A 72089-nucleotide genomic window follows, 5' to 3' on the forward strand; every position below is an offset into this window, starting at 1 on the left:
GAATGGACGGATATAATTTGTCCCGTTAAATTTTGTAAATGTTGGGATGCCTCGGTGATTTTATGATCTTGAGTGCAATTCTAGACACTATGAATCGTCACTCGTATATGATATATGAGCCTGAGTTTTGAAATTATTATGATGCCTCAATGACCCGAAAGGAATTGGTGGATATTATTTATCCTGTTAAATTTTGTAAATGTTGGGATGCCTCGGTGATTTTAAAGAAAACTACATTTTGTAAATGTTGAGATGCCTCATTGATTATATATGATCTTGAGTGCAATTCTAGACTATGAATTGTCACTCATAGATGATAGATGAGCCTGAGTTTTGAAATTATTATCATGCCTCGATGACCCGAAAGGAATTGATGGATATTATTTGTCCCATAAATATTGCAAGTGTTTGGATGCCTCGATGACCCATATGATATTTGAGCCTGAGTTTTGAAATTATTATGATGCCTCGATGACCCGAAAGGAATTGATGGATATTATTTGTCCCATAAATGTTACAAGATGCCTAGAAGACCCTAACATTCTGAACACTTTACCCATAATGTAAAGGTTGGATGATGCCTTAAATGTGAAATTGTTATGAATTGATATATGAGCCTGAGTTTTGAAATTATTATGATGCCTCGATGACCCGAAAAGAATTGACGAATATTAATTGTCCCATTAAGTTTTGTAAATGTTGGGATGCCTCGGTAATTTTATGATCTTGAGTGTAATTCTAGACTATGAATTGTCACTCAGATATGATACATGAGCCTGAGTTTTGAAATTATTATGATGCCTCGATGACCCGAAAGGAATTGGGGGATATTATTTGTCCCATTAAATTTTGTAAATGTTGGGATGCCTAGGTGATTTTATGATCTTGAGTGCAATTCTATACTATGAATTGTCACTCAAATATGTTATTTGAGCCTGAGTTTTGAAATTATTATGATGCCTCGATGACCCGAAAAGAATGGACGGATATAATTTGTCCCGTTAAATTTTGTAAATGTTGGGATGCCTCGGTGATTTTATGATCTTGAGTGCAATTCTAGACACTATGAATCGTCACTCGTATATGATATATGAGCCTGAGTTTTGAAATTATTATGATGCCTCAATGACCCGAAAGGAATTGGTGGATATTATTTATCCCGTTAAATTTTGTAAATGTTGGGATGCCTCGGTGATTTTATGATCTTGAGTGCAATTCTAGACACTATGAATCGTCACTCGTATATGATATATGAGCCTGAGTTTTGAAATTATTATGATGCCTCAATGACCCGAAAGGAATTGGTGGATATTATTTATCCCGTTAAATTTTGTAAATGTTGGGATGCCTCGGTGATTTTAAAGAAAACTACATTTTGTAAATGTTGAGATGCCTCATTGATTATATATGATCTTGATTGCAATTCTAGACTATGAATTGTCACTCATAGATGATAGATGAGCCTGAATTTTGAAATTATTATAATGCCTCGATGACCCGAAAGGAATTGATGGATATTATTTGTCCCATAAATATTGCAAGTGTTTGGATGCCTCGATGACCCATATGATATTTGAGCCTGAGTTTTGAAATTATTATGATGTCTCGATGACCCGAAAGGAATTGATGGATATTATTTGTCCCATAAATGTTACAAGATGCCTAGAAGACCCTAACATTCTGAACACTTTACCCATAATGTAAAGGTTGGATGATGCCTTAAATGTGAAATTGTTATGAATTGATATATGAGCCTGAGTTTTGAAATTATTATGATGCCTCGATGACCCGAAAAGAATTGACGGATATTATTTGTCCCATTAAATTTTGTAAATGTTGGGATGCCTGGGTAATTTTATGATCTTGAGTGTAATTCTAGACTATGAATTGTCACTCAGATATGATACATGAGCCTGAGTTTTGAAATTATTATGATGCCTCGATGACCTGAAAGGAATTGAGGGATATTATTTGTCCCATTAAATTTTGTAAATGTTGGGATGCCTAGGTGATTTTATGATCTTGAGTGCAATTCTAGACTATGAATTGTCACTCAAATATGTTATTTGAGCCTGAGTTTTGAAATTATTATGATGCCTCGATGACCCGAAAAGAATGGACGGATATAATTTGTCCCGTTAAATTTTGTAAATGTTGGGATGCCTCGGTGATTTTATGATCTTGAGTGCAATTCTAGACACTATGAATCGTCACTCGTATATGATATATGAGCCTGAGTTTTGAAATTATTATGATGCCTCAATGACCCGAAAGGAATTGGTGGATATTATTTATCCTGTTAAATTTTGTAAATGTTGGGATGCCTCGGTGATTTTAAAGAAAACTACATTTTGTAAATGTTGAGATGCCTCATTGATTATATATGATCTTGAGTGCAATTCTAGACTATGAATTGTCACTCATAGATGATAGATGAGCCTGAGTTTTGAAATTATTATCATGCCTCGATGACCCGAAAGGAATTGATGGATATTATTTGTCCCATAAATATTGCAAGTGTTTGGATGCCTCGATGACCCATATGATATTTGAGCCTGAGTTTTGAAATTATTATGATGCCTCGATGACCCGAAAGGAATTGATGGATATTATTTGTCCCATAAATGTTACAAGATGCCTAGAAGACCCTAACATTCTGAACACTTTACCCATAATGTAAAGGTTGGATGATGCCTTAAATGTGAAATTGTTATGAATTGATATATGAGCCTGAGTTTTGAAATTATTATGATGCCTCGATGACCCGAAAAGAATTGACGAATATTAATTGTCCCATTAAGTTTTGTAAATGTTGGGATGCCTCGGTAATTTTATGATCTTGAGTGTAATTCTAGACTATGAATTGTCACTCAGATATGATACATGAGCCTGAGTTTTGAAATTATTATGATGCCTCGATGACCCGAAAGGAATTGGGGGATATTATTTGTCCCATTAAATTTTGTAAATGTTGGGATGCCTAGGTGATTTTATGATCTTGAGTGCAATTCTATACTATGAATTGTCACTCAAATATGTTATTTGAGCCTGAGTTTTGAAATTATTATGATGCCTCGATGACCCGAAAAGAATGGACGGATATAATTTGTCCCGTTAAATTTTGTAAATGTTGGGATGCCTCGGTGATTTTATGATCTTGAGTGCAATTCTAGACACTATGAATCGTCACTCGTATATGATATATGAGCCTGAGTTTTGAAATTATTATGATGCCTCAATGACCCGAAAGGAATTGGTGGATATTATTTATCCCGTTAAATTTTGTAAATGTTGGGATGCCTCGGTGATTTTATGATCTTGAGTGCAATTCTAGACACTATGAATCGTCACTCGTATATGATATATGAGCCTGAGTTTTGAAATTATTATGATGCCTCAATGACCCGAAAGGAATTGGTGGATATTATTTATCCCGTTAAATTTTGTAAATGTTGGGATGCCTCGGTGATTTTAAAGAAAACTACATTTTGTAAATGTTGAGATGCCTCATTGATTATATATGATCTTGAGTGCAATTCTAGACTATGAATTGTCACTCATAGATGATAGATGAGCCTGAATTTTGAAATTATTATAATGCCTCGATGACCCGAAAGGAATTGATGGATATTATTTGTCCCATAAATATTGCAAGTGTTTGGATGCCTCGATGACCCATATGATATTTGAGCCTGAGTTTTGAAATTATTATGATGTCTCGATGACCCGAAAGGAATTGATGGATATTATTTGTCCCATAAATGTTACAAGATGCCTAGAAGACCCTAACATTCTGAACACTTTACCCATAATGTAAAGGTTGGATGATGCCTTAAATGTGAAATTGTTATGAATTGATATATGAGCCTGAGTTTTGAAATTATTATGATGCCTCGATGACCCGAAAAGTTTCAACCAATTTCACATAACCTCCCAATTCCGTTTTCGCCTATATTCTCCTAACACTTAGCTCTGTCATAATGTATAGAAAAATTCAAGTTTCAACCATCCCAAAAATCATTTTCCATAACCTCACATCACACTCATTTTTCAAAACGGTTAACGCTCAATTTCATATGAAAATCCCGATTTCTCCCAAACCATTCCTCATTACCAAACAACAACCAAAAACAGAAAATCATTATACCATAACTCATCATAATCAACTTGTTTCATTCATTAAAAATCATTGACACTACAATTCAATTTAATCTTATCAAAATTCACCAATTCATCAATTTCCACAACTTTCAACAACAACATATTCATCACCAATTCACCATTTCAATGATACCCATTGCATCAATCCAACAACAACATATGTCAAGATAACAACAACAACATGTGAACATAAATTCATGCACAATTCAACACTACAACTTCAATTCTCATCAAACTTGCTCAAGAACACAAAGCACCAACAACTATGCATTTAAATATGTTAATTCACATACTAACATACAATTATCATGTAAATCATGTTCTCAAACATAACAACAACAATCATGCACGAATTTTACAACAATTAGATTCAATTCATCAATTTCACAAAAATGGGTAAGAAAGAAAAAGTTATGAATTATGGTTGAATTCTAACCCTCTTACCTCTAGCACCAAGATGTTGGGATGCCTCTCTCATTTTTCCAATTCTTCATTTAACTTCTAAATCTCAAGGAAACCAATATCTAAGCTTGCTTTTTGGAGCAACCATGTGTGGAATAATAACTAGGTAAGCTTCAAACTTTCTTCCTCTTTTTTTCATATGAGGGTTGAACCCCACCACCATCACCTCTAATGTCACTTTGTTGAATTGTTCAATTCTATGCTTTAGGAATGCAATTATGTTGTGGTGATTGTGGTAGTGATTTGTTTGATGCATAAGGAGCTATGGAATCATATTCAAGGTGAGTTCACTATTAAGTTTGAATTTTTGGAGAATGGATGGAAATTATAGACTTGGGATTTAAGAAATTATTATGGGAAAGTGGTATAACAACTTGATGAATTGTTGTTGTCGTGAATTAACCGCTAGATGTGGTTATAAGTGACTAAATTGGAATTCATGATTTTTGAGACGTAATTTGAATGGCATATATGTGATGTTTTCGTCACGGGTTTGAATGTGTAACCTGGAATTAAGTAATTATTGGATATTTAGATTCTATGCTAAATTCCCTTCAATTTGGATATAAGTTTCATGTATTTCGGAATAGAAATGAATTCAGAAAATGCATTAGAAGTTGGACTTTAGTGCTGAAAATCTGCAGAAAAAGCTATACGGGTTTGGGCATGGAAATTGCAAAATAAGAGATTTTGAAGTTTAAGTTGCTGAGTAAATGACCTGAAAGTTGTTCACAGGTGTTTGGTTGTGTCGGTTGAAGTTTGGAATGAATTCGGAACACGCAGAGGCCATAAGTTGTGGTTAAGTTGTTTTGGAGAAAAGTGCTTATGGAGCACATTAGGAGCTTAATTGGGACCCAAGCAGCATGGAGACCTCGGAAAAATGTCAAGGTGAGTTCCTTTAGTTAGAAAACCCACCTTTGGGTAGTAAACTATACCATTAGAATGTTAATATGTGATTATGAATTACTAGAATATGTTGGCATAATTATAGCATTGCTAGAATCCCATTGTTTTGTTCTAATATTTCTTATGTTAATGTGCAATACCACTTTAGTCCTAAGGTTGGAGGATAGAATTTGAATTGAAGTTTGATATACACATATATATAATTTGGAAAATAGAATTGTCACATGTTTTGGTTACTAGTTCATTCTAAATTTTCCTTTATATTAGGAATATGTTTATGTTAGTGTAGATGTTGGGGGAAATTGGTAGACAAGGCATATAGTGCTTTTACTTATATAAAATTGTTGAGGAAATATTAGAATTTAACACTTGCCTTGGTTACCAAAATTGGTTACATTTTTTAAATGATTTTATAATAAAGTTTAGCATACATAAATATAGCCATTGCTTGGCTAGAATATGAAATATTCATTTTATTCGACTATGTGGCCAAAATTGTTTCTAGGATCCTGTAACATCCCAGACTGCTTACAGGATTGCCGACTAACCCCACAAACCAACACGAGTCTTTTCAGCATGCTTTGTCCTCACTCACATGCTTACCGGGAAACTTCCCGTTAGGTCACCCATCCTAGTACTACTCCAAGCCAAGCACGCTTAACTGTGGAGTTCCTATGGATTGAGCTCCCGAAAAGAAGATGCATCTTGTTGATATGGGTAGTACCTAACAATTCTTATAAGCCTTCCTTCAACCATGTAGTCCCATACCTACACGGCCTCCGGATCCCTCTCATTCCGATGTGTTTCGGTTCCTACTATTGTCGTGGGGGTCCCTTGCGGCTTAAACCGTTCCCCTTAGGTCGGGAACCTTTCGTATCCACCTAGCGGGATATCGAAAGCCACGACGTGGGTGTTACATGCCCACCAGCTTCCGCCTGGTTCGTCCCCGAACCACACCGTACTGGGAGAGGTCTGCTCTGATACCAAGTGTAACATCCCAGACTGCTTACAGGATTGCCGACTAACCCCACAAACCAACACGAGTCTTTTCAGCATGCTTTGTCCTCACTCACATGCTTACCGGGAAACTTCCCGGTAGGTCACCCATCCTAGTACTACTCCAAGCCAAGCACGCTTAACTGTGGAGTTCCTATGGATTGAGCTCCCGAAAAGAAGATGCATCTTGTTGATATGGGTAGTACCTAACAATTCTTATAAGCCTTCCTTCAACCATGTAGTCCCATACCTACACGGCCTCCGGATCCCTCTCATTCCGATGTGTTTCGGTTCCTACTATTGTCGTGGGGGTCCCTTGCGGCTTAAACCGTTCCCCTTAGGTCGGGAACCTTTCGAATCCACCTAGCGGGATATCGAAAGCCACGACGTGGGTGTTACAGATCCTCCAACATGGATGGTAATATAAACATGTTCACATTGATATAGAATTATATTTTTCTACTATGTGACAGAATATTATGCAATCCTCCAACTTAGGTGCCATTACATATTTATTGTACATTGACCTAAGAGATGCATTTAGAACGAATTAGCCATGAAAGAAATTCATGGGTAGATTTCCAAAGTTTGGAAAATAAGGAACTTTAAATATGGAATTTCGGCTTAATTAGTCGAAGTTAGTTTTATCAGGATATGTGAATATCTTATAACCTTTTAGGAATGGCATATGACAACGATATGCCTATAACCTAAATAGGTTAGTATCAGAATTAATTTCAGAATAAAGACAGAATCACTACGTCTTTATTATCAGTTTCAGGATGTTGTTATTATAAGAAAATCAGTTAAGATAAGTTATTCCTCTCTATCTCCCCGTCAGTAGTGGAGTTGAGGATTAACTCAGTTATCAGAAAATTAGTTCAAGTTACAATATTAAAACATGTTTAAAATGTGGCTTTCGCTATCCCGCCAGTTGGATACGAAAGGTTCCCGCCAGTTGGAACGGGCACTATCCGTGAGGATGACCCCACAATAATCAGAGGAGTCCGGTATCCCCGTCAGTTGGGTTCCCGCCAGTTGGAAATTAATACCGGTCAGAGTGGAATAAATTCCGGGGTTACTCCACCTGGGTTTATTCCGTAAAATCAACTCAGATAATATTGTTTGTTCAACGCTAACATTTCTAACATAATATGACAGACATTATGATTATGTTTATGATTTTGTCATTAGTATTAGAATTATATTAGTAATTCAGATAGCGATCTTAGTTATCCCCCGATCGCTCAGTTATGCATGATAAAACAGTATAAACCCGGAATGGGTTAAGTTTAGAGACAGATGGCGATCCTAGGTTCCCTGTGATTTCCTACAACCTAGGATAGGTGGAACTCACTGAGACATCCCGTCTCACCCCAATCCCTTTTATTTTATTTCAGATTCTCAGGTGGTGCGCAAGCTGAACATTTCGTGATGAAGTAGCAGAAGAAGCTGGAAAATTATGTTTTACTTGTCATTGCATGTATTTTGTAAACGTCATTGATACTCTTTCAGATGTATAAGACAAGTAATTCTATAATTTATTTGGAGAAATTTTTATTTATTGTAATTTTAATGTATCCAATACTAAGTTTAACGCACATGCTAAATATTCTAGATAAATTTAGTATGGGTGTTACAATTTGGTATCAGAGCTGGTCGATTCAGATCGTGTCTTGGGTCATTAGAATTCAATAAAACGTAGTGGGACCATTGGGTTCCAGATATTTATTCTAAATGTCATATCTAGCTGAGCCTGATCAACTCAACCTAGTATGTGACAGCTAGAACAAATGTCTGAGAGCTGAATAGGACCTAGGAGGAATGAAGCATGCGGAGAAGGAAAGTCAAGGTGTCAGGTTCTATAACGAATTTTGATGTGTAAGTATTCAACGCCAAATGGTGGCCAGTAAACTGTGAAGCTGAAAATTTTCGAGGACATAAGGGAAATGTTAAGATTAAGACGGAGTACTCTGGTATTGTTGAACGACACTTTTATGTGGATACCGGAGAAGTAAAAGATTCAGGATGATTAAGGGTTGATTGCAAGTTTGGCAGGAGCTGCAGTATAAGAAGCATAAGTAAGGTATAGAAGAAAGAAATAATTCTAAAGGCGTAATTAAGACCGTGGGATCAGAAGAAGAATTTGATATGAGGAAAATTATTAGACGAACCATATAATTCATAAGCTCTCAGGATAAGTAGAGGATGTAAGAAACAAAGGACTCAAATACTCAGGACGAGCAGGATTTTAATGCCTAAATTGTTAAGTGAATTAATTGGAAATTAAGTAAACTATTTGGAGTAGACGAATATGACCCCTCTACGCAATCATTCTATGAACAACGCAAGTCAGATAAACTATGTCAGATTAGCCGTATCTCCCAAATCTTAAGTGTCAGACTTATGAATTAGAAAGTGAAACTATGCAACATAAGAGTCAAGAAGAATGAATGGGTAGTAGTGGAAATATCTTTTACGAATCAAAGTACGAATCAGATGTATTTTTATTAGCAAGGAATTGTAGAAAGGTTAAACCACTAAGAATTTTACATGAAGGAAAATCGGATCAGACGTCCCACATCTATCATGAGTTATTAAGTTGTTTTCAGACTAAGAAATACAAGTATAACAGTAAGTGGAAAGAGATCCCGGTAATGGTCAGAGACAAGATGTAACTTTTAATCGGGAAAAAAAAATGAAATGAAGACTGAATAAGAAGTTGCCAAAGTACAGTGAATTAATGGACGAATGATGTCAAGGACAAGAAGTATTTTATGGGTCTGCTACAGGTAAAATTGTCACTAGTGTAAAAGAGTTAAGAACGAAGTAAAGTATTGAGGAGTTAAACATTTTTATCTGATGATTTTTCTTATGCAAGTGTCTTGAAAACCAAAAGAATGATTTTGTTAACTAAATTGAATTTTGGGAGTCGAAGTTATTACATAGGAGATCGTAAGTGTAACTATCATTACAGACAAGAATGAACTAAATGGAAATAAGCCTTAAATATTCAATTATGTTTTAGTTCATAAATAATGTAAATGTGAGAATCATTTAAGGAACACTTTGCGAGAACAAGTATGTAGTGCATGTTTAAAGGAAAAAAAAATTGCAGTATTTGAAAATGACTCGTCAGTGATTATAAGTCGGTGCTTGAAATAGCAAGAAGTGTAGAGTTAGCCCCATGTTCATAACATGTGGTAATGAGATGGAGAAATTTACATTATGGTTGGAGCAGTACGCCTAAGCGAAGTGAACTAATAAATCAGAGTAGCGCAGCGAGATATTAATCAGCAAGAAGTAACATAATGTGCAAAGGTTTAAGACTTTGAATGAGATATTCATGGGAAATCTTAAGAGACGAATTAAACAATTTTCCAAACCACAAAAATTCAGAGATACTAAGAATTCAAGTAGTCAAAAAGGACGTGGTAAGTAAGAGTATGGCGGACATGTTCCTACCTCGTTAAATCTAAAGAAATTGGAATTACCGCTAGTATGGTAACCTGGTTTAATATTTCGGTAATTTTACAATATGGACTTGAAGTACTAGTTTAGTTAGAAGAGAGTTATGTATGGGGCAACAAGTATGAATGTTGTATTTAGAAGACTTTATTTTGATTAGAAGTACCATTATGGAATATCAATTATAGTAACAAATATCTGAGTGAGAAGGTACTACTCATAACATGAATGATGATATTCAAACGCAACTTTAGTTGTGAAGTTAAAAGTTCTTAAACTCCGTATTGCTGAGGTAAAGAAAAGAATGATGTCATACAACAAGTTAGAAAATTATGTGAGCTACGGTATGGGACTACGCATGTTCAGGTTATAAGTACGGAATTAAGGAAAAGATGATAAGACATCCCCTAGAGTAACAACTATAACAATATTGTCCAAGAATGAAATGTATATTTTAAACATATAAGTTAAAGAGAAGATCTATGATGATACTTTCTACTCATCCTAATATGATCAAGGTGTATGATCAAGGTGTATCGTGATTGATTTAAAATCTGGTATAGATGAAGCAAAGTTGAATGACTACAAATATATATGTTACGTATTAAGCTATCAGTTGTACTACCTCGTGAATTGTGTACTCGCCAGTCAGTGCACCATTCTCATATAAGATCTATATATTTAATGTACTCACCAGTTAGTACACTATGTATTTAAATCTGACGTATGGATTGTACTCGTCAGTTAGTACTTCCAACAGATGTTTGAGGTAGCACCATGTTGAGTTTATTCATATAAAACATGACAGATATCAGAAGTAACATTTTCCTATTTATGTGTTGATTAACGGAGAAAGTTGAAACAATTCTTACTTTCGATGAAATAAACTTGACGTCGGATATTGCTCAGAGTAGGGACGATCTTATATTGAGTATGGTACGATTATCATTATAAGACCTCGTTATTTGGGGCATAGTTCAAAAATAAAATTTTATTGGGACCAGACATAGCATGAAAGATCACTCAAAGGTCATAGCCGTTCAAGAGAAGATAAAAGTTGACGAAGTCGATAGAAGTGTTACTCTAGTAAACGTATGAGATTTTTCAAGAATTCAGTAAAGGTAAACAAGCAGGAGTAATCTAAGACAATTTATAAAAAGTATGTGGAACAAGGAATTTACTCGAAAGATATCAGATGCATCGGTTAGCTTTACAATCCACTATGATCAGAGTGTATAATGTATTCCCCAACTCTCGGTTAAGGGAATTATTGAATTCTTTTGGCATATGAGATTGGAAACTGATAATTTAGTCGGACAGAAAGAAATCAGACCGTAACAAACATATGTTAGAAATTAAAGTCGAAAGTATAAAGGAATTATTCGTGTTATTAGCAAGTGAATTCCTAAATTTCGAGGACGAAATTTTCTTAAGGGGGGTAGAGTGTAATATCCCGCTTAACAACACTGTCATTTATCTGTGTCAGCTATTTTTCAAATTATCCATGAGATTTTTTTAGCAAGGGGTAAAAGGGTAACTTTGCCATTCAATATTATTTAAATTACAAAGTCCATGTTTTTCTACATTTTTCTACATACTTCCTCTCTCTAAAAATCAACATTTTTCTCCTCCTTCCCTCTAGCCATAACCGACCATTCACCACCATGAATCCCAACCTCCAAATTCATTCAATCTTTCATGGAATCACTACAAAAATCATGCATATGAGTTCTTAGGAGTGGTTTAAGCAAGAGCCAAGTTTCAAAAATCACACCTTTTCTCCATTTAGCTCAATCGCCCCTCTCCTCTCATTTTTCCAATTCTTCATTTAACTTCTAAATCTCAAGGAAACCAATATCTAAGCTTGCTTTTTGGAGCAACCATGTGTGGAATAATAACTAGGTAAGCTTCAAACTTTCTTCCTCTTTTTTTTCATATGAGGGTTGAACCCCACCACCATCACCTCTAATGTCACTTTGTTGAATTGTTCAATTCTATGCTTTAGGAATGCAATTATGTTGTGGTGATTGTGGTAGTGATTTGTTTGATGCATAAGGAGCTATGGAATCATATTCAAGGTGAGTTCACTATTAAGTTTGAATTTTTGGAGAATGGATGGAAATTATAGACTTGGGATTTAAGAAATTATTATGGGAAAGTGGTATAACAACTTGATGAATTGTTGTTGTCGTGAATTAACCGCTAGATGTGGTTATAAGTGACTAAATTGGAATTCATGATTTTTGAGACGTAATTTGAATGGCATATATGTGATGTTTTCGTCACGGGTTTGAATGTGTAACCTGGAATTAAGTAATTATTGGATATTTAGATTCTATGCTAAATTCCCTTCAATTTGGATATAAGTTTCATGTATTTCGGAATAGAAATGAATTCAGAAAATGCATTAGAAGTTGGACTTTAGTGCTGAAAATCTGCAGAAAAAGCTATACGGGTTTGGGCATGGAAATTGCAAAATAAGAGATTTTGAAGTTTAAGTTGCTGAGTAAATGACCTGAAAGTTGTTCACAGGTGTTTGGTTGTGTCGGTTGAAGTTTGGAATGAATTCGGAACACGCAGAGGCCATAAGTTGTGGTTAAGTTGTTTTGGAGAAAAGTGCTTATGGAGCACATTAGGAGCTTAATTGGGACCCAAGCAGCATGGAGACCTCGGAAAAATGTCAAGGTGAGTTCCTTTAGTTAGAAAACCCACCTTTGGGTAGTAAACTATACCATTAGAATGTTAATATGTGATTATGAATTACTAGAATATGTTGGCATAATTATAGCATTGCTAGAATCCCATTGTTTTGTTCTAATATTTCTTATGTTAATGTGCAATACCACTTTAGTCCTAAGGTTGGAGGATAGAATTTGAATTGAAGTTTGATATACACATATATATAATTTGGAAAATAGAATTGTCACATGTTTTGGTTACTAGTTCATTCTAAATTTTCCTTTATATTAGGAATATGTTTATGTTAGTGTAGATGTTGGGGGAAATTGGTAGACAAGGCATATAGTGCTTTTACTTATATAAAATTGTTGAGGAAATATTAGAATTTAACACTTGCCTTGGTTACCAAAATTGGTTACATTTTTTAAATGATTTTATAATAAAGTTTAGCATACATAAATATAGCCATTGCTTGGCTAGAATATGAAATATTCATTTTATTCGACTATGTGGCCAAAATTGTTTCTAGGATCCTCCAACATGGATGGTAACATAAACATGTTCACATTGATATAGAATTATATTTTTCTACTATGTGACAAAGAATATTATGCAATCCTCCAACTTAGGTGCCATTACATATTTATTGTACATTGACCTAAGAGATGCATTTAGAACGAATTAGCCATGAAAGCAATTCATGGGTAGATTTCCAAAGTTTGGAAAATAAGGAACTTTAAATATGGAATTTCGGCTTAATTAGTCGAAGTTAGTTTTATCAGGATATGTGAATATCTTATAACCTTTTAGGAATGACATATGACAACGATATGCCTAGAACCTAAATAGGTTAGTATCAGAATTAATTTCAGAATAAAGACAGAATCACTACGTCTTTATTATCAGTTTCAGGATGTTGTTATTATAAGAAAATCAGTTAAGATAAGTTATTCCTCTCTATCTCCCCGTCAGTAGTGGAGTTGAGGATTAACTCAGTTATTAGAAAATTAGTTCAAGTTACAATATTAAAACATGTTTAAAATGTGGCTTTCGCTATCCCGCCAGTTGGATACGAAAGGTTCCCGCCAGTTGGAACGGGCACTATCCGTGAGGATGACCCCACAATAATCAGAGGAGTCCGATATCCCCGTCAGTTGGGTTCCCGCCAGTTGGAAATTAATACCGGTCAGAGTGGAATAAATTCCGGGGTTACTCCACCTGGGTTTATTCCGTAAAATCAACTCATATAATATTGTTTGTTCAACGCTAACATTTCTAACATAATATGACAGACATTATGATTATGCTTATGATTTTGTCATTAGTATTAGAATTATATTAGTAATTCAGATAGCGATCCTAGTTATCCCCCGATCGCTCAGTTATGCATGATAAAACATTATAAACCCGGAATGGGTTAAGTTTAGAGACAGATGGCGATCCTAGGTTCCCTGTGATTGCCTACAACCTAGGATAGGTGGAACTCACTGAGACATCCCGTCTCACCCCAATCCCTTTTATTTTATTTCAGATTCTCAGGTGGTGCGCAAGCTGAACATTTCGTGATGAAGTAGCAGAAGAAGCTGGAAAATTATGTTTTACTTGTCATTGCATGTATTTTGTAAACGTCATTGATACTCTTTCAGATGTATAAGACAAGCAATTCTATAATTTATTTGGAGAAATTTTTATTTATTGTAATTTTAATGTATCCAATACTAAGTTTAACGCACATGCTAAATATTCTAGATAAATTTAGTATGGGTGTTACAGAAGGTGTCTTCATCATATTGTTTGTAATTGTGTAATCACAAGGTGTGTGATTGAGTGGATGTGAGATGGGATCTCAGGTCTAGGAGTTCCTAGGCTGAAGTCAGTACGAGTAGTAGCTAGGTGATAAGTTGTAAACTTGGAGTTTGCTGGGAACTTAGAACTAGGACTACACTAGTAGATTTCCTTCATGGCTTTGTAACCCTCTGAGTAAGTGTGTTTGTCACCGAACTGGGTTAACAAATAACCTGTGCCATTTACGTTTCTGTCATTTATATTTTCGTTGTTATGTTTGTTTATCATTAGCCTGACATTGAAACATTATACTAAACATTTCACCCGTGTCTCAGTGTTGGAACATTACATACGACATCAGGAAACTAGCGTGCCAGAATTTCAACCATAAACTTCTCTACCATCTGCTATAATCTCTATAATGAATTTCTAAAAAAAGTAATGATGCCTAAATCTTATTTTCATTTTAAGTTGATATATATATATATACACTACCTCAAAGAGTCTCAATGATGAGCAACTTTCACAAAATGAGTATTCTTCTCCCTCAAAGAAGAAACCCTTAACCCCAAAAGGATACCAAACATAATAATACTCCAAAAACTAACATTTGGCTATAAAAAAAATAGTATGGGATAATGTGGCTTATGATAGTTTTTACATATAAACGCTACCACAATAATAAGCATTTCTTCACCTAAGCTTATTATTTGAGATAGATGATGAAATTAATATTACATCGATGTAAATATAAAAGTCAATTACATATTTAAATACACAAAAAGAACAAGGTTGTAGTTCATTTCAATTGAGAAAAGAAGAAAATGCCCTAGATTTAAATTTTAAACTCGAACAACAAAAGATACAGAAGCAAACAAATGCAAGGAAAAATAGTCTAATAGCCAAGAGGGGCACTTAAAGCAGCCTTAGATTCTAAAATTTCAGCCTCCTGTTTAATGATATCATCCAAAACAGCTTCAGAGGAGCTCAATTGATGCTTAAGATCTTCTGCATGTTGTGTTAAAATGTCTATCTTCAAACGCATCACCTCACCATCCTTGGTTACCTGTTTCTTCGAATCCAATAGTTTTTGCAATGCATCTTGAGAGAATTGCAAATCAGCAAACAAAGCGCGTTTTTTGACACCATCCAACCAATCTTTATCAAAAGAAAATCTACGCACATCCTGTAATAACTCAACAAATGCAGATTGGCTTGAGCCCAACACATCTAACACACTATGGGTTTGGAGGAATTTCAATAACTCAGCTAAGCAATTGTAGGCATAACCCTTGTATCTGTTACTAAGTGAAGTGTCCCTTAACAGAACTGAAGGATGCTTAACAAGAAAATCAATCAACAAAGACAAATTCTCATAATCCAAATGCTTCTTGGAGGCCAGTTGCTCAAGCTCCCGCGTTACAAGAGAAGGCGAACATAATTCTTCCACTATTTGAGAAGTGTTCACTGATAGTGAAGAAAAAAACTAGTTAAGGCTCCAGAGGACCAAAACAAAATCATAACAAATAAGATTTATGGAGAAAATACCTTCAGAAAGCATGGAAGGAATCTGAAATGCAACAGGCAAAGGAATAATAATATTGCTAGGAGAGGGCTTCAATTTCGAAACTCTAAAATCATCATCCGTAGAAACTGAAAAAAAGGTGGGAGAGAAGAGAGTTCAACTTCAAAATAACAAAAGGGTGATGATGTAAAATAAAATTGATCCAAAGAGTCTTCACCTTGATCACAATTAGTCTTAGTAGTATCTACGGTTTCTGTGACATCAACATCTTGTTCCTACACATATTCAAATAAACAAATGAGGCTATCATATCCAAAATATAAGTCTTTGTAAGATTAGCCTCACTATATTAAACAAGTATATATTTTAGTTTGGAAGAGCCTGTCTTTATTATAGAAAGAATAAAAATAAAAGGATCAATGTTTAAAAGAAAACGAACGTGTTTGAATGCATGGTTAGATACTATAAACTCAGTAACTCACCTGTGCTGATTTGAATAATTCTAAATGGGTAGAGGTTGTTGTTGTCTTGGCATTTGGTAATGTACTTCCTTCTTCAACACACTGCATAAAAATAAAAGGATGTTAAGGTGGTAGTATAATTCAATTCGTACATTGAAAGAGTCAAAAAGAAAACAAGCAAAATAGGGGATATGCCTTTTGTTTAGGAGAAACTAATTGTATAGGTGGTTCATTCCTTGTTTCTGAAATTGTAAACAAAGTTGCTGCTACAGTTTTTACTGGTGTATAACCCTCTTCAATACATTGGTTCTCTGTTTCATTCAAACACTGTGTAGCAGGAAAATGTAAAAAAGCTGTAGCATATTTTAAAGATGCACAAGGAAAATCTATTTTGTTTTAGCATATTATTACATTGTTTTCCAGAGAAGGATTGATGATAGTATCAGTTTCTCCAAGTGGATCTTGTTGGTTCATCAAACATTGTTGACCCGTTAATCGTTCATTCACCAACTCCTGTATTAAGAACAAAAGATTTAGTTATATGAAACTAATAATTAATAACATCAATTACTAAGTAAAGCCTTACAATATTGAATGAATAATATGGAGAGGAATATCCAAGGGAATTTCACATGGCCTGCAAATTACTTCTGAATTTGTTGGTAACATTGCTACTGATCGTATCTCTAAATCAGGAACATTTTCAACAATTTCATGCTTTGCCTCTGGTGTTGGTTTTATTTGTATCTGCACAACAAACAAAATGTTATTCAAAGACACTGTCATGGTGATTGTATTCAGATGTGGGTAGCTTTAATAAGTAGTTTGATATTGACCTGTGAAGAAGTCAACTCTTGTTCTACTGCTATATCAGTCCCAACAGCAACACTTTTAGTGGTTTCTGCACTTGGATTTTCGTTGCTGGTATCGTGATCCTTGGACTTTTCTAGTAATTCTTGAAATAGAATCGAAAATTTTCTGGATGTTTCGAAATCTATAGGAAGATAATACAGATTAACATATTAGATAGTAACTCATAAGCATAGTAACAAAACCAAATGTTTTAGATGTACAATTGCTTATATTTTATAAATTTAGGAGTTGGGGGAACTTGATTATTATCAAGGGTAAAATAAGCTTTTAGTCCCTCTAAAATTTTTCATCAAGTTTTGGTTCTTAAAAAATTTTCCGTCACAACTTTTAATCCTTGCTGCTAACTTGAGTTAACAAAAGATGGTGTGACAGTGCCACGTGTACTTTACAAGGAGAGAATTTTCTCAAGAAAGTCCATATTCAGATCGGAAGTGACATTTACATTTTGTTAGTATTCTAAAGGACTTTGTGGTGGTGTGCATGCGACACACACATACATAAACTCAAAAAAAATTACAAGAAATAAAAACAACTTTGCCAAAATATTTTATAAACACCACATGATATGTATTTATTAAAACCAACATGCAATGGTTTTAAAATTTTTTGGTAGGCGCGTACCTGGGCAAATGCAATAAATTTCAAAGATGTCGGAAGGAGTACTTGATGTTGAAGTTAAAGAGAGTTTTGGACAACCTCGAACAAAACGTTTTTTTACAGCCTGAAATTGAATCCCTTGGACGTGGAAGATGCTTGGTAGATGGTCAAATACTAGAACACTTAGATTTGGAATCTCGACTTTCTGATCATTTTCACTCTTGAATATTTCCTCAAGCTCGTCTGCTTCTCTTATCATCATAGCCTTTAACTCAGGAAGCTCTTTACATATGGAGACCGGAAAGACACATTTCAACTTGTTACAGTTTACTACAACAAGTGTTTTTAGCTTCGGGAAGCACGTCCTTGAAGACAAGGAATTCGACGAGTTTTGATTCTGCATGTCATCCTTAATGATATGTTTCAACTCTTTGCAATCTTCTATTCTTAGATAAAGCAATTGTGACAGGCATCTTAAAATAGAAGTGGAGAAAACTATTTCCAATATTTCACATCCCACGATTTTTAACCTTGTAAGGTTTCGTAGTGCAAAAGAATTTTTGGGACCCACAAAAAGGCAGATAATATCATGCATATCATATAACTCAATATCTTGCAACTCTAAGTTCACTTGTTGTCCATCTATTTCACTGAGACAAAATATATTTTCTGCTTTGGAGTTTTTTACCATGAGACTTTTCAAAGCAATAAAATGCTCCACGCTGCTACTCAATTCCTACATTTATAAATTCAGTATTTAATGAGATTTAGACATTGTATAATACTCTACAAATATACCCTAAGTAATTATCAATTTCAATCCAATAAAATCCATTGAGTAGGATTGAAAGCATGGATTAATTTAGCAAACAACAAAGATATATGAAAGAGAGATACCTTCATGATTGTGCTGTCTAGAGATTCGAAATCTGAACGAATAATGAAATCACCTATAGATTTGATAGCAACCTGTGAACATTTTTCAAGTTCAAGTTGTTTCAAAGGTGGAAATTTTGCGCGATATTGTTTGGGACACATGGCAACCAAACTTGGCAAATTGTGAAGAATGAGGCATTGCAATGCGGGTAGATGAAGGTGAGTCTCAATGTGGTTTTGTTGGTCATCAGTGTACTGTCCAAATATGTATTCCAATTGCATGCAATCTTCAACGTAGAGCCTTTTCAATTTTGGGAAGACATTCCCCCAACTATTGCTGCCACCACTATCATGATCTCCAGTGTCTATTATTATGTGCTTCAACTCATCACAGTTCCTTATTGTCAAAGTTTCCACCAACATCCTTTGAGCAATAGACAGGATAAACACCGATTTTATCTTCGAAAAATGAGACAGTGTAATCTCTTTAATATTGCACATGATATGTGATTGTACCGGAAGACATTGAACATGTTCTCTTATTCGAAGACAATTTGAATTTGTTACCTGTAATGTAATGTAATCCCAATGTAAAGGAACTAAAATCAAACCAAACATTACTGAAGTATGTGGACAACTTATGGAAATGCAAACATATAGATCTCTTACATGAGTCTTAAAGATAGGCTAACATTTTCTATAATTAATTTAGTGCATCAGAGTATTTGAAACACTTCAAAATAGTATTCAACTTCTAATAACAATCTTCAAGTTTGTGATGTTTAATATGCACAAATGTTATCAATAGAAGATACACACTAAAAAGAGAACATATCAAAACATTACAGAAAAATGTGAGAGGGTTACCAATGTTTTTGAGTAGTTCTGTAGTTGATCCTCAGAAACCAATGGGATTGTAGTAGTTGACAAACTCCCATGTTTATGTCTATACTTGCTACCATGACAACACATACAAGTCAAAGAGAAGACATTGCATTTGATAGGGTCCAATTGCTTTTGTGCCTTGAAACCTTCTCTAGAAATGGAAGATGACTCGTTCAAGGATGTGGAATGATGATATTTTGGGAAAATGTCCATGAAATTCGGTAATTGACAGAGTTGTAATTGTTTTAGTGAACTGAGCTCAACATGTTGGTACTGGCCAAATATGTATTTCAGCTCACCACATTTTCTTACTCTGATAGCCTCTAGTACTGGAAGGTCTTGAGAAGAGAGGAAGGGAAGTATCGATTCTAATCGGTGACATCCCACAATATCAAGAACTTTTAGTTTTGGAAACATTGAGCCACAATTCTTGTTATCATTATCACCAATATCTATTTCTTCTCTTGATTCTTCCTCTCTTCTTTCATCTATTATTATGTTTTTCAGACCCTCACAATCAGCTATTTCCAATGTCTCTAGCAGAACCAGATTCTGAGAAGTCAACAGTGGAAATAGGGAAACCAGCATTGGACATTTCTGCAGTGTCACAGTCTTTAGATTGCAGAGATTTAGCTTGCAACTAAACAAAATCTTCGAATGTTTTTACACTCGTTTATGTATAGGTTCTCTAAATTCTTCAAAGAGTCAAAGGAAATGGAACCATTGAATAGTTCTTCCAAATTTTCCATGTTATACAGTTTTAGTACAGCCAACTTGGACAATACATTTGGTACTGGATAACCATTAGTGTCAATGAGACACTGTAACTGTGAAATATAACTCAAACGAAGCTCAATAAGTTCATTCATACCTTGATCTAATGGAACAATCTCAGGCATGAGATTTGTCCATCCCCCCTTAATGCTAGCTAGTTTGAGAAACTCTGCTGTTTGCATGCAATACTTAAATGTTGCTTTTGAAAAACAACATGCATCATCATCTGCATCGAAAGCCACATATTTTGATAGTGAATCATTGACTATATCCCACCCTTTACGGATATGATACCTTTGCAGCTTGGGTAAGATTACTTCATGACAAAAATCATTAAAACTGTCTAGGAAATACAATTCTTCAAGTGACGTGCATCTTTCAATAATTTCAAATGGATTTTTCCTTCTAATTTTACAATCTTCTAGTTTTAACAATTTAAATTTCCCCAATTTTGTAATGTCTTGTGGCAATTCATTGATTGTGCATTCAACTAAATCAACAGTCTCAAGACTTTGCAGGTTCCCCAAAACCGAGATGTCACCTAAATCCACTCCGTCAACTAAGATAGATCGAATATTTGCCAATGACTGAATTGAATGTGGTAACGATAGAGGTCGTTCATCATGACCCGAAAAGTATAAAACACGGAGCTTGACAATATTTTCAAAGAAAGAATTTGGGACTTCCATACAATTGCACTCTTCATCTCTATCCACGTCGACAATTAGAGTCTCAAGTTTGGAACCGTCAAACTTACATGAAAACAAATCCATGTCTTTCCCTTCACAAAATAAATATTTAATATTTATTTCCCTTTGAACCAATGATCTTTGATCTTTGTCAGACAAATTTACACCTCGAATCTCTTTGTTTGCTATCCATTGAGCCGCATCGCGAACCAAATCATGCATTTTTACATCTCCTTCATCGACCTCCACCAACAAACAAGAATCTATGAGTTTATTTTTGGCTACAACTACTTGGTTTCGAGCATCATCGTAGCTTCCGTAATCTTCCCCAAAAAGGCCCGTTCCAATGCCAAGTCTAGTTAGAATTTCAATGGAAATTTCTTTATCTTCTGGGAAAACAGAAGATAAGAGAAACAATCCCTTGGCTTTTTCATCCTTCATATAGTCATAGCTAAACTTGAAACATTTATAAATTCCAACCATATCGTCATCAACACCATGCATAGACACAGGTTTCTTTAAGGATTTTAAGGTCGCATCCCACTCATGCTTGCGAAATTGTTGGCCCTTTAAACTGCTGGCGATAACTGCAATTGCAACTGGCAATTGTTTGCATTCCTTAGCAATTTTACGCCCCTTACTGATCAAATTTTTTGAAGAACTATTGCTTAGACCGACATACCTTTTGAACATGGTCCATGCGTCTTCTTCGGATAAGAGCTCCAATTCAATTTTCTTATCACAATCCATTTTGTTGAATATTCGTTTACTACGTGTGGTTATAAGAACTCTGCAACCTTTGTGATTATCTCGTTTCGGAATTCCTATTACATCAAAATCAAGAGGTGGATCTCGATCCCACACATCATCCAGTATTAGAAGAATTTTCTCACCATTTGTTAATCTGCTCCAAAGTTTTTTGGGTCGGTCCGAGTCATTGCAGTCCTCCCATTTTAATCCTAAAGGTCCAGCAATATCATCTTGAATCTTTTTTATATCAGGAGTAAACGAAACAGTTGTATCGATCACATGAGCAAATTGTTCAGTTCGCTTTAGTTCTTTACCCACTTCTTTAGCCAATGTTGTTTTTCCGGTGCCTCCCATCCCTTGCAACCCGGTTATGTAGTTGTTATCATCTTTTAGTGCTTCCAATAGTTCTTTGTAATTTGACTCTCTGCTTTTAAAAGAAATGTAATCTTCGGATGAATAACGTTCAACATCTGGAAGACGGCGAGGGAGTTCAATATTTTCGAGTTTCTCTCCCTTTTGTGTTAATCTTTTAATCTCCTCCATCTTATTTACCAACTCCTTTCCCCTTTTATATTGCCATATGCAATTAGGACAAAATCCAAAAAAACATGTTTGTTTTGTTTTGATGTCCTCTTGAATGAGCTTATCAACTTCCTCTTTCCAAAAACGAACATTGGCTTGAATATCTTTATCTCTTCCTGTTGCCACTTTAGCACGTTGCTCCAGAGTTTTTCTTTCTACTTCCAACCCAACCTTTTGTTCTTCGAATTCCTTAGCAATGCATGTGAAGCAAAATATAAGACGTGATTCTGCTATTACCCCATTTATCAATTTCTCCACATACGTCTTTGCCAAATCAGTTAACAAACTCGCCATCTAAACCAAATTCCATAAAACAAAGTTAGCCATAAATGTTCAACAAAGCTTCAAATAGACATTATTTAACTTTGACTCTAAGTTCTACGAGCAACATATTAGAATGATAGGTATGATGACCAAAATAAATAAAAGATTAGTTTAATTATAGATGTTGTTCCTTAGGTTAGTTTTTTCTATTTTGGCAGTTAGTTAAGTACTAAGTTACTTAAGATTGGTCTCAGTCACACATATATACAGTATTGTGTTATGTAAATTAAATTGGTTGAGACGAAATTTGATTCTCTGAGCACATTGCTCGTATTCCTTCAGTGCAAAAAGATTTTCTACATTCACAGACATGGTTTGAAAAAATTGAACTTGATGACACTTTTCATCGAAGAATTTTATTTGTTTATTAATCTATTAGAGAAAGATGAAACAAATATTATGGCCAATCTTTCTGTTTAAGATCTTTCCAATAGATTTACAAATAACCAATTCATCATTGAAAACTTTAAACAAGCAAGCTGTGAAAAATTGAACATTTAGCCAGAAGAAGTGTAGACCGTAAATGAAAATCATTTAGAAACAGAAAAACTGAAAAAATAAACAGAATAAAGGCAACCAACTATGCATATGTTTTAACCTTGTTTTCCAGCAGATTTACAAATAACTTCTTTCAGGGCATGCTCAAGTCTCGTGAACAATCTTCTTCTTTTCTACAATCTGCGAAGAAAATAAAATAACGTTCAAAGCAATTGAAGTTTTTCAGTAAACAAAAGCAGCAGAGGCTGAACATTTCTATATTCAATATTTGCTATTTTGTCAACATTCCACATGATATATAGTGGATAAATTATTAATGAAGTACGAAGATTATTTTAGTCGTTAACATCTTACATTGAAACTTAGTACAAGTAATCATTGAAAATGTGCAACTTGTAAAAGAGATGAGATACATAATAGGAGATGGAGGGAATACTAAATGATGGTGGTGAAAGAAAAATAACACTATTTGGTTACAGAGAGGTCTACAATATAATAGACAAATTACAAAATGATGCATAATAATTAAAAAAAAGTGTAATACTGCCCTTATGAGATAGTAAATAGTTTGCACACTAGCACTGCCTTGGCACTGAAATAACTAACTCAGAAAGTTAGTTATAACAGTTGTACATGTTGTGTAAAAAAAAAAAAAAACAGTTGTACATGTAACTGACAGCTGTGAGTTAACCAAAGGATAACCTGCTATAGCAGGCGATCACTCAGCTTATATAAAAGCTAGTGTTGTAACATAATTGAAACTGAATTCCATCAATGAAAACAGAGCTCACAAATCTATAGAATCTCTCAAATTCTATTATAGTATCTCTAAGCTTGTTCGATCCATGGTAGATCAAACACCTCCGCCTTCAACTCCGCCACCTTCTGGTGGTTACGGTGGTGCTGGTAGTTCCCTCATGCATTCGAACTATGGGATTGGCTTTTCCCCTATTTTTAGAAGAAAACTCGCCCTAAAGCACACCATATGTGTTAAGCTTCGTGCCAATACTCTAGAAAATTCATCAGCCGAGGATTATCTCCTTTGCACACTATTTTGTAAGATAGTTGACGCGTTGGCGGCATCTATGGACTATGGGTGATCCAGTTTTGATCAATCATCACATTGACATGATCCTTGAAGGTTTGCCATTGGATTACGCTTCTATGGTGTCCATTATTAAAAGTGTTCATGCCCTCATTCATGAACTTCTCTTTGACATTTTCAAGAAGCAAACTTTAACTGATGCGGCCTCACTCAATTTGACACACATTTTTTCTTCACAAGCACATTTTGCTACTGCTGAATCGCGTCCTCCATCAAATGACTCACCTTAATCACACTATTGAACCTGCCTACAATTCATTTAGAGGAGGGTGTGGTTCTTGTGGTGGTAGAGGCCGAGGAGGTTGTAACTCCAGTATTCAGCACTATCTAATCAAGAAGAGGGTGTCAAGTAGGCTCAAAATTTGGTCATATCTAATTTGATATAAATCCCACTTCTGGTACAAGCATGAATGCCTCTGCAAGCCCACTACGCTTAACAACTTCTTTGAAAATTTTCAAATGTTTAACATGTTGATCTATAGTTTTAGAGAAGACTAAAACATCATCAATGTAGACAATAACAAACTCTGAGTAAGACTCGAAGATATCATTCATAATTTTTTGAAATTCTGATGGCGCGTTTTTTAAACCAAAAGCCATCACCAGCCATTCAAACTGGCCAAAAGGAACTGTGAAGGCAGTTTTATATCTGTCAGATTCTTTAACTTGAATCTGCCAATAACCAGATTTCATATCAAATTTTGAAAATATAGTAGCAGTTGCTAATCTATCAAGCAAATCTTTCTTGTTAGGAATAGGATACCTAATCCATTTTAAAACCTTATTAAGAGGTTTATAATTAATAACAAGTCTAGGGACACCACGTTCCATTTCAGCTGCGTTATCAACATAAAACGCAGTACAACTCCAAGGAGATTTAGATTTTCTAATTAATCCTTTGTCAAGAAGAGATTGAATCTCTTTTTTACATAAATCATGATACGCTTCATTCATTTGAGCAGGTCTAGCCTTAGTAGGAATTTGACTTTCATTAAAGTCATCAATATAGGGTAGAGAAACAATATGTTTCTTTCTATCCCAAAAAGCATTAGGAAAATTGTTACAGACTTCATTATTGAATTGAAGCTCTAAAGACTTAATCTGTCTTTGTATCTCAACTTTCTTAAGTTGACTATCAATATTACGAAGACTAATTTCTTCTTTAAGAAAACATATTTGTTTTTCTTTTTTGTTAAGAATATCGTTAACTTCATTAAGCATCCTAGTATGAGGATTAGTGATAAATTCAAAAGTAATTTCTTGATTATCAATCAAAGTAGTAATTCCCTTTTGATCAATATTTTTGATGGGCATAATATTATGCAAAAAAGGAGTTTCTAAAATAACTCTATGAGTTAAATTTTTTACCAAAATAAAATTAGTCGGTAGACAAATATTTTGGTTACAAATATAAGTATTAGAAAGTTTGTAATTAACTTGAAGTTTATCTCCTCCGGCTTGGGTTAGAGATTGAGTAGTTTTAGAAAAATATTTTGTAGGAATAATTCCTTCCTGTATACAGTTCAAATCTGCACCACTATCAACCAAAGCGATTTCATTTTTAAGAATATATTCTTTATTAATAACTAAAGTAATTTTTACAAACCATTTTTGCGAAGTAACTCTTTGAAGAGTAGTTAAAAAAGTATTTTCCGATTTTTCTTCGGAAGTAGAAGGTTTAGAATCCTCAATTTTAGGAATATCCTGAATAATTTCTTCAATCTTTAAAGTTTCTAATTTAGAAACCCGCTGAGATAATATATTATTATCTCTTTTTATTTGAGATATTTCACCTTTTAAGAGATTAATTTCTCTTCTTAAATCATCAGTAGAAACAGGCGTTTCTTTGATATTGATTTCACGAAATCTAGATAAGACTTCACTAATTCTATAAGGTGTCTCAATAATTTGAGGACCTTTATCCTTATTAGAACCATCTTTAATAAGAAATTCTAACATTTTTCTTTTCAGATTATTGTCTGAAATGCTATCAATAGCTTTTAAAGCTTCATCATGTTCTGCAGTTAGAACATTTAAACCATTCATTTCGACTATTTGTTTCCAATAGTCTATTTCTTCATTACAAAGGCAATCAGAGTCTGAACTTTTATTAGACTCGTTATCACTTGAAGAATCATCAATTTGATCTATAACATCATTATTATCTTCTGATTCATTATCAGAATATTTAAATAAAACTTTCTCAAGTTGAGATCGAAGATTATCATCTTCTATATCATTAAGCTGTTTTTTAGTCCAGCATTGAGTGGCATAATGACCAGTTTTGCCACACTTATGGCAAGTAATATTTTTAGAAAACTTATCAGCTTTCCTTTTGTTTTTAGCACTAGGGAAATTTTCCCTATTCTTGCTTTTAGAGAAATTTTCTCTATGTTTCTTCCTATTAGAAGACTTATGATGTTTCTTTCTCTTAGTTTGAGAAGTATCATTAGAAGAACTAATTTTCTTCTTATTCTTTCTTTCAACTGCCGGTTTACCTAAGTCGAAGGCAAACTGTTCACAGAATTCGCCAAGCTGATGTTTCTCAGTTAATTTCTGCTTTTTAAGCTGATTCTTTAACTTTATGTCATTACATAAAGAAAGGCCTTCTTGAATACAAGTATTCGTAATTTGACCATAAGTTAATTCCGGGTAATTAATATTTATCCCATCATTTCTATTTCTTAAAGATTGCCTAATTTTCTCGGCAAAAAGATGAGGTAAGCCATCAACAAATTTAGCTTTCCAGTGACTGTCATTAGGATTTTCAATCATAAAAAGTCTTGATAGAAAGGTATCTTTGTATCATCTAAAATGTGTCAAAGAAGGACATCGTAAATTTTGTAAAAGAGTGCAAATACGCTCTCCAACAGGTATTCTAGTACCAACAAAATTGTTTATTATGGAAAGACTTAAAGTATAAACGGCGTCTTCTTCATTAGTATTAGTCACAGATCCTGTGGCTTCATTTTTAATAGTCTTTTTATGAGAAAGAATTTCTTCTCTTTGAGCAGCAGTGAGATACCAATCCCACCAACCTCTAAGTTGGCCAACAAATCCAACGGTAATAAAACTAGCAATGTTTCTATCAGAATTACCTTGCTGTTTACAAATAGTGGAATACATAAGCATTTTCTGAATAACCGTGACAATTTGTCTATCATTTAGACCGTCAATGTTCCATTCATAAATGGATCTACCCGAGTACGAGTTTTGAACCATATCCTCATTTTCTTCAAAAAGCAAATCTTGAGGAGAAGGTCTATCGTAATAAATTTTATCAACACCACGTTTAGTATAAACGGTATTAATATCAGCCTTATCATTAAGACTAAAATCATTGAACATGGTAGCCAGTTCATCAACATTTTCAAAATCCTTATTAGAATTTTTAGATTCATTATCTGAATCTTCATCTTTAGAAATAACATTAAGATTTAATTTCTTAAGTTTCTCTTGTAAAGTATTCATAAATTCATTAGAATTATCATCAATTTTGAAATTCTCAATTTTAGTGGGAGGCTGAATTATAGGAGTCTCACTAATTTGGTCATAAAAACCTTTAGAAGTTGAAGGAATATCCTTTTTCTCAAAATGGTCAATAATAATCTTTTGATTGTCAATGTTCTTTTCAACCAAAAATTTTAAAAACGCGATATCTTTATCTAAAGACAAAAGTTGATCTCCTATTCGAGTCAAATAAGCATTAGAAAAATTTTGCGCTTTGATTATAGAGTTTAACTCATTAAGACTATTTAAGGTATTACCTACTTTAGGTCCTATGTTAGTGTGCGAATACGCAACAGCTTCAACGTCAGTTCCCAAAGTCAAACTTTTTTCAGGAGGAAAAGGAGATTGAATAGGCTCATTTTGCCCAATAATATACCAAGACCTAGATTTTAGAGTCAAAATTTCTTTTTCATTTTGATTAAGAAAATAGGTTATAAATCATTCAACAAATCTAATGAACTCTTGAGTTATCCGAAGATGTTCATAATAATCATCCTTGATTTATTTACGTTCCCAATCAGGAAATTTTTTGAAAAACCAATTTCTAAAATCAGAATATTTATCCATCATAAATTCATCATTGATGAATTTTCTCCACAAACCATTAGGCGTAAGATCCATTAAAAATCTGATTCAGTTGGGGACGTTTTACGTTCCTTTTGACTATCATTAGTCTCATAAATTCCATAAGGAATTTTGTTATCACTCATAATTATGTGATCAACAGTTTCAGAATCATCTTTCATTTTAGATGATGAAGCCTCTGAGAAAGATTTTCTAGAAATATTACTAGGTACAGAATAAAAACTGTTTGTAGAATATCTAGAAGATATACTTCTAGGTATTTTACAAATTCTCTGAGGAGTAAATCGAATTTCAACATCTCCATCAGTAGTTTGAACAATTTGTTCAACATCCCTATTCATGATAGGCTCAGGGTTAACGATACGAGGAAGATTCCAATTTTCAGGGAATTCTAATTCGTCCCATCTTATTAGTCTATTGGTAGCAACCTTAGAGGTCAACAAATTAGTATTAACCAATGTAGTGGTTCCAGGATGACTTATTTGTCTAGCCTTAGGATTAAGGGTATTTAACACCTTAAAATATATCCTATAACAAACAGTCATAATTTGACTTCCAGCTTTAAAATCATAACCATTAGTATGAATATTCATTTGTAAAGCTTCAAATAAATGTTTATCAGATAAAGATAAACTTAAATTGGGTGCTATATCAAAATAGACTGGTCCATGACATAAACTGGACTCAATAACAGCAGCTAAAGATTGTTTAAAATCATTACATCTACCATCTCTAACGTATGCCATTATACTGGTATTTAAGCCAAGCAGAGTTAAAGGTCTAATAGCAATTTGTATTAACCCAACATGTATATATTTATACTCTTTAAAGGATTCTAAATCCTTTTTGCATAACATAAATAACAGTTTAGCCTCTAATTGTCATTCAATTAGGTTACTGCTCTTCCACCACTCTAATTGAATGACAATTAGAGGCTAAACTGTTGTTATGACTTAGTTTTTAACTTAGTAAGAGAAAGTATTGAAAACGTTGTCATGATCATAATAACTTTTATTTTAAACATAAAAGAATTTTGGGACGGATCTGGTGATCCTTGTTTCAGACAAAAATCTCGTTTTTTTTTCCCGGAGAGGGAGTTAGAGATATTAGATGTCTGTTGTTAACTTGAATTTTTGTCAGATTACTGCGTTCGATGTCTCGTTGAGAGCGTTGCTCTTCTATCCCTACGAGTTGATAGGTTTAGAGACTTTTAGAAAAGTTTTTTAAGTCTAAACTTTTTGTTACTATGATCATGAGAAAGTTTTAATACTTTGTTCTACTTTGTTATTTAACTATGTCATAACACTGTTCGCCCTTTGTTTCCTCATGGAAGAACCAGATCAAAATGATCTTACCACCAATCAAGAGTTGGTCGAATTCCCAAATAATTTGGAAAAATTAAACAAATGGGTAATACCATCTGTCCCTAAAAAAGAAATTTATAATTTTGGGATGTTTGACTTTAAGTCTAGAATGGCTGTTAAGACCATTGAACAAAATGTTAGAATCTCAAAAGATTCTCAAGATATATTATGCAAAAAGGATTTAGAATCCTTTAAAGAGTATAAATATATACATGTTGGGTTAATACAAATTGCTATTAGACCTTTAACTCTGCTTGGCTTAAATACCAGTATAATGGCATACGTTAGAGATGGTAGATGTAATGATTTTAAACAATCTTTAGTTGCTGTTATTGAGTCCAGTTTATGTCATGGACCAGTCTATTTTGATATAGCACCCAATTTAAGTTTATCTTTATCTGATAAACATTTATTTGAAGCTTTACAAATGAATATTCATACTAATGGTTATGATTTTAAAGCTGGAAGTCAAATTATGACTGTTTGTTATAGGATATATTTTAAGGTGTTAAATACCCTTAATCCTAAGGCTAGACAAATAAGTCATCTTGGAACCACTACGTTGGTTAATACTAATTTGTTGACCTCTAAGGTTGCTACCAATAGACTAATAAGATGGGACGAATTAGAATTCCCTGAAAATTGGAATCTTCCTCGTATCGTTAACCCTGAGCCTATCATGAATAGGGATGTTGAACAAATTGTTCAAACTACTGATGGAGATGTTGAAATTCGATTTACTCCTCAGAGAATTTGTAAAATACCTAGAAGTATATCTTCTAGATATTCTACAAACAGTTTTTATTCTGTACCTAGTAATATTTCTAGAAAATCTTTCTCAGAGGCTTCATCATCTAAAATGAAAGATGATTCTGAAACTGTTGATCACATAATTATGAGTGATAACAAAATTCCTTATGGAATTTATGAGACTAATGATAGTCAATAGGAACGTAAAACGTCCCCAACTGAATCAGATTTTTAATGGATCTTACGCCTAATGGTTTGTGGAGAAAATTCATCAATGATGAATTTATGATGGATAAATATTCTGATTTTAGAAATTGGTTTTTCAAAAAATTTCCTGATTGGGAACGTAAAAAAATCAAGGATGATTATTATGAACATCTTCGGATAACTCAAGAGTTCATTAGATTTGTTGAATGGTTTATAACCTATTTTCTTAATCAAAATGAAAAAGAAATTTTGACTCTAAAATCTAGGTCTTGGTATATTATTGGGCAAAATGAGCCTATTCAATCTCCTTTTCCTCCTGAAAAAAGTTTGACTTTGGGAACTGACGTTGAAGCTGTTGCGTATTCGCACACTAACATAGGACCTAAAGTAGGTAATACCTTAAATAGTCTTAATGAGTTAAACTCTATAATCAAAGCGCAAAATTTTTCTAATGCTTATTTGACTCGAATAGGAGATCAACTTTTGTCTTTAGATAAAGATATCGCGTTTTTAAAAATTTTGGTTGAAAAGAACATTGACAATCAAAAGATTATTATTGACCATTTTGAGAAAAAGGATATTCCTTCAACTTCTGATGAGTCCAATATTCCAAAAATTGTTATTTTTCCTCCAAATTCACGAAATTGCTTGATAATGTGATTCAAAAATGCATTAAACAGAATGGAAAGTGGTTATTTGGGTTAAAATATGCAAATGGCAGAATTTTGACCCAAACAGATTTTGTGGATAAAATGGAGAAATGGAATGGAAAGAAAGGGACGCCACACTTTCTAATCCAAGAAAGTGATAAGTCTATGGGATTGAGGATCACCACAAGAAAGGATTCTTGATATGATCAAAATTGGTCCAATCCAGAACCAAAGAGCAATTGCTCAAAAACACACATAGTGTAGTTTTTCACTCAAAATAGTCTTATCTTTATTGATGATTTTCGCCCCTTATATATAAGAAGAGGTCATATGCTGTAATACAAGGAACATCAAAGAAAATAACTCATGAAAACTCTAAAAATTCAGCCATTAGTCTAACATTAATGCCTAGTGCTGAATAATTGCAAAAATGGTTACAAATTGATTTAGAATGAAATTGTGCAGCCACAATTGATGGTGGGGGCGTCTCCCATGATGCTAATAACGTCTCCAATTGATTTCTTCAATGAATGGGCTGAAAGAAAACAATTTATTGTGCTTTAAAGTGTCAAAGCACCACTTCCTTCTTTCCCTTGATGTCATGTGCTATTTTTCTCCCTCCCATTAATGTTCTTGAGTTCTTTTCACTATACTTGATTCAGCATATTATTTTCTTTTTAAAATAAGGCAAGCACGCCATTTAAAGCTTTATCAAGCTTTAAAATGGATAAAACACACTAGAAATTCAAACTTAGTGTTTTTGACCAGAATTGGTCCCTTACACTTTTATTACAACATAAAAATAAAAAAACATCAAAATGGGCAGCAAGCAAGCCCTCCCTCCATTCCATTGTGGCCCTCATCAACTTCTAAAGGTTTTTATGACCAAATTAGTGAGACTCCTATAATTCAGCCTCCCACTAAAATTGAGAATTTCAAAATTGATGATAATTCTAATGAATTTATGAATACTTTACAAGAGAAACTTAAGAAATTAAATCTTAATGTTATTTCTAAAGATGAAGATTCAGATAATGAATCTAAAAATTCTAATAAGGATTTTGAAAATGTTGATGAACTGGCTACCATGTTCAATGATTTTAGTCTTAATGATAAGGCTGATATTAATACCGTTTATACTAAACGTGGTGTTGATAAAATTTATTACGATAGACCTTCTCCTCAAGATTTGCTTTTTGAAGAAAATGAGGATATGGTTCAAAACTCGTACTCGGGTAGATCCATTTATGAATGGAACATTGACGGTCTAAATGATAGACAAATTGTCACGGTTATTCAGAAAATGCTTATGTATTCCACTATTTGTAAACAGCAAGGTAATTCTGATAGAAACATTGCTAGTTTTATTACCGTTGGATTTGTTGGCCAACTTAGAGGTTGGTGGGATTGGTATCTCACTGCTGCTCAAAGAGAAGAAATTCTTTCTCATAAAAAGACTATTAAAAATGAAGCCACAGGATCTGTGACTAATACTAATGAAGAAGACGCCGTTTATACTTTAAGTCTTTCCATAATAAACAATTTTGTTGGTACTAGAATACCTGTTGGAGAGCGTATTTGCACTCTTTTACAAAATTTACGATGTCCTTCTTTGACACATTTTAGATGATACAAAGATACCTTTCTATCAAGACTTTTTATGATTGAAAATCCTAATGACAGTCACTGGAAAGCTAAATTTGTTGATGGCTTACCTCATCTTTTTGCCGAGAAAATTAGGCAATCTTTAAGAAATAGAAATGATGGGATAAATATTAATTACCCGGAATTAACTTATGGTCAAATTACGAATACTTGTATTCAAGAAGGCCTTTCTTTATGTAATGACATAAAGTTAAAGAATCAGCTTAAAAAGCAGAAATTAACTGAGAAACATCAGCTTGGCGAATTCTGTGAACAGTTTGCCTTCGACTTAGGTAAACCGGCAGTTGAAAGAAAGAATAAGAAGAAAATTAGTTCTTCTAATGATACTTCTCAAACTAAGAGAAAGAAACATCATAAGTCTTCTAATAGGAAGAAACATAGAGAAAATTTCTCTAAAAGCAAGAATAGGGCAAATTTCCCTAGTGCTAAAAACAAAAGGAAAGCTGATAAGTTTTCTAAAAATATTACTTGCCATAAGTGTGGCAAAACTGGTCATTATGCCACTCAATGCTGGACTAAAAAACAGCTTAATGATATAGAAGATGATAATCTTCGATCTCAACTTGAGAAAGTTTTATTTAAATATTCTGATAATGAATCAGAAGATAATAATGATGTTATAGATCAAATTGATGATTCTTCAAGTGATAACGAGTCTAATAAAAGTTCAGACTCTGATTGCCTTTGTAATGAAGAAATAGACTATTGGAAACAAATAGTCGAAATGAATGGTTTAAATGTTCTAACTGCAGAACATGATGAAGCTTTAAAAGCTATTGATAGCATTTCAGACAATAATCTGAAAAGAAAAATGTTAGAATTTCTTATTAAAGATGGTTCTAATAAGGATAAAGGTCCTCAAATTATTGAGACACCTTATAGAATTAGTGAAGTCTTATCTAGATTTCGTGAAATCAATATCAAAGAAACGCCTGTTTCTACTGATGATTTAAGAAGAGAAATTAATCTCTTAAAAGGTGAAATATCTCAAATAAAAAGAGATAATAATATATTATCTCAGCGGGTTTCTAAATTAGAAACTTTAAAGATTGAAGAAATTATTCAGGATATTCCTAAAATTGAGGATTCTAAACCTTCTACTTCCGAAGAAAAATCGGAAAATACTTTTTTAACTACTCTTCAAAGAGTTACTTCGCAAAAATGGTTTGTAAAAATTACTTTAGTTATTAATAAAGAATATATTCTTAAAAATGAAATCGCTTTGGTTGATAGTGGTGCATATTTGAACTGTATACAGGTGTTATACCCTAATTTTGGACCTAAAAATACTAATCAATTCTTTTTTTTCTTGCATTTCAAGTCATTTGATATGTCTCTGATCAATTGCATCTTTCTCTGCATTTTATTTCAATATTATTTGCAAAATTCATGTAAAAGGGCATTTTAGTCATTTCCTACATTCAACTCATTTTAATCCTTGAAAATTGTTTAAGTCTTTTAAATTGGTTTGTATAAGTCCTTGTTTCAATCTCATGTCAAAATTCATTTCAAAAAATATCAGTTGAGTCATTTTTTTAGTCAGTTTAGCCCCTAGGGGCATTTTAGTCATTTCCCATGATAAAATCTCCTTCAATCTTTAAAAATTTGTTTGAGTCTTTTCAAATAGTGTGAATAAGTCTTCATTTCAATTCTATGTCAGAATCCATTTCAAAAATTGCATTTAAAGTCATTTCGAGTCAATTTTGCCCCTAGGGGGCATTTTAGTCTTTTCATGTGTTAAGACCCTGTTTAAATTCTAAAAATTGTCTCTGAGTCTTTTAATTCGCTTGTATAAACTCTTGCTTTAATCCCTTGTTAAAAAATCATTTTAAAATTGCATTTAAGTCGTTTTAGTCGTTTTAGTCCCTAGGGGCGTTTTGGTCATTTCACATAAAATCTCTTGTCTGCTTCGTTGTTTTTAATCGTCTCGCTTTACGTTAATTCTCAATTTACTTTTTCAGTTCAATTTTAGTTTTAATTTTCATTTTGGTCCTTGTACTTTTGTTATTTGCATTTTTATCCCTTTTTAAGTTTGTTAAAGTCAAAGTCAAAGTTTGTTAGAGTCCAAGTGCCACATGTCCCACTCCAATTGGTCCAAGCATTTCCACATCACCTATAAATAGGTCAAAGTTGGTCAAGGTTCAATCAATTAATCATTTTCACAAAAACTCCATAAAAATCATCAAAATTCATATTTATTTTCTCTCAATTTTTCCCTCTCTTCTAACCAACTTTCCACCACCCTAACTAATTTCCTCCACCACAATTCCCACCCTAACTAACTCATCTTCAACCATAACAAACTCATTCACCACCTCTAACCACCATAACCACCATCAAACTTCATCTTCAACCTCCATCACCACCACAAATTCTCCATAACCCAAACCTTCATCACTTTCAAAACAATTCGCTTTCTTCCATCACCGAAACGAAACCTACACAAACTCATTGCAGTTGCAATTTTCATCTCCTTCCATTGCTGAATTCATAACAACACAAACCTTCAATTCGATACAAAATTCATCCAAATCCGTCTCAATACCGCTGCAATCATCGTCCTCAAACAATGATTCATTCCAAGCTGTAAATTGAAACGCAGCAATCACAACAACGGTGACGAAACTCAATCGTAACAAGCGCAACCTACCAGAATCGAAATTGCAAAGGAAGAGGATTGAAAGTGTGGAAAGAAGCAATAACAGGTCCGAACCTTTTCTTTCACCATCGGCTTCATTTTCGAACTGTTTCTAGCTCAAATTCACAAACAGTGGAACAATTTGAAACGCTAGCAAACAAGAACAAAGCTTCAGAGACTCAACCGAACCGTGCAAGCAAGAAGGAATCCGAGGCCAGAGAAAGTCCAGATCGTTCAAGCTACGCGTAAAGTCTCCAGGCCCTAACAAGGTCCAACAAAGTAAGTTTTATTCGCGTTCTATCTTTGTAGATCTGAAACTGTGTATGGATCTTTGGTAATTTTTGAGGTTGAATTCGTATAGAGGACGAAAAGAGCTTCGATTTGATATATAGTTCGTTGAAAACGGAGCAGTTTGGCAACTCCGACGTGGTGGCGCCGCCGCTAACCACCGCGTCGGAAAATTCATGCTCATCAGAGAAGAAGGTGGTAGGAACTGCTTTCTGTTTCGAAGAGTGAAAATGTGTAGAGAGGGAGGGTCACGTGTATGAAAGAACAAGAAGCTAAAAATCATCTTTTATATCATTTCCAATTTTATTTTATTCTTTTTCTTAACCCATGTCCATAACCCATGACCCAAACCGATCCATAACCCATGACCCATCCCTTCTCTCATGTTTGGGCTTGGGCCCTCATGAGTTGTGGATTTCGTTTCTGGGAATTTACTTGCTGTTCGTATACTGCAAACTGATTTTTACACCTCTGCCTGTGTTCAAAACCTCTTGAAAATTTCACAAAATTTCTAATAAGTTTCTTGTATCTTTTGATGAATTTTGGTGTATCTTGCATGTTAAATCTTGATCACAACATGTGAAAAATATTTTGATTCTTGATTAAGTGCTTTGTGTCAATTTTAGTTCAAATCTTGATGAAAATTTCTAAAGGTTTTTTTGTGAAGTTGTGGTGATCAATTTTTGGCATTTGATACTTGCTTGTGGAATGTAATTACCCATTGGAAACTTGCTTCAAAAAATATGTGTTCATGTTTTGTTAATTTGTGCATTTTTTGTTATGTTTTGTGAAAATTGTGATGTGATTTTATTCTTAAACTTTGATGCATAATTGGGGCCTTGAGTATGAGATGTTTGGAGTGAATTTGACTCTTAGATATGATGTATACCTACTGTTTTTTGAATTAGTCTATGGGAACTTTGGGTTTGTTAAATAATGTGAAGCATACTTGTGAATTGAAGCGGATAAAGGAAAACTTGCAATCTTTATATTCTTCGGTATAGTTAATGATCTTAGTTCTCATGTTTTTTTTCTTGAACCAAGTCACTTAAAACTTCTTTAATATCATGAGGATTTAGGCCTTTAACTATACTTTAGAATGGTTTTAAAAGAAATGTCAAGTCTCTTTCATCACTTTTAGTTAATTTCTCTTGTTACTTCATTTTCAAGTTACATTTACTTTACTATGCCTTTAGTATGTTGTTTCTATTACATTTGTGCTACTAACTCCTTTTGTCTCATGTCTCATATTCCATAGCATCTTGCATATTCACTTTGCATATTTCTCTTTTTTTTTCCCTCTCTTTCTATATTTCACTCGTAAGCAAATAGAATGTAAAGATAGGGCTTTGTAATTCTTTTTTATTTTCATGTCTTTAAATTCTTGCAAGACCATAGAATGTATCTAGGCCAATGATGTAAAGGACAATGGACTCTAATGATGTACACCGACACAAGCACCGACACATGCACACACATCACGTAGGTATTTTAGATGTATGCTTAGACTATGCATGTTTAGATGTATGTTTAGGATTGTATGTTTAGATGAATGTTTAGGCTTTATACTTTGAAAAATCATTTTCCAAAAAATATGAACAACTTCACTCAAACTTTTTTTAAACCTTGGGATCAAAATCCCATTGAATTTTCCTTTTCTTTTCTTAAACAAAAATCTTAGTGAACCTTAATAATACTTAGACCACATTTTGCAAGTAACTAATTCCACCTCACATTTTCTAAATCTCATGCCCTTGAGGCCTCTTTCTATTCTTCAAGCTCTTTTTTTTTCAAACTTAAAATCAACCAACAAAAACAAAAACATTTTTTGGAAGAGAACTACGGTGGATTTGATCCCTTAAACGGGTACGTAGGCAAGGAACAAAATTCCTTCAATTCAACTAAAATAAAAATTCAAAAACATTCTTCTCCCTCCAATTCTTCACTTAGCAAATTTTAGGTGTAAATAACATTTTCAAATAGCATTTAAAAATAGAGCGCGCGCGTAGAAATTAAAGACGGTTCCTATAGGTTACTATAGTCGTTATGGGTGCCTAACACCTTCCCATAGCGAAAACAACTCCCGGACCTCGATTCTCAAGGGTTTTGCTTACTTTTTCCCTTCCCAAGAAAAAAATAAGATATCACCGGTTAGAAAGGTTCAAACGTAATCAATGTTTGACACCCGAAAACCAAGATAAAACAGCTGGCGACTTCACTGGGGAGATTCGAGAGTTACGCCTAGTCTTTATTTCCACGCTTGCGCTTGTATTTTTACTTGCTTCTTTTACTTGTTTTCTTATGTGAATAAATGTTTAATTTCTTGCAAACGTGTGGGGTGAGAATATCAAAAGTCCTGCACCCGGGCTGAGTGAACTTAGGATTTAGGAGGGATATAATCGACAATTCATTCCGGGGGTTGCCTCGTGTTTTGGATTACGCGATCAATCCCACATAGCTGAGGCATTTTGGGGGTGATGTTGTCGGCGCGGGTCGTCGCGTTTAGGCACTTTGCTTCTAATTGTTCTATGACGCTATGAACCGTAGATAACCAAACCCATCCATGGCCATTTTCTAGGACGTAGTGCGGAGGCTAAACCGAGTGTCGTCTCGAGTTTTAGTCGTCACGCGATACTACACTCAAGTTAGACCTTCCACGTATAATCATGGAGCGAGGGTTGCCTCGTGACACCATGAGATACGTCGGAGAGGTTGCAACTTGGGAACCTTTTTAGAACCCGGTTACTATTATCCTAAAACCCTAGTTTCACCGGACATCGTGTCCACCCATGACTCCTCGACTTTGAACTTCAAACCCACCATGTTTTCTCCGAACTTGAACATAATCATGCATCCATGCATACATGCATACATGCATAAACTTTTTTCCATGCATTTATCAGAGGACTTAGACAAGTCATCTTTCGAACATCACGGATGTGAACACCAAGTGATACCATCTCAACTAAACTTTTAGTTTTGCTCAAGATTTTCAAATAAAACTGTGTTTCTCCGTGATGTTCACAACCACTTTGACAAAGTCCTCTGACAAAAAAGAGTCTTTTCGCATTTGCATATCATGCATCATATGCATCATTCATCGACCACAAAAAACTTCTCTCGTGCTCATTGCCTCCTGGTTTTGTCCGCCGCAGTCTGAAAAGTGGCTCGTGTTCGCAAAGTCTACCAACCAGATAGAATTCATCAGACAAGATTTCACAAGAGAAGGATAATGGCTAACTTTGAAGAAGAAAATGCTCAGCTCCGTGCCGAATTGGCTGCTATGAAAGAAGATTTGGCTAAGGCTCATGACGCTATGTCTGCTATGATGGCTGCACAGGAACAACCAGCCACTTCTGTTCCAGTTACTGCTGAGGTGATTCCCTCTATCCCACTGTCTACTGTGGCTACTGATGCTCGTTTTGTTATGCCCAACGGCCGTCCTTATGGCCTCTCAGCTTACTACTCTCCTAATACTGCCGCTGGTGTCTCTGGTTTTGCTGGTCAAGGACAGATTCCTGTGTCTACTGCTATGCCTCAGGTAACTGCTGTTGTTACCGACCCTATTGTACACACTGTGCAACAGGTAATTGATGTTGATACTCCGCGTGGACAAGATCCCGCAATGGAAGCTATGAAGAGACAGTTGAGGGAGTTGGCTGGAGAACTCCGTGAGGTCAAGGCTAGCCAGGGAAACAATGGTGCTCCTGCTAAAGCTCGTGATCTATGCTTGGTGTCCCGATTTGAGGTTCCTAAGAAATTCAAAGAGCCAGAATTTGATAAATACAGTGGGACTTCTTGCCCACATAACCATGTTATCCGGTATGTCCGAAAGATGGCTAACTATGCCGACAATGATGCACTGATGATCCACTGCTTCCAGAGTAGCTTGACAGATGATGCAGCAGATTGGTACACTAGTCTGAGCAAAGATAACATCCATACCTTTGAGGAACTCGCTGCTGCTTTCGAAGGTCAATATGAGTTCAACACCCGTCTGAAACCAAATAGGGACTCTCTTAAAGCCCTATCTCAGAAATCAGATGAAACCTTCCGAGAATATGCTCAGAGGTGGAGAGGGGCAGCTGCTCGTGTTTCTCCTCGACTTGATGAGGAAGAATTAACGCAGACATTCCTGAAGACTCTGAAGAAGGAATATAAGGAGAGAATGATAGTCTCTGCCCCAAACAACTTCTCTGATATGGTCACAATGGGAACCCGTCTAGAAGAGGCTATCCGAGATGGTATTATTGTCCTTGAGAAGGGCGAATCTTCAAACAGTGCACCAAAGAAGTACGGTAACGGACATCACAGGAGGAAAGAATCTGACGTAGGAATGGTGTCTGGTAACCCATCTGCAGCTGCTACACAATTACCCCTGCCTTATCACTACATGCAATACTCTCAGCATCCTTTCTTCCCACCATTCTACCAGCAATATCCTCTACCACCGGGTCAACCACCAATGCCCGTCAATGCCATCCCCCAGCAAGTACAACAACAGCCTCCTGCTCAACAGCAACGGCAGCAACAACAGGGTCCCCGACCCAAACCTTCTTTTCCACCAATACCAATGCGGTATGGTGAGCTGCTCCCAACTCTATTGGCTAAGGGACACTGTGTTACTAGACCAGGCAAGCCTCCGCCTAATCCATTGCCTCCCAGGTTCCGACAGGATCTGACATGTGAGTTCCATCAGGGCGCTCAAGGCCACGATGTTGAAGGTTGCTTTGCTCTGAAATATATTGTGAAAGATCTGATAGAAAAAGGACGGTTGACTTTCGAGAACAGTGTTCCTCATGTCCTTGACAATCCGCTTCCGAACCATGCTGCTGTTAATATGATTGAGGCCTTTGAAAGGGTTCCCGTTCCTCAAGAGGATCCCATGCTGGATGTCCGCAATGTCGTTACTCCCTTGGTACCGCTACATGTCAAACTTTGCCAGGCTTCTTTGTTCAAACATGATCATGATTCTTGTTCAGAATGTCTGCAGAATCCTATGGGCTGCTGTGTTGTGCAAAATGATATCCAGAGCCTGATGGATGACAAGTACTTGATTGCCAGTGATGTATGTGTGATTGTGCCAGTGTTCCATGACTCTCCTGTTGAAAGTGTATCTCAGGTAAAGAATGTTGAGCCTTTGGTAATCAGGCTACCTGGTCCGGTATCTTATACCTCTACCAAAGCAATTCCCTACAAATACAATGCAACCATGATTGAGAACGGAGTGGAGGTGCCTCTCGTATCCCCAGCTACAGTCGATAATGTTGCCGGTGAAGTTACAACTCTGAGAAGTGGAAAAGTCCGTCCACCGTTGTTTCAAAAGAAGGTAGTGACACCCATTGCTACGGTAACTCCACCAGTTGTCCCCCCTGTTGACAAGAACACCGGCCCAGCAGGCCAATCTATTGAAGAGTCCAATCTGGACGGAATCCTGAGGCTTATCAAGAAAAGTGACTATAAGATTGTTGACCAGCTGCTACAGACTCCTTCAAAGATATCCATCCTGTCTCTGCTCATGAGCTCTGAGGCTCATAGGAAAGTGTTAATGAAGATACTCGAGCAAGCTTATGTTGACCACGAGGTCTCTGTGGATCAATTTGATGGGATAGTGAGTAATATTACCGCCTGCAACAACTTGGGGTTTGGTGATGATGAGCTCCCCGAAGCAGGGAAACGCCACAACTTGGCTCTACATATCTCGGTGCATTGTGGATCTGACATGATATCTAATGTGTTGGTAGACACTGGATCATCTCTGAATGTAATGCCTGAATCCACCCTAAGGCAATTGAGCCATCATGGAATTTCCCTGAGGGGTAGCAGCTATCTGGTTAAAGCTTTTGATGGATCCCGCAAGGATGTTCTCGGGGAAGTGGACCTGCCAATCACCGTTGGTCCCGAGACATTTCAAATAACTTTCCAAGTCATGGATATCAATGCCTCTTACAGCTGTCTCCTCGGAAGACCGTGGATCCACGACGCCGGAGCGGTAACTTCCACTTTGCATCAGAAGCTCAAGTTCATGAGGAACGGTAAGATTGTCACTGTGCATGGTGAGGAAGCATATCTAGTTAGTCAGGTATCATCATTCTCTTGTGTTGAAGCAGGGTCCGCTGAAGGGACGTCGTTTCAAGGATTGACTGTTGAGGGTGCAGAGCCCCGGAGGGCTGGTGCTAGCATGGCTTCACTAAAGGACGCCCAGAAGGCTGTTCAAGCAGGGCAAGCTGCTGGCTGGGGCAAAGTGATTCAGATTCTGGAAAACAAGCGTAAAGAGGGCCTTGGATTCTCCCCGACATCTGCTGTTTCAAAGGGAACCTTCTACAGTGCTGGGTTCATCAATGCTATTACTGAAGATGCTGCTGAAGGTGGTTATGTGCCTGCCTTTGTTATACCAGGAGGCACTGTGAGGAATTGGGAAGCCATTGATGTTCCTTTAGTCATGCATGCTTCCATGTAATGTGTTTTGTTGCTCGTGTCTTTTGTTTTCAAAATAACAATCCTTTCGCTCTGCCCAAGGCGAAAGTGATATCATTGTAAGGGCGTGTTTGTTTCGGCATTGCCGTTATCAATAAAAGTTGTCGTTTTTCTCACGACTCTTTGTTTTTTTACTTTTTAGTGCTTTTTCCTTGGAAATAATGGTAATGCCAGAAAAAACCAAAACATCTGTATTTTCTTATTAATTTCAAAAATCTGCATGAAAAACTTTTTCTAAAATCATCCCAATCATATTATGCAGATTGAACCATAATAAACCCGTTGAACACAGTGACCCTATGGTTCATCCAAATTTTGAATTCCCTGTATATGAAGCTGAAGATGAGGACGATAATGAAGAGATACCATATGAGATCACTCGACTGCTTGAGCAAGAAAGAAGAGCCATTCAGCCTCACCAGGAAGAGATTGAGCTTATCAACCTGGGTACTGAAGAAAACAAGCGAGAGATCAAGATTGGTGCTGCACTTGAGCCAGAAGTGAAAAGGAAGATTACTCAGCTTCTCCACGACTATCCAGATGTCTTTGCATGGTCCTATGAAGATATGCCGGGCTTAGATCCCAAGATTGTGGAACATCGGATACCGACAAGACCTGAATGTCCTCCTGTCAAATAGAAATTGAGAAGGTCTCGTCCAGACATGGCTCTTAAGATCAAGGCTGAAGTACAAAAGCAAATTGATGCAGGTTTCCTCATGACAGCTGAATACCCTGAGTGGATTGCCAACATCGTACCAGTACCAAAGAAGGATGGGAAAGTTCGAATGTGTGTCGATTACAGAGATCTGAATAAAGCCAGTCCAAAAGATAACTTCCCATTGCCTCATATTGATGTGCTTGTTGACAGTACTGCTCAATCCAAAGTATTCTCCTTCATGGATGGTTTCTCTGGTTATAATCAGATACGGATGTCTCCTGAAGATAGAGAAAAGACGTCCTTCATCACTCCATGGGGAACATTCTGTTATAAAGTAATGCCGTTCGGCTTGATAAATGCTGGTGCTACCTATCAAAGGGGTATGACAACTCTATTTCATGATATGATTCATAATGAAATTGAAGTATATGTTGATGACATGATTGTGAAGTCAAGTGATGAAGAGCAGCATGTTGTGTATTTGAAAAAGATGTTTGAAAGACTGAAAAAGTACAAGCTGCGGTTGAATCCTAACAAGTGCACATTTGGTGTAAGATCGGGAAAGTTGCTAGGCTTCATTGTCAGTCAAAAAGGCATTGAAGTTGATCCTGATAAAGTCCGAGCCATCAGAGAGATGCCGGCCCCTCAAACTGAGAAGCAAGTCAGAGGTTTCCTCGGACGTCTGAATTACATTTCAAGATTCATATCTCACATGACTACTACTTGTGGACCAATCTTCAAATTGCTCAGAAAGAACCAGCCTGTTGTATGGAATGATGAATGTCAGGAAGCTTTTGATAGCATTAAAGAATACCTGTTGAAGCCACCTATCCTTGTCCCACCAGTGGAAGGAAGGCCTTTGATTATGTATCTGTCAGTGTTAGATGACTCAGTGGGCTGTGTTCTCGGTCAACAAGATGAGGCTGGTAAGAAAGAGCATGCTATCTACTATCTGAGCAAGAAGTTCACCGACTGTGAGACTCGGTATACAATGCTTGAAAAGACCTGTTGTGCTTTAGCCTGGGCTGCCAAACGCCTGCGTCATTATATGGTGAATCATACAACTTGGTTGATATCCCGGATGGATCCAATCAAGTATATCTTTGAAAAGCCTGCTGTTACTGGAAAGATCGCACGTTGGCAGATGCTGTTGTCTGAATATGACATTGTGTACAAAGCTCAGAAAGCAATCAAAGGAAGTATCCTTGCTGAGCATCTTGCTTGTCAGCCTCTTGATGATTATCAGCCGATTAAGTTCGATTTCCCTGATGAAGAGGTCATGTATCTGAAAGCAAAAGACTGTGAAGAACCACTGATCAATGAAGGGCCAGATCCCAATAGTAAATGGGGCTTAGTGTTTGATGGTGCTGTTAATGTTTATGGTAAAGGAATTGGAGCCATCATTGTAACTCCGCAGGGGCACCACATTCCTTTCACCGCTCGAATAACCTTTGAATGCACAAACAACATAGCTGAATATGAAGCATGCATCTTGGGCATTGAAGAAGCCCTTGACCTGAGAATCAAACACCTTGATATCTATGGAGATTCTGCACTTGTTATCAATCAGATAAAGGGTGAATGGGAGACTCATCATGAGAAGCTGATCCCATACCGTGACTATGCAAGACGTTTATTGACATACTTTACCAAGGTTGAGCTGCACCATATCCCTCGGGATGAAAATCAGATGGCTGATGCTCTCGCTACTTTGTCTTCCATGTTTCGTGTCAATCACTGGAATGACGTGCCTGTGATCAAAGTGCAGCGTCTTGATAGACCCGCTCATGTGTTTACTATTGAAAATATGCCAGATCAAGCTGATGAAGATGTGAATGATAAAAAGCCGTGGTATCACAACATCAAACAATTCTTGCAGAATCATGAATATCCACCTGGTGCTTCCAACAGAGATAAGAAGACCTTGAGACGATGGGCTAGCAGATTCTTTCTGGACGGAGAAATCCTATACAAGAGGAACTATGATATGGTCTTATTGAGATGTGTTGATGAACAAGAAGCTGAGAAATTGATGCATGATGTACATGATGGTACCTTTGGGACCCATGCTTCGGGTCACGCCATGTCAAGAAAACTGTTAAGAGCCGGCTATTACTGGATAACTATGGAACGTGACTGCAACAAACATGCCAAAAGATGCCACAAGTGTCAAATCTATGCTGACAAGATTCATGTGCCTCCACACGCTCTCAATGTTATATCTTCCCCATGGCCTTTCTCTATGTGGGGCATTGACATGATCGGAAGAATTGAACCAAAAGCTTCCAATGGACATCGTTTCATTCTAGTGGCAATTGACTACTTCACCAAGTGGGTTGAAGCTGCTTCCTATGCTAATGTGACCAAGCAAGTGGTTGTCAAGTTTATCAAGAATAACATCATCTGTCGATATGGTGTTCCCAACAAAATTATCACTGACAATGGTTCCAATCTGAATAATAGTATGATGCAAGCTTTATGTGAAGAATTCAAAATTGAACATCACAACTCTTCTCCTTATAGACCTCAGATGAATGGTGCAGTCGAGGCTGCTAACAAGAACATCAAGAAGATTGTTCAGAAAATGGTCACTACTTACAAAGACTGGCACGAAATGCTACCTTTTGCCTTGCATGGTTACCGTACTACAGTGCGCAGTTCAACCGGGGCAACCCCTTTCTCTCTTGTGTATGGCATGGAAGCAGTTCTCCCTCTGGAAGTGGAGATTCCATCTCTTCGAGTGATCATGGAAGCAAAGCTAACTGAGGCTGAATGGTGTCAAAGTCGGTATGATCAATTGAATCTGATTGAAGAGAAACGTATGGATGCTATGACTCATGGACAGTTGTATCAAGTGCGAATGAAGAATGCTTTTGACAAGAAAGTCCGACCTCGAGAATTCAAGGAAGGCGAACTTGTATTGAAAAGAAGAATAAACCAGCAACCCGACCCAAGGGGCAAGTGGACACCTAACTATGAAGGTCCTTATGTTGTCAAGAAGGCTTTCTCTGGTGGTGCTTTGATTCTTACACACATGGATGGTGTTGAACTCCCAAATCCTGTTAATGCCGGTATAGTCAAGAAATACTTTGTCTAGAAAGAAAAGAACAGCGTGGTAGGTCGAAAACCCGAAAGGGCGGCCTAGGCAAAAATGCGCTTCCCGGTGGATCGAAAACCCGAAAGGGCGATCCAGGCAAAAGTTAGGGACAAAAAAAATGAATATGAAAAAGCTCGCTGAGATTGTACGCAACTCAGGCAAGAATGAGCGCCTCGATGAGCCGAAAACCCGAAAGGGCGGTTCATGCAAAAATGAGGTTGACAATAAAAGACAAGTAACTATATCCGACAAGTTACCATCACCCCTTGGGGCATCTGCAACTGTCAATGGTCGTCTTCATCAGAAGCTTCTGTACTTGTGGATTCAAAATTTCTATGAAATGTAGCGGTCATCGTGTTCAATGTATCACCAACCAATAAAATTACCATTTTCCAAGCTTTGTAAATCCGTGGAGTCATGCCTTTGGCTGACTTTCACTCTTCTACATCAATTTGAGCCTGTGCTATTGTTTGAAACTCTATTTTTCTTTCTACTTTCAATACTATATACAAAATATTTTCTTTCTATTTTGATGATGTCAATGTCTGAAACAAACATTTTTGAAAAAATTAAAACATTTTTTCTGTCTATTTTGAAAGCAAACCTGAGCAACAGGGTACATTTCAATGAAACATGCATGAATAGATGAATATCAATGTCTATTTCAATACTTGTTACAAGCAGGTTACTCCCCAGGATGATCTGTGGTCAATGGCAAGAATGAAAAACAGAATGAAAATGAAAAATTGAAAAATGAAAATGAAAAGCTCGCTAAGTTGAAAACCCGAAAGGGCGGCTTAGGCAAAAATGAGCACCCCGCTGGATTGACAACCTATGAAGGCAATTCAGGCAAAAATGGGGCAATGAAAAGAATCTTATTCCCCGGTGAATCGAAAACCCGAAGGGGCGGTTCAGGCAAAAATGGGTTTGAAAATGAAAAATGAAAGAACGAAATATTGAAAAAGCATTGACCACAGATGCGAACATCCAATGTTTACCCAGCACTGACACGCCTAGCAACGGCGACCTGTATCCAAGGACTTTCCAAGGGTCCTTCTTTACAAGTTTTATTGCCCTCAGCCATGGTTTTGATACGTCTCTCAAACGACGGTCTCTCCAAAGAGGTTTTCCCCTGTGAATATGTTGTAGCACGAGCCACTACGTGCCCAATCTTCCAATGTCTCATCTGCCTTTGTGAAACTTCTCTGTCAAACTGCCAACCAATCATGCATTCCAAGCATTCGTACATGCATAATCATGCATTTTATGTGCTCATACATCCAATAATCTTGCTATACCATGCATACATGTTGCATATCCAACTGTCAACTGTCAAATTCAATTTCAATTTCAATTCCAAATCCAATGTCAATGTCGAATGTCAATGTTAATGTCAAATGCCAATGTCAATGTCAATGTTAATGTCAAATGCCAATGTCAATGTCAATGTTAATGTCAAATGCCAATGTTAATGTCAATGTTAATGTCGAATGTCAATGTTAATGTCAAATGCCAATGTCAATGTCAATGTTAATGTCAAATGCCAATGCCAATGTCAATGTCAATGTCAATGTTAATGTCAAATGCTAATGTCAATGTCAATGTCAAATGTCAATGTCAAATATCCAATGCCAATGTCAATGTCAATGTCAATGTCAATGTCAATGTCAATGTCAATTTCAATGTCAATGTCAATGCCAATTTCAAATGTCAATGTCAATATCAATGTCAATTTCAATGTCAATGTCAATATCTAATGTCAATGTCAATGTCGATGTCAATTTTCAACTCAAATCAATGTCAATTTACTCTTGGGCCAACAAAAATGGTCATGTCTATTTGCAAATCAGGTCAATGACAATTTACCCTCAATTGGTATCTTGTTAAACCAGACTCTCAATTCGTATCTTGTTACTGGTCAAGTGCCAGGTTCGATCCAAAAAAGAACCACTTGTACCTGCTTATATACCTATGCTTCCGGACAAACGGCAAGTTCGATTTGAAGAACAGTTTGTACCCAGCTTATGTTTCGTTATCGGTCAAACGACAAGTTCGATTTGAAGAACAGTTTGTACCCAGCTCATGCTTTGTTATCGGTCAAACGGCAAGTTCGATCTAAAAGAACAGTTTGCACCCTCCCACATGACGTGGTGATAATCTGACAAGCAAGTTCGATCCAAAGAACAGCTTGTATCGACCCTTTTGTCTATAGCTCCAGCCAAACGGCCAGTTCGATCCGAAGAACAGTTTGTGTCTGTCTATCTGTTTGTATTTTCAATCAAGTGTCAAGTTCGATCCAAAGAACAGCTTGTATCTGCCTATATGTCTATGTTTCCGATCAAGTGTCAAGTTCGATCCAAAGAACAGCTTGTATCTGCCTATATGTCTATGTTTCCGGTCAAGTGCCAGGTTCGATCCCAAGAGCAGCTTGTACCCATCTCTTGTTTGTATCTCTCGGTCAAGTGGCAGGTTCGATCCAAAGAACAGCTTGTACCTGTCTATTTGTTGCCCGTTCTTTCTACCTTGATGTCTATAAATCCCTTGGTGGTGTGACACAGCCCGTAGATTCCGGTTCGATTGTCTTGCATTCATAAATGAAATGTTGCATGGCATTCGTGTTTGTTTGAAAATCTGAAAGTGTATTTTTATGTCCAAAAGCAGTGCAAATGTTAATATTTAAGTATCTTCGTCCCGTCAACTCAAAGACTTCGTCTCTTGACTCTCCGGACAAAGAAACTTAAATAGGGGCAGCTGTTATACCCTAATTTTGGACCTAAAAATACTAATCAATTCTTTTTTTTCTTGCATTTCAAGTCATTTGATATGTCTCTGATCAATTGCATCTTTCTCTGCATTTTATTTCAATATTATTTGCAAAATTCATGTAAAAGGGCATTTTAGTCATTTCCTACATTCAACTCATTTTAATCCTTGAAAATTGTTTAAGTCTTTTAAATTGGTTTGTATAAGTCCTTGTTTCAATCTCATGTCAAAATTCATTTCAAAAAATATCAGTTGAGTCATTTTTTTAGTCAGTTTAGCCCCTAGGGGCATTTTAGTCATTTCCCATGATAAAATCTCCTTCAATCTTTAAAAATTTGTTTGAGTCTTTTCAAATAGTGTGAATAAGTCTTCATTTCAATTCTATGTCAGAATCCATTTCAAAAATTGCATTTAAAGTCATTTCGAGTCAATTTTGCCCCTAGGGGGCATTTTAGTCTTTTCATGTGTTAAGACCCTGTTTAAATTCTAAAAATTGTCTCTGAGTCTTTTAATTCGCTTGTATAAACTCTTGCTTTAATCCCTTGTTAAAAAATCATTTTAAAATTGCATTTAAGTCGTTTTAGTCGTTTTAGTCCCTAGGGGCGTTTTGGTCATTTCACATAAAATCTCTTGTCTGCTTCGTTGTTTTTAATCGTCTCGCTTTACGTTAATTCTCAATTTACTTTTTCAGTTCAATTTTAGTTTTAATTTTCATTTTGGTCCTTGTACTTTTGTTATTTGCATTTTTATCCCTTTTTAAGTTTGTTAAAGTCAAAGTCAAAGTTTGTTAGAGTCCAAGTGCCACATGTCCCACTCCAATTGGTCCAAGCATTTCCACATCACCTATAAATAGGTCAAAGTTGGTCAAGGTTCAATCAATTAATCATTTTCACAAAAACTCCATAAAAATCATCAAAATTCATATTTATTTTCTCTCAATTTTTCCCTCTCTTCTAACCAACTTTCCACCACCCTAACTAATTTCCTCCACCACAATTCCCACCCTAACTAACTCATCTTCAACCATAACAAACTCATTCACCACCTCTAACCACCATAACCACCATCAAACTTCATCTTCAACCTCCATCACCACCACAAATTCTCCATAACCCAAACCTTCATCACTTTCAAAACAATTCGCTTTCTTCCATCACCGAAACGAAACCTACACAAACTCATTGCAGTTGCAATTTTCATCTCCTTCCATTGCTGAATTCATAACAACACAAACCTTCAATTCGATACAAAATTCATCCAAATCCGTCTCAATACCGCTGCAATCATCGTCCTCAAACAATGATTCATTCCAAGCTGTAAATTGAAACGCAGCAATCACAACAACGGTGACGAAACTCAATCGTAACAAGCGCAACCTACTAGAATCGAAATTGCAAAGGAAGAGGATTGAAAGTGTGGAAAGAAGCAATAACAGGTCCGAACCTTTTCTTTCACCATCGGCTTCATTTTCGAACTGTTTCTAGCTCAAATTCACAAACAGTGGAACAATTTGAAACGCTAGCAAACAAGAACAAAGCTTCAGAGACTCAACCGAACCGTGCAAGCAAGAAGGAATCCGAGGCCAGAGAAAGTCCAGATCGTTCAAGCTACGCGTAAAGTCTCCAGGCCCTAACAAGGTCCAACAAAGTAAGTTTTATTCGCGTTCTATCTTTGTAGATCTGAAACTGTGTATGGATCTTTGGTAATTTTTGAGGTTGAATTCGTATAGAGGACGAAAAGAGCTTCGATTTGATATATAGTTCGTTGAAAACGGAGCAGTTTGGCAACTCCGACGTGGTGGCGCCGCCGCTAACCACCGCGTCGGAAAATTCATGCTCATCAGAGAAGAAGGTGGTAGGAACTGCTTTCTGTTTCGAAGAGTGAAAATGTGTAGAGAGGGAGGGTCACGTGTATGAAAGAACAAGAAGCTAAAAATCATCTTTTATATCATTTCCAATTTTATTTTATTCTTTTTCTTAACCCATGTCCATAACCCATGACCCAAACCGATCCATAACCCATGACCCATCCCTTCTCTCATGTTTGGGCTTGGGCCCTCATGAGTTGTGGATTTCGTTTCTGGGAATTTACTTGCTGTTCGTATACTGCAAACTGATTTTTACACCTCTGCCTGTGTTCAAAACCTCTTGAAAATTTCACAAAATTTCTAATAAGTTTCTTGTATCTTTTGATGAATTTTGGTGTATCTTGCATGTTAAATCTTGATCACAACATGTGAAAAATATTTTGATTCTTGATTAAGTGCTTTGTGTCAATTTTAGTTCAAATCTTGATGAAAATTTCTAAAGGTTTTTTTGTGAAGTTGTGGTGATCAATTTTTGGCATTTGATACTTGCTTGTGGAATGTAATTACCCATTGGAAACTTGCTTCAAAAAATATGTGTTCATGTTTTGTTAATTTGTGCATTTTTTGTTATGTTTTGTGAAAATTGTGATGTGATTTTATTCTTAAACTTTGATGCATAATTGGGGCCTTGAGTATGAGATGTTTGGAGTGAATTTGACTCTTAGATATGATGTATACCTACTGTTTTTTGAATTAGTCTATGGGAACTTTGGGTTTGTTAAATAATGTGAAGCATACTTGTGAATTGAAGCGGATAAAGGAAAACTTGCAATCTTTATATTCTTCGGTATAGTTAATGATCTTAGTTCTCATGTTTTTTTTCTTGAACCAAGTCACTTAAAACTTCTTTAATATCATGAGGATTTAGGCCTTTAACTATACTTTAGAATGGTTTTAAAAGAAATGTCAAGTCTCTTTCATCACTTTTAGTTAATTTCTCTTGTTACTTCATTTTCAAGTTACATTTACTTTACTATGCCTTTAGTATGTTGTTTCTATTTCATTTGTGCTACTAACTCCTTTTGTCTCATGTCTCATATTCCATAGCATCTTGCATATTCACTTTGCATATTTCTCTTTTTTTTTCCCTCTCTTTCTATATTTCACTCGTAAGCAAATAGAATGTAAAGATAGGGCTTTGTAATTCTTTTTTATTTTCATGTCTTTAAATTCTTGCAAGACCATAGAATGTATCTAGGCCAATGATGTAAAGGACAATGGACTCTAATGATGTACACCGACACAAGCACCGACACATGCACACACATCACGTAGGTATTTTAGATGTATGCTTAGACTATGCATGTTTAGATGTATGTTTAGGATTGTATGTTTAGATGAATGTTTAGGCTTTATACTTTGAAAAATCATTTTCCAAAAAATATGAACAACTTCACTCAAACTTTTTTTAAACCTTGGGATCAAAATCCCATTGAATTTTCCTTTTCTTTTCTTAAACAAAAATCTTAGTGAACCTTAATAATACTTAGACCACATTTTGCAAGTAACTAATTCCACCTCACATTTTCTAAATCTCATGCCCTTGAGGCCTCTTTCTATTCTTCAAGCTCTTTTTTTTTCAAACTTAAAATCAACCAACAAAAACAAAAACATTTTTTGGAAGAGAACTACGGTGGATTTGATCCCTTAAACGGGTACGTAGGCAAGGAACAAAATTCCTTCAATTCAACTAAAATAAAAATTCAAAAACATTCTTCTCCCTCCAATTCTTCACTTAGCAAATTTTAGGTGTAAATAACATTTTCAAATAGCATTTAAAAATAGAGCGCGCGCGTAGAAATTAAAGACGGTTCCTATAGGTTACTATAGTCGTTATGGGTGCCTAACACCTTCCCATAGCGAAAACAACTCCCGGACCTCGATTCTCAAGGGTTTTGCTTACTTTTTCCCTTCCCAAGAAAAAAATAAGATATCACCGGTTAGAAAGGTTCAAACGTAATCAATGTTTGACACCCGAAAACCAAGATAAAACAACAGGAAGGAATTATTCCTACAAAATATTTTTCTAAAACTACTCAATCTCTAACCCAAGCCGGAGGAGATAAACTTCAAGTTAATTACAAACTTTCTAATACTTATATTTGCAACCAAAATATTTGTCTACCGACTAATTTTATTTTGGTAAAAAATTTAACTCATAGAGTTATTTTAGGAACTCCTTTTTTGCATAATATTATGCCCATCAAAAATATTGATCAAAAGGGAATTACTACTTTGATTGATAATCAAGAAATTACTTTTGAATTTATCACTAATCCTCATACTAGGATGCTTAATGAAGTTAAGGATATTCTTAACAAAAAAGAAAAACAAATTTGTTTTCTTAAAGAAGAAATTAGTCTTCGTAATATTGATAGTCAACTTAAGAAAGTTGAGATACAAAGACAGATTAAGTCTTTAGAGCTTCAATTCAATAATGAAGTCTGTAACGATTTTCCTAATGCTTTTTGGGATAGAAAGAAACATATTGTTTCTCTACCCTATATTGATGACTTTAATGAAAGTCAAATTCCTACTAAGGCTAGACCTGCTCAAATGAATGAAGCGTATCATGATTTATGTAAAAAAGAGATTCAATCTCTTCTTGACAAAGGATTAATTAGAAAATCTAAATCTCCTTGGAGTTGTACTGCGTTTTATGTTGATAACGCAGCTGAAAAGGAACGTGGTGTTCCTAGACTTGTTATTAATTATAAACCTCTTAATAAGGTTTTAAAATGGATTAGGTATCCTATTCCTAACAAGAAAGATTTGCTTGATAGATTAGCAACTGCTACTATATTTTCAAAATTTGATATGAAATCTGGTTATTGGCAGATTCAAGTTAAAGAATCTGACAGATATAAAACTGCCTTCACAGTTCCTTTTGGCCAGTTTGAATGGCTGGTGATGGCTTTTGGTTTAAAAAACGCGCCATCAGAATTTCAAAAAATTATGAATGATATCTTCGAGTCTTACTCAGAGTTTGTTATTGTCTACATTGATGATGTTTTAGTCTTCTCTAAAACTATAAATCAACATGTTAAACATTTGAAAATTTTCAAAGAAGTTGTTAAGCGTAGTGGGCTTGTTGTCTCTGCGCCCAAAATGAAATTATTCCAGACTAAAATTAGATTTCTGGGTCATACCATTGATAAGGGAACTATTATTCCTATTGATAGAAGTATTGAATTTGCTTCTAAATTTCCAGATATTATTCTGGATAAAACTCAATTACAAAGATTTTTAGGTAGTCTTAATTATGTGTCTGACTACTATGAGTATTTATCTAAAGATACAGCTATTTTGTACAATATCTTAAAATCCAAACCTAAGCCCTGGACGGATGAACATACTCATGTTGTTCGTAGGATTAAGAGTAAAGTCAAAAATTTGCCTTGCCTTTCTCTAGCCAATCCTAATTATTTCAAAATTGTTGAAACTGATGCTTCCAATTTGGGTTATGGGGGAATCCTTAAGCAAGTTAACCCTACTTCTAATAAAGAAGTATTAGTTAGATTTACTTCAGGAAAATGGAATCCTACCCAATCCAAGTATTCTACGGTTAAGAAAGAAATGCTTTCCATCATAAAATGTATCTCTAAATTTCAGAGTGATTTACTTAATCAAAAGTTTTTGCTTAGGATTGATTGTAGTTCGGCAAAACCTATTATTGAAAAAGATGTTAAAAATCTTGTAGCAAAGCAAATCTTTGCTAATTGGCAAGCTCAATTATCTGCCTTTGAATTTGATATTCAATATATTAAAGGAGAAAATAACTCTCTTGCTGACTTCTTAACTCGTGAATTTTTGCAGGGATATGACAACCCCTTATAGGGGAAGAGGAGGTCGTGGCCAACATGGTCGTGGCTATCAAGGGAGCAATAATATGTCGCCCCAAGCCCAAATTGACCCTAATATTCCAGTCATTGGTAACTGGTCTATGGTGCAGTACAATAGAGGAAGACCTAATACTTCCAACATAAAGAAGGAAAAAGAAGAAGCATCTTCTTCGACCTCAGCCAAAAGTAAGAATATTTCTTACAAGCAAATAACTCTGGAAGAATCTTCCCAAGAGTATTTAGAAAACCCTATTAATGAAACCATCATGTATATTGATGATGAAGATCTTTCACTAAATAATAGTGATGGTTGGACTATTAAAGACAGATATTTGGATACTAGATGTTATCCAGGTATGGCTGGTAAATCTAGACCTCATCTTGAAATGCTTTTGATCGGATCAGGATCAGTTACCATTACTCATAATCACCATAATGGTAATACTAAAGACTTTATAAGTTTTTCTAAATGTCACATTAACAAGATTTTACTTCCTAAAGACTGGGGAATAAACCCCAATAATGAAAAGGCTATTATAGATAGTCAAAACAATCCTATTAATTTCAACTATTGGGATTATGTTAACGCTTTTACCCAAATGTTTTATTACCAGAATCCTAAGAACAAGCATTCTTGGTTCTTTTCTATTAACCCAGAAATTGTGGAAAAATCTATCCCAAACTGGTTCTTTTCTTGGTGGCAAAAATTTGGTCCATCTTTAGAAATTCTTCCTGAAGAAATACAAAATCTGTATACCTCTTGGTGTAATACTAGCCCTTTAATTGAAAAGGTTGCATCTAGTAAACTTATTACAGGACAATGTCCTTGTCTGTTTTTCTGTAAATTTCAAATTCCATGGATATGGAGATGGAATATCACTATCTCTAAAGACAGGTTTAATGTTCCTATTCTCCAAAGAAATTTCTTTTATAAATTTTGGACTAATATGAGTCCAGACGACCTCAAAATTTTGGTTGATAAAATAAAGGCTTCTATCTCATCAGATAAAGTCAAGAGTGTTAAAAATTCCAACACTCAAAACTTCTCTATGAATGAAGTGAAAACTTATTTCCAGAGGAAATATCCTCAAGAAACTAATGATCAAATTAAGGTCAGAGTTCTTGATTTCATGAAAGATCAGTTTTTCTGCTCTTTCCCAGAAGATAATATGTCAGTCTCATCAAAAGGATCCAAAGAAATTGATGAAGACGAAGATGTTCTACCTGGTGAATCTCAACCAGATCCAACGATGGAAGATATTTGGGACTCTATGATTGAAATTGTCGCTAGCAAAGCCAAATAATTTCCCTCGGCAATTATCTCAAAGAATCTTTTGACGGACAAATGGTCCTTTTCAGCTTTTGCTTTAGTCGTAATCAGCTTTAGCTTTAGCTTTTTCTTTTTCTTTTTGACAACTTTGTTAAAGTTGTCTGTATTTTTGTATTTATTGTAAAAGTGACGATGGGGCCCAATGAGCACCCGACTTCTGCAATAATGTTGTCTTGTCGTTTGTAACCGGCCACCGTTTGCCTAGGTCGCCTTTTACCGGTTCAAATAGTGAACCCTTTTTTCCCTTTATAAGGGACTCTTGTTGTTTGTAAGAAGCACGCTTTGCTTCCGCCTCTACTCTTGTGTAAGTTTCCAGTTTTTAAATACAAACATTGTGAAATTTCCTAGTAATCTTTATATTCAAGCATTATACGAGCAGCAAGAGCAACTTTTGGTACCAAAAGTTGCTCTTGCTGCTCGTATAATGCTTGAATATAAAGATTACTAGGAAATTTCACAATGTTTGTATTTAAAAACTGGAAACTTACACAAGAGTAGAGGCGGAAGCAAAGCGTGCTTCTTACAAACAACAAGAGTCCCTTATAAAGGGAAAAAAGGGTTCACTATTTGAACCGGTAAAAGGCGACCTAGGCAAACGGTGGCCGGTTACAAACGACAAGACAACATTATTGCAGAAGTCGGGTGCTCATTGGGCCCCATCGTCACTTTTACAATAAATACAAAAATACAGACAACTTTAACAAAGTTGTCAAAAAGAAAAAGAAAAAGCTAAAGCTAAAGCTGATTACGACTAAAGCAAAAGCTGAAAAGGACCATTTGTCCGTCAAAAGATTCTTTGAGATAATTGCCGAGGGAAATTATTTGGCTTTGCTAGCGACAATTTCAATCATAGAGTCCCAAATATCTTCCATCGTTGGATCTGGTTGAGATTCACCAGGTAGAACATCTTCGTCTTCATCAATTTCTTTGGATCCTTTTGATGAGACTGACATATTATCTTCTGGGAAAGAGCAGAAAAACTGATCTTTCATGAAATCAAGAACTCTGACCTTAATTTGATCATTAGTTTCTTGAGGATATTTCCTCTGGAAATAAGTTTTCACTTCATTCATAGAGAAGTTTTGAGTGTTGGAATTTTTAACACTCTTGACTTTATCTGATGAGATAGAAGCCTTTATTTTATCAACCAAAATTTTGAGGTCGTCTGGACTCATATTAGTCCAAAATTTATAAAAGAAATTTCTTTGGAGAATAGGAACATTAAACCTGTCTTTAGAGATAGTGATATTCCATCTCCATATCCATGGAATTTGAAATTTACAGAAAAACAGACAAGGACATTGTCCTGTAATAAGTTTACTAGATGCAACCTTTTCAATTAAAGGGCTAGTATTACACCAAGAGGTATACAGATTTTGTATTTCTTCAGGAAGAATTTCTAAAGATGGACCAAATTTTTGCCACCAAGAAAAGAACCAGTTTGGGATAGATTTTTCCACAATTTCTGGGTTAATAGAAAAGAACCAAGAATGCTTGTTCTTAGGATTCTGGTAATAAAACATTTGGGTAAAAGCGTTAACATAATCCCAATAGTTGAAATTAATAGGATTGTTTTGACTATCTATAATAGCCTTTTCATTATTGGGGTTTATTCCCCAGTCTTTAGGAAGTAAAATCTTGTTAATGTGACATTTAGAAAAACTTATAAAGTCTTTAGTATTACCATTATGGTGATTATGAGTAATGGTAACTGATCCTGATCCGATCAAAAGCATTTCAAGATGAGGTCTAGATTTACCAGCCATACCTGGATAACATCTAGTATCCAAATATCTGTCTTTAATAGTCCAACCATCACTATTATTTAGTGAAAGATCTTCATCATCAATATACATGATGGTTTCATTAATAGGGTTTTCTAAATACTCTTGGGAAGATTCTTCCAGAGTTATTTGCTTGTAAGAAATATTCTTACTTTTGGCTGAGGTCGAAGAAGATGCTTCTTCTTTTTCCTTCTTTATGTTGGAAGTATTAGGTCTTCCTCTATTGTACTGCACCATAGACCAGTTACCAATGACTGGAATATTAGGGTCAATTTGGGCTTGGGGCGACATATTATTGCTCCCTTGATAGCCACGACCATGTTGGCCACGACCTCCTCTTCCCCTATAAGGGGTTGTCATATCCCTGCAAAAATTCACGAGTTAAGAAGTCAGCAAGAGAGTTATTTTCTCCTTTAATATATTGAATATCAAATTCAAAGGCAGATAATTGAGCTTGCCAATTAGCAAAGATTTGCTTTGCTACAAGATTTTTAACATCTTTTTCAATAATAGGTTTTGCCGAACTACAATCAATCCTAAGCAAAAACTTTTGATTAAGTAAATCACTCTGAAATTTAGAGATACATTTTATGATGGAAAGCATTTCTTTCTTAACCGTAGAATACTTGGATTGGGTAGGATTCCATTTTCCTGAAGTAAATCTAACTAATACTTCTTTATTAGAAGTAGGGTTAACTTGCTTAAGGATTCCCCCATAACCCAAATTGGAAGCATCAGTTTCAACAATTTTGAAATAATTAGGATTGGCTAGAGAAAGGCAAGGCAAATTTTTGACTTTACTCTTAATCCTACGAACAACATGAGTATGTTCATCCGTCCAGGGCTTAGGTTTGGATTTTAACCTATTGTACAAAATAGCTGTATCTTTAGATAAATACTCATAGTAGTCAGACACATAATTAAGACTACCTAAAAATCTTTGTAATTGAGTTTTATCCAGAATAATATCTGGAAATTTAGAAGCAAATTCAATACTTCTATCAATAGGAATAATAGTTCCCTTATCAATGGTATGACCCAGAAATCTAATTTTAGTCTGGAATAATTTCATTTTGGGCGCAGAGACAACAAGCCCACTACGCTTAACAACTTCTTTGAAAATTTTCAAATGTTTAACATGTTGATTTATAGTTTTAGAGAAGACTAAAACATCATCAATGTAGACAATAACAAACTCTGAGTAAGACTCGAAGATATCATTCATAATTTTTTGAAATTCTGATGGCGCGTTTTTTAAACCAAAAGCCATCACCAGCCATTCAAACTGGCCAAAAGGAACTGTGAAGGCAGTTTTATATCTGTCAGATTCTTTAACTTGAATCTGCCAATAACCAGATTTCATATCAAATTTTGAAAATATAGTAGCAGTTGCTAATCTATCAAGCAAATCTTTCTTGTTAGGAATAGGATACCTAATCCATTTTAAAACCTTATTAAGAGGTTTATAATTAATAACAAGTCTAGGAACACCACGTTCCTTTTCAGCTGCGTTATCAACATAAAACGCAGTACAACTCCAAGGAGATTTAGATTTTCTAATTAATCCTTTGTCAAGAAGAGATTGAATCTCTTTTTTACATAAATCATGATACGCTTCATTCATTTGAGCAGGTCTAGCCTTAGTAGGAATTTGACTTTCATTAAAGTCATCAATATAGGGTAGAGAAACAATATGTTTCTTTCTATCCCAAAAAGCATTAGGAAAATCGTTACAGACTTCATTATTGAATTGAAGCTCTAAAGACTTAATCTGTCTTTGTATCTCAACTTTCTTAAGTTGACTATCAATATTACGAAGACTAATTTCTTCTTTAAGAAAACATATTTGTTTTTCTTTTTTGTTAAGAATATCCTTAACATCATTAAGCATCCTAGTATGAGGATTAGTGATAAATTCAAAAGTAATTTCTTGATTATCAATCAAAGTAGTAATTCCCTTTTGATCAATATTTTTGATGGGCATAATATTATGCAAAAAAGGAGTTCCTAAAATAACTCTATGAGTTAAATTTTTTACCAAAATAAAACTAGTCGGTAGACAAATATTTTGGTTGCAAATATAAGTATTAGAAAGTTTGTAATTAACTTGAAGTTTATCTCCTCCGGCTTGGGTTAGAGATTGAGTAGTTTTAGAAAAATATTTTGTAGGAATAATTCCTTCCTGTATACAGTTCAAATCTGCACCACTATCAACCAAAGCGATTTCATTTTTAAGAATATATTCTTTATTAATAACTAAAGTAATTTTTACAAACCATTTTTGCGAAGTAACTCTTTGAAGAGTAGTTAAAAAAGTATTTTCCGATTTTTCTTCGGAAGTAGAAGGTTTAGAATCCTCAATTTTAGGAATATCCTGAATAATTTCTTCAATCTTTAAAGTTTCTAATTTAGAAACCCGCTGAGATAATATATTATTATCTCTTTTTATTTGAGATATTTCACCTTTTAAGAGATTAATTTCTCTTCTTAAATCATCAGTAGAAACAGGCGTTTCTTTGATATTGATTTCACGAAATCTAGATAAGACTTCACTAATTCTATAAGGTGTCTCAATAATTTGAGGACCTTTATCCTTATTAGAACCATCTTTAATAAGAAATTCTAACATTTTTCTTTTCAGATTATTGTCTGAAATGCTATCAATAGCTTTTAAAGCTTCATCATGTTCTGCAGTTAGAACATTTAAACCATTCATTTCGACTATTTGTTTCCAATAGTCTATTTCTTCATTACAAAGGCAATCAGAGTCTGAACTTTTATTAGACTCGTTATCACTTGAAGAATCATCAATTTGATCTATAACATCATTATTATCTTCTGATTCATTATCAGAATATTTAAATAAAACTTTCTCAAGTTGAGATCGAAGATTATCATCTTCTATATCATTAAGCTGTTTTTTAGTCCAGCATTGAGTGGCATAATGACCAGTTTTTTCCACACTTATGGCAAGTAATATTTTTAGAAAACTTATCAGCTTTCCTTTTGTTTTTAGCACTAGGGAAATTTTCCCTATTCTTGCTTTTAGAGAAATTTTCTCTATGTTTCTTCCTATTAGAAGACTTATGATGTTTCTTTCTCTTAGTTTGAGAAGTATCATTAGAAGAACTAATTTTCTTCTTATTCTTTCTTTCAACTGCCGGTTTACCTAAGTCGAAGGCAAACTGTTCACAGAATCCAAGCTGATGTTTCTCAGTTAATTTCTGCTTTTTAAGCTGATTCTTTAACTTTATGTCATTACATAAAGAAAGGCCTTCTTGAATACAAGTATTCGTAATTTGACCATAAGTTAATTCCGGGTAATTAATATTTATCCCATCATTTCTATTTCTTAAAGATTGCCTAATTTTCTCGGCAAAAAGATGAGGTAAGCCATCAACAAATTTAGCTTTCCAGTGACTGTCATTAGGATTTTCAATCATAAAAAGTCTTGATAGAAAGGTATCTTTGTACCATCTAAAATGTGTCAAAGAAGGACATCGTAAATTTTGTAAAAGAGTGCAAATACGCTCTCCAACAGGTATTCTAGTACCAACAAAATTGTTTATTATGGAAAGACTTAAAGTATAAACGGCGTCTTCTTCATTAGTATTAGTCACAGATCCTGTGGCTTCATTTTTAATAGTCTTTTTATGAGAAAGAATTTCTTCTCTTTGAGCAGCAGTGAGATACCAATCCCACCAACCTCTAAGTTGGCCAACAAATCCAACGGTAATAAAACTAGCAATGTTTCTATCAGAATTACCTTGCTGTTTACAAATAGTGGAATACATAAGCATTTTCTGAATAACCGTGACAATTTGTCTATCATTTAGACCGTCAATGTTCCATTCATAAATGGATCTACCCGAGTACGAGTTTTGAACCATATCCTCATTTTCTTCAAAAAGCAAATCTTGAGGAGAAGGTCTATCGTAATAAATTTTATCAACACCACGTTTAGTATAAACGGTATTAATATCAGCCTTATCATTAAGACTAAAATCATTGAACATGGTAGCCAGTTCATCAACATTTTCAAAATCCTTATTAGAATTTTTAGATTCATTATCTGAATCTTCATCTTTAGAAATAACATTAAGATTTAATTTCTTAAGTTTCTCTTGTAAAGTATTCATAAATTCATTAGAATTATCATCAATTTTGAAATTCTCAATTTTAGTGGGAGGCTGAATTATAGGAGTCTCACTAATTTGGTCATAAAAACCTTTAGAAGTTGAAGGAATATCCTTTTTCTCAAAATGGTCAATAATAATCTTTTGATTGTCAATGTTCTTTTCAACCAAAATTTTTAAAAACGCGATATCTTTATCTAAAGACAAAAGTTGATCTCCTATTCGAGTCAAATAAGCATTAGAAAAATTTTGCGCTTTGATTATAGAGTTTAACTCATTAAGACTATTTAAGGTATTACCTACTTTAGGTCCTATGTTAGTGTGCGAATACGCAACAGCTTCAACGTCAGTTCCCAAAGTCAAACTTTTTTCAGGAGGAAAAGGAGATTGAATAGGCTCATTTTGCCCAATAATATACCAAGACCTAGATTTTAGAGTCAAAATTTCTTTTTCATTTTGATTAAGAAAATAGGTTATAAACCATTCAACAAATCTAATGAACTCTTGAGTTATCCGAAGATGTTCATAATAATCATCCTTGATTTTTTTACGTTCCCAATCAGGAAATTTTTTGAAAAACCAATTTCTAAAATCAGAATATTTATCCATCATAAATTCATCATTGATGAATTTTCTCCACAAACCATTAGGCGTAAGATCCATTAAAAATCTGATTCAGTTGGGGACGTTTTACGTTCCTATTGACTATCATTAGTCTCATAAATTCCATAAGGAATTTTGTTATCACTCATAATTATGTGATCAACAGTTTCAGAATCATCTTTCATTTTAGATGATGAAGCCTCTGAGAAAGATTTTCTAGAAATATTACTAGGTACAGAATAAAAACTGTTTGTAGAATATCTAGAAGATATACTTCTAGGTATTTTACAAATTCTCTGAGGAGTAAATCGAATTTCAACATCTCCATCAGTAGTTTGAACAATTTGTTCAACATCCCTATTCATGATAGGCTCAGGGTTAACGATACGAGGAAGATTCCAATTTTCAGGGAATTCTAATTCGTCTCATCTTATTAGTCTATTGGTAGCAACCTTAGAGGTCAACAAATTAGTATTAACCAACGTAGTGGTTCCAGGATGACTTATTTGTCTAGCGTTAGGATTAAGGGTATTTAACACCTTAAAATATATCCTATAACAAACAGTCATAATTTGACTTCCAGCTTTAAAATCATAACCATTAGTATGAATATTCATTTGTAAAGCTTCAAATAAATGTTTATCAGATAAAGATAAACTTAAATTGGGTGCTATATCAAAATAGACTGGTCCATGACATAAACTGGACTCAATAACAGCAGCTAAAGATTGTTTAAAATCATTACATCTACCATCTCTAACGTATGCCATTATACTGGTATTTAAGCCAAGCAGAGTTAAAGGTCTAATAGCAATTTGTATTAACCCAACATGTATATATTTATACTCTTTAAAGGATTCTAAATCCTTTTTGCATAACATAAATATATCTTGAGAATCTTTTGAGATTCTAACATTTTGTTCAATGGTCTTAACAGCCAGTATAATGTTAACGCTTTTACTATATATATATATATATATATATATATATATATATATTATAAGTTAAAGATATAGATAAATATGTAATATATTTGTATCAAAAATTTGTTTTATATTATATATATTTATATCAAAATTTTGTTTTATATTATAATGTAAAATTTTCTTACATTGCAATCTATTTTGATTTCCATAGTTTTGTATTATGTGGGTATGAATAAAGTAATATTGGAAATAAAAAAAAGATGGAAACTTGGTTGAAAGAGAAGAAACGTCAAGAGAATATATTGACAAAAATGCTAAATATTTGGCAAAAGTTGGAATTTTCCTATGACCTAATATTTCTTAATTTTCTTGTACAAATAAACAATATTACTTTTTATTTTTAGTATAATTTAGTTCATAATTTTTTTCATAATTTAGCACCATTAATCTATAATGTCTGAGTCCAATCCTGATGATATTAAGCTAATATAAAAGCTAGCTTTATAAAAGAGTTGTAACTAAATTCAACAATGAATATGAACTGGACAGTGACAATACTGTGATCAAACTTTGGTTTAGAAAATTCGAACAATGAAGAACTCGACAATAACAATAACAATAACAAAAACAATAATAATAACGACAACGGTAATATTTTCTTTTAAATAATAATAATAATAATAATAATAATAATAATAATAATAATAATAATAATAATAATAATAATAATGTTTTTTACCTGATTTTGAGTATGTTTAACGCATACTATTTCAAGGCGTATGAACAATCTTCTTCTTTCTTCAATCTGCAGATGCTAGCATAAGAGAATAAGGTAGTGTTAGTGCAATTCAAGTTCAGCAGGAAACAAAAGCAACAGAGGCTAAAACATATATTCTCCTTTTTTTCGATTTTGGGTTTCTTGCGACTGCTATCCACAAAGCTTTAATAATTGGGGAACTTTACAGCTAGTAAAGCAATGATTTAAAGCATCGGGACCGATTACTTTTTGTTTCCCCACCACAATTATGTACCCCAAATCATGATCGTTGCTTTTCTTTACTCTTTGAAACGAGTGAAATGAGTGCTATCAATAATTAGTATAGCTCTTGGATGACATAACATTTGGTGATATTGGTGACATTGATCATTCACAATGTCACAATTCATGTAAAAAAGTGAAAAAAATGATATTTGTGACATTGTGGTTGGTCAATGTCACAAATGTTACCAAAAGTTATGTCACACAAATGCTACTCATTAATATCATCTAAATGCTACCCCCAATTATTGATAGCATTCATTTCACTCGTTTCAAAGTGTAAAGAAAAGCAATGATCATGATTGGGGGTACATAATTGTGGTGGGGAAACAAAAAGTAATCGAGCTTGTAGCAAAGAGGACTATACTATACTCCTTCCGGTCTCAAATGTAAGAAACTTTTCATTTTTTAGATTCGTTCAATAAATGATGTATGTGGTCTTTGTTATAGACCACATACATCATTTATTGAATGAACCAAAAAAGTGAAAAGTTTCTTACATTTAAGACCGGAGGGAGTACTACAATTAACAAATCACAAAATGATCATGATACATGGTAGTATTGTCCTTTACTATTTGAAATCTTCTAAAGTAAAAACTCTTTTCCACCACCGATCAAATACAAAGTTGGTTACTACACATTTATATTTTTAAAAAATGGAAGTATGAAGAAGCATTAATCTATGGGTTTTTCAATCATGTTAAAATTTACACACGTTAAAAAGTTTAAAATAAGGGTTAAATGCGCTTTTGGCCACCTATATTTGCCATAGTAGCAATTTTGGCCTTGTATTAAAAAAAAAACCACTTTCCTGCCCCCTCTTTTGCAACTCATAGGCCCCCTCTGATTTTGACTGGGTCAAAGCCCACGTGGCCACTCAATTGACGCCACGTGGCTAATTTTTGATTAAAAATAATAAAAAAAACACCACATATTTTTGAATGAAATTAAATAATTAAAATAAATTTTAAAAAAAAAACCCAAAAATTAAAAGAAAAAAGAAAAAAGCTCAAAAAATTATCCCTTCATCATCATCCTTCATCCCCCTTTTAAAAAAACCCAGAAACACAACCACCTCCTCATGTCCCTTCATCCAACAACCACCACCTCTATCTTAACTAATCAAAATTCACCACCCACCAACTACAAATCCAGCACAGAACCACACAAAACAAATTGAAGAAGAAAATAATGACCCATTTTATCATACATGATTAACTGGTAAAGCTACTTCAGTTGCAATTTTGTCTTTGAACAGCGAAACGGGCATATGAAATAATTGAAAAGAGTAAACAGTAACTGTAAACAAAAAAAAATGAAGAAGAAGAAGAAGAAGAGGAAGAGGAAGAGGAAGAGGAAGAGGAGGTAGAGGAGGAGGAGGAAGAAGAAGAAGAAGAAGAAGAGGAAGAGGAAGAGGAAGAAGAAGAAGAAGACGAAGAACCATATTAATTTTAGATTAAGCTGACATTTTTGTCGACTTGAAAAATGTAGATTTAGAAATCAAGAGTTTTGATATTGAGGTGAAGAGTTGAATCTTGTTGTTCAGAAACATTGTTACTGGAGCTGGTTTTGATATTGAGGTGAAGAGTTGAATCATGTTCTTCAGAAACATTGTTACTGGAGTTGCCTTCATTTGAAGATGGACTTGCCATGGTGTGTTGTGTTGCTCAGATGTAAAGTAATAGAGGTTGAGGTGAGTTGTGGCGTGACGTTGGTTGTCGTGGAGGAGGGTTTGGAGTTTACGGTGGCTGGTGGTGATGCGGTCTTCGAGGGCGATGGTTGAGGTGGAGGAGGAAGAATGAGAGAGGGTGGTTCACCGCGGCGGGAGAGAGAAGAGCGTAGATTATGGTGGTGGTGGTTGAAGGTCAAAGAGATTGAAGGTTAAGCGTAGATTTAGGTTGTGTTTTTAATTTTTTTCTTTTAATTTTTGGGTTTTTTTTAAAATTTCTTTTAATTATTTAATTTCATTCATAAAAATGTGGCATTTTTTTATTATTTTTAATTCAAAATTAGCCACATGGCGTCCATTGAGTGGCCACGTGGGCTTTGACCCGGCCAAAATCAAAGGGGGTCTATGAGTTGCAAAAGGGGGTGAAGTTTGGGGGTTGAAAAGCGGTTTTTTTTAATATGGGGCCAAAATTGCTGGTGGCATGTAGTATACACACTACACAACTTTGTGTAGCATGCACAAGTTAAGGAAAGTTTTTTTTTAACCATTAGATTGGAAGGAACATTGATCCTTATTATAGTCTCTCCACACTATATCTTTTTCACTTGTCTTCAACCTTTTCACCCACCATAAGACTACAACCCATTTCCATCTTCATCATGTTCTTAAAAATTAAACCAGAAAACGTAAATAAAACAACAAATTGAACAATTTTTAACTTCAACTACATTCAAAAAATAGTAATATCCAGAAAGGAAGAAAAACATTATTAAAAACACACCCCTTATTAATCAAAGTATCATTCGATTGTTGGTGTTTTAACTAGCAACCTTCACCCAAATCTCTCTGCGACCTTCCTTCCCAACACAACCCTTCTTCAAAAGTTTAACATTTTTAATATTGCGATGAGGAGAGGGAAAGGCAGAGGCAGAAATTTTGCTCCGGCAAAGAAAAGTGAGAAAATCGTGGATTTGTAGTTCGGTGAGGTGGGAAAAGAAGAGTGAATCAGGTAAAAAATGGGTTGTGGGGCAACCCATCTATTGATGAAGATGACGATGAACAGTGCCTTCAACGAAAAACAAAAAAAAAGTGTTATGTAGATCTGACTTCTCAAATAGATCTTTTGTTAAATTATCTAAATTTATTTACATATTAGGATTTACATATTAGGAGGAAAAAAGATTCAATATGAAATGGGTGATTTCTATACGTAGAAGATGAAGATGGAAAGAGAAGAAGATGAAGATATTGGAGGATTATAATTTTTTAGATTTGTGATTAATTTGATGAAGATGAAAATAATGATGAACTACATGAACAATCATATATGTTCCCGGATTTATGTTGAATGTGAAATTAGCAATTGGTGTGAAGAGAAGATGGGAGTTAGATTTGATACCGACACACTATGATAAAAACATGTTCTTTAGTTGATCCAATGGTCCTAAAAGAACTTGTGTAAATTTGTGTCTTGTGCACAAATTTGTGTAGTGTGCATAGTATGCCACCAAAATTGCTACCATGACAAACATAGGGGGTCAAAAGTGTGTTTAAGCCTTAAAATAATGACTTTGCATTGGAACTTGTATATTTTATGTTTAATATATAATTTTTTAATAAATAATTTTTATGCTAAATACTATTTAGACAATAATATTACATTTTTTTAATATTTTAGAATAGAAAAATGAAATTAAAGTAGTTTTTTTTAAGAAGGAAGTAGATTTTGAGAATTTGTTTTCTTTTTATACCCTCATTTAATACATTCTCTATTTCCAAAAAAATTGATTTCATATATTTCTATCGCAACAAACAATTTATATATATTCTCCCTTTAACAAACTTTTTTTTTTTGCACTCTATATCTCCCGTAACAAATGTTCTGGACCGGCCAAAGAGATTCTTGGCTCATTTACTTAGGCCCAATATTATTCAAAGCCCAAACTCCACGTTTGGCATTATTGCTCACAACATACCCCCTCGCCTGAAGGGGGGTGCACGAAGCAAAGAGACCGGTTCAAACGAACCCCAACGTCTCTCTTGCACGTTGTGCACGTTCCCGCAATAAAATCTCTGGCGGTTACACTTCCCACGATTTCATAACCGCCAGAGCCAGGTGTGCCTCCTCAACGGCTCTGCAGCCCTCCACCTCTATAAATAGGGGACTCACCGCAGTCCCCAAGGTAGAATTCTTTCTTCCTCTAAAACCCTCACTCTCTGATCTCTACTGACTTGAGCGTCGGAGTGCCTGCAGGTACACACCCCCCATCCGCTCCAAGAAGCATTCTGACGCATTCCACCACCGTCACAACCACCGCATTCAAAGCACCAGCAGTCTCCTTCTGATCAGGTACGATCAACAAACAATTTATTTTAATAGTTATAAAACAAAATAAAATATTCCAACTTCACATGGATTGATATCTGCACTTCAATGAGTTGCTCAACCCTTATAAAGAATAGATCAGACCATTATTCAAGTTTGCTATAATTTAAAACTGATTTTTACTTCTAGCTTTAAATTCTTGAAGATGTGGCACATTTCTAATTCCTGGAAGGAGAGTGCTGTTGGTAGTCCCATGTTTGTCCTGAGTTCAAAACTCAAAATTAAAGATTAAAGAACAAGCTTAAGGTGTGGAATAAAGAAGTGTTTGGAAACATTCACAATTTTGTTAGTGAAGCTAAGAGGGACCTATGTGACATACAATCTCAAATTCAAATTGTTGGTCGTAGTGATCAACTCATGATGCAAGAAAAACAAGCTCAGATAAAACTTGATGAAGCACTACTCAAACAAGAGGTTTTCTGGCAAGAAAAGGCAATAATTAGATGGCATATGGATGGTGATAGGAACTTAAGTTATTTTCACAGAGTCATAAAGATAAAAAAAAAAAAAAAAAACTAAAATGATTTCTTCGATCAGAATTGATGAAGAATTGACAAGTTACCCTCAAAGAATCTCATATCATATAGTTACTTATTATAATAATTTGTTTTCTTCTTCTAACACTGTTTTGCAGGATCAGCTTCTTGTGGAGGAAGACATCCCAAAGCTAATAGATGAAACTACTAACAACTTGCTCATTATGATCCCTTCATTGGCAGAAGTTAAGAAAGTTGATTTTGATCTCAATCATGATGGAGTACTAGGACCAGGGTTTCGTGCATGCTTCTTTCAGACATTTTGGGATATTATTCAACATGATGTATATGCTGCATTGTTAGAATTCTTTCATACAAGCTGGCTTCCACTAGACTTCAATGCTAACTCTTTAGTCTTGATTCCAAAAGTTCCAAATGCTGACAAGATAGAACAATATAGACCTATAACCTTGGCAAATTTCAAATTTAAAATAGTTTTTGTAACACCATAAACTCTTAAAGAAATAAATCACGCAAATAATACAATCATATAAAGGATTTAGATGATACTCCTTCTAAAGTCCAAAACATGCATAAATAATTTTTCAAAAACATCGCAGCGGAATAATATCATAATATCTCATCAACATATAGGATTAGGTCATTAGACTCATCCAACAATCCAAAACAAAGAAGTCTACTCACTCATGTTCATCGTAGACATAGAAATTAAGAAGAAGGAGAAGAACATGAAAGTAAATAGCTGAAAATAAAAGTGCAGAATTTTAAAGGACAAGAAAATAAGAACAAGAACATAAGAACTTTTATTCAAGAAAATAGTTGTCACATAAAATTACCAAGAACAAAAGATGAATTATAAGTCTGATGGCTCCTTTATTTATAGCTAAAGGAACATCATAAAATTGCACTAAATCGGAGCATAAATTTGTACTAAATCGGCGCATAAATTTGCACCAAATCAGAACATATTTTTTTTGGTGGTGGCCAGGGTTTAAACCCCGGACCTTGCATATTACCATGCGTTGTTCTTACCAATTGAGCTAAGCTCACGAGGACCAAAATTAGAACATATAATTGTACTAAATCTGCACATAAAAATGCACCAAATCAGCACATAAATATGCACCAAATCAACACATAAATATGACATAATTTCCCTCTTTTTAGCTTTCTTCTCAAACAAGCTTTAATCATGCATCTTAATTCATTCTTTTGCTCAAAGACTCGATCTTTCATCATATTTGATCCTGAAATAAAAACAAACAAATTTGAAGTAAAATAGTTCTAAAGACAAACTAAATCAAACTAAATTCTATGAAAATAAACACTTAAGAACCACTAAATTATTGACTTATCAACTGACCGATTGATACCCTATCAAATTGATTTTTTTTTTTTGCTAATCCGTGAATTTATTTTAATGAACTAATGAAATCTATATTATATAAATTTAATAATAAATTTTCTGATGCAAAATATTATTGTAATATTGACAGATTGATACCCTATCAAATTCATTGAGTTTTGGTCATTCCATTTTTTTTTTATGAACTAATGAAATTAATGAAATCAACTAAATATTATTCTTATTTTCATTATGATAATGTAATAATAATATTGAGAGATAATTTTATTACTATATATTTTATAACTGATATCAAGGAATATATTTTTTTTTTTATGAAGTAAATTAAAAAAATGAATTTTAAGGAGATTGTTTAAAATGAATTTTTTTGGCTGATTGGAAAAGAATGGGAATTGGATTTCTTTTGAATTGATATTGTATCATTGGTAAAGTAATATCCTGCAAATAAATATCATAGATGGTGTATAACTAGTATAGTGACCCGTGCCAAGCACGGGGAAATAAAAAACTTTTTTGATCAAATGTATAGATTTTATATTATGTTATCTTAAAGTTATAAGTGTGGTTATAATTTAAATTTGATATGGAAAAAAATATTATCTTAATTTTGTATATATTTTGAAATATCTAAACATTGCACATAACGATTAAAGTATTTGGATTTATACTTATACTAATTATTTGTAGTATAAGATGTACTCATTGTTAAACTTAGCATATGCAATATTTTTGCAAAAAATACGCCGACGTACTGTATATTATTATTTGTTGACATAATGTATTTTATTAATCATAAAAACTAAAATATTTGTATTTTTTTTTAGATATTAGTCAGTGTCAGATGTATACACTAAGTCTGTGAATGCAAACGTTAAATTTTTTACGGGTGTGTATAAATATAGTTTGGGCTACAGAACCGTCAATTGTTATTTGTTTTTATTTTTTTACAAAACAAATGGTCTAATATAAATATTGTATTTTAGGGTAACAACGATGTAAAAGAAAAAGTTCCGCGTATTATTATACCTGAAAAGTGCATCAATTAAAAGTCAATAGCAGGAGGATCTGCTTATATAGAAATTGCATGTCCTGTAATGACCAGCCTGCCTTACAAAGAAATTAAAAAAAACGACTTCCAAACGATACGCAACTTTAGTTTCCTAAGTTATAGCAACAGCAATTCTAAAACATAACCAATGATCATACTTTTTGAAAAACTTCGCGATACACAACATTTGTGGTCTCTTTTTCATCCAAAGATGAGCAGCTTCAAACCTTTTTTTAGAAGTAACTCGAGAGACGACGACATAGAGTTGTCCATGCCTGAACACGGGCTTAGGAAGATAAACTCTCACTCGAGATAAAGATTAACCCTGACTTTTATTTATTGTCATTGCAAAACAAAGTGTCAATGGAAAATTTGTTTGTGCCTGAATTTGAAGGGTAGTCCTGGATCACTCGGAATAAGATTCATCACGGGAATGAATACCCTGGTACCTGTCCTTTTTCCTGTAATTACGGTAGCAGCTATCGTGCTCTTCCCTAGATGTGTAACTGTCAGCCTCGTACCATTACACAGTCCATTGGCCTGATC

General features: G+C 34.7%; 2 protein-coding genes, 2 long non-coding RNA genes and 1 pseudogene across 7 annotated transcripts in view; 2 read left to right on the forward strand and 3 right to left on the reverse strand.

Annotated features, from left to right (window-relative positions):
- Window positions 1–1210: 1210 nt before the first annotated feature.
- LOC146946932 (uncharacterized) lies at window positions 1211–8126 on the forward strand. The gene is made up of 4 exons (XR_015026867.1): window positions 1211–4729; window positions 4832–4904; window positions 5359–5511; window positions 7926–8126. It is a non-coding gene; the product is annotated as an uncharacterized LOC146946932 (long non-coding RNA).
- A 211-nt stretch (window positions 8127–8337) lies between these two features.
- On the forward strand, window positions 8338–14404 carry LOC146946933 (uncharacterized). The gene is made up of 4 exons (XR_015026866.1): window positions 8338–11895; window positions 11999–12071; window positions 12526–12678; window positions 14204–14404. It is a non-coding gene; the product is annotated as an uncharacterized LOC146946933 (long non-coding RNA).
- A 642-nt stretch (window positions 14405–15046) lies between these two features.
- Window positions 15047–22763, reverse strand: LOC146946934 (uncharacterized). Of its 3 annotated transcripts, none has more exons than XM_085744729.1 (11): window positions 19657–22763; window positions 18811–19356; window positions 17938–18649; window positions 17280–17437; window positions 17092–17190; window positions 16855–16956; window positions 16639–16770; window positions 16465–16545; window positions 16200–16257; window positions 16006–16110; window positions 15047–15924 (listed from the first exon to the last, which is right to left on the reverse strand). In XM_085744729.1, the coding sequence occupies exons 1-11, from the start codon at window positions 20260–20262 to the stop codon at window positions 15353–15355; spliced, it is 3171 nt and encodes a 1056-aa protein (XP_085600855.1). In that variant the 5' UTR covers window positions 20263–22763; the 3' UTR covers window positions 15047–15352. The 3 variants fall into 3 exon arrangements, with proteins under 3 accessions (XP_085600855.1, XP_085600856.1, XP_085600857.1); XM_085744730.1 differs by having other exon boundaries at window positions 18013–18649; window positions 19657–20262; XM_085744731.1 differs by lacking the exon at window positions 16639–16770 and having other exon boundaries at window positions 19657–20262.
- Window positions 20304–22763, reverse strand: LOC146946935 (disease resistance protein At4g27190-like). Its single transcript, XM_085744732.1, has one exon. It carries the CDS (start codon window positions 22761–22763, stop codon window positions 20304–20306), a length of 2460 nt encoding a protein of 819 aa, XP_085600858.1.
- A 48932-nt stretch (window positions 22764–71695) lies between these two features.
- Window positions 71696–72089, reverse strand: part of LOC146946936 (uncharacterized) — a 5326-nt pseudogene continuing 4932 nt past the window's right edge. Inside the window, exon 3 of the transcript XR_015028299.1 lies at window positions 71696–72089. This exon is cut by the window's right edge and continues 1256 nt beyond it. The product of XR_015028299.1 is annotated as an uncharacterized LOC146946936 (transcript).

Source organism: Medicago sativa, chromosome 2 (genome assembly GCF_051527215.1).
Source record: "Medicago sativa cultivar Bolivia chromosome 2, Bolivia_mono, whole genome shotgun sequence".
Classification (NCBI taxonomy): Eukaryota; Viridiplantae; Streptophyta; class Magnoliopsida; order Fabales; family Fabaceae; genus Medicago; species Medicago sativa.

Bases quoted from the DNA above. Each gene is read 5' to 3' on its own strand.
- LOC146946934 (XM_085744729.1), bottom strand. From the start codon at position 20,262: ATGCTGGTTTCCCTATTTCCACTGTTGACTTCTCAGAATCTGGTTCTG. The intron at 17,191-17,279 runs GTCAATATCAAA...TTTGTTGTGCAG, and splicing joins AAGAGTTGACTTCTTCACAG to ATACAAATAAAACCAACACC. The intron at 16,771-16,854 runs GTAATAATATGC...CCTGCTACACAG, and splicing joins ATCCTTCTCTGGAAAACAAT to TGTTTGAATGAAACAGAGAA.
- LOC146946935 (XM_085744732.1), bottom strand. From the start codon at position 22,763: ATGGCGAGTTTGTTAACTGATTTGGCAAAGACGTATGTGGAGAAATTG.